Source organism: Orcinus orca, chromosome 11, assembly GCF_937001465.1.
Source record: "Orcinus orca chromosome 11, mOrcOrc1.1, whole genome shotgun sequence".
NCBI lineage: Eukaryota > Metazoa > Chordata > Mammalia > Artiodactyla > Delphinidae > Orcinus > Orcinus orca.
Genome location: NC_064569.1, coordinates 28,709,748 through 28,781,836, shown reverse-complemented (window position 1 = coordinate 28,781,836; position 72,089 = coordinate 28,709,748). Strand labels below are relative to the sequence as shown.

Here is a 72,089-nt window from a genome sequence, read left to right as displayed (position 1 = left end):
GCTGCAATAACATGGGAATGCATATATCTCTTCAATGTCATGTTTTTATTTGGGTATTTACCCAGGAGTGGAATTGCTGGATCATATGGTAGATCTATTTAATTTTTGGATAAACCTCCATATTGTTTTCCATAGTGGTTGAACCACTTTATATTCCCACCAACAGTGCAGAAGGGTTTCCTTTTCTCTATATCCTTGCCAACATTTGTTATCTTTTGTCATTTTGATGATAACCATTCTAACAGGTGTGAGGTGATATCTTACTGGGTTTTGATTTGCATTTCCCTGATGATTAGTGATGCTGAGCATACTTTCATGTACCTGTTGGTCATTTGGATGTCTTCTTTGGAAAATGTCTATTTAGTTCTTCAGGGCATTAAAATTTTTTTTGTTGTTATAGAGGTGTATGAGTTCTTTTTATATTTTGGATATTAATTCCTTATTGGATATACAGTTTACAAACATTTTCTTCCATTCTGTATGTTGCCTTTTTATTTTATTGTTTCTTTTGCTGTGCAGAAGTTTTTGGTTTTATATAGTCCCATTTGTTGAATTTTGCTTTTGTTTGTGTTTTTGGTGTCATATCCAAAAACTCATTGCCAAGATCAATTATTTTCTTCTAGGAGTTTTGTGGTATCAGGTGTTATGTTTAAGTTTTTGAAATTTCAAGTTAATTTTTGTGAGTGGTGTAATACAGGGGTCCAATTTCATTTTTCTGCATGTGTTTATCCAGTTTTCCCAGCACCATTTGAGGAAGAGACTATCCATTCCACAATGGGTGTTCTTGGTTCTCTTGTCATATATGAGTTGACTATATATATGGGTGTTTAATTCTGGGTTCTCTGTTCTGTTTATTTGTCTATGTCTATTTTTATGTCAGCATCATACTGTTATAATCACTATAGCTTTATAGTATAGTTTGAAATCAGAAAGTGTGATACCATAATTTGGTTTTTAAATATGTAAAATTATACCATTCCAAAGGCAAAACTATAAAATGATAAATATTTAGAAAAACAAACACCATATTTCTCTTCCTATTCTCTCCAATCTATGCCTTTCACTCTTTAAAAGAAACAATTTGTGTTATAATTGTGGTTATTTCAGTGTTTCCTTTTTCAAATATATATTTGCATATTTTTCTTCATTTCTTTTATAAAATGCAGCTAATATGTGTACATACACATACAAACTCTCTTGCACCTTTTCCTTGTCTTCTTAAGAATATTTGCATGAAGGTATGACTCCATACCAATGTATAAAAATTTTCCCCATTCATTTTTATGGATTCTTTGTATTCAATTGGGCAGGTATAACAAAACTTATTCATTCAAGCCCTTCCATTAATTTGGGGTTGTTTTAAAATTTTAATGTCATAAATAACGCCAAAATGAACATATTTGTGTATAAGTCATTCTTGGAGAAGAGATCAGTATTATCTTTTACAGCTTAAAATTTTTAATGTATTTTAGGTTTGAGAAGAGAAAATAAAATTTATATATTTGAGGTCAGTGTGTACAGACAAAAATGGTTAACAGGCTGATTTTATCTCTTGCAGCCTAGGTTAAGTTGGAGGTCCAATATTTAGGTGGACACTGTGATAATGCTTTTCTTGCGTTAGACTTGTGTCTCCATTGTTACACTGTAGTATTCATATATTGAGTAGAAGTACCCATATAATAGTCATATACTGAGTATAAGTACCATAGAATAACTAGTCCAAAGATAGAAGTTATACAGTGTTCAATTGCCAAAGACACTCCAAAAGTAAGCATTAAATGCCCTAACATAAGAAGAATGAGGTCATGTTGTTGAGTCCAGAAATTCCCTATGCACTAAATCACTTACAAGATTGTATTTAGTGAATTCTTAATTTTATAAAAGGAAGTTTTCAAGAAAAGATGAAGAAACTGTTGCACAAATATATATCTCATTATAAAAAGCAGAATGAGTAGATTCTTAGAATTGAAATTGCTAGGTGAAAGGGTAAATGTATATATTGTTGATATCATCAAAGGAATATAACATTTTTCATTTTATTGTGGAAAAATGCCTATTTTCCCATAGCCTTGTCATTACAGTATATTCTCAAACTTGGATTTTTCCAGTCAGATAGGTAAGTAAATTTAATATTTATATGAGTTTAATATTTTTAAATTCTATATTCAGTTCTAAATATATACTTAATTTACATAATCTCATTTTCTTTATTGATATTACAGATTCTAAGTGTGTGACATAAATTACAAATACTTTTCCTTTGTTTCCTATTTGTGATTTCCTTTTTGATTTTTATTTTTAATGCATGTAAAGTCTGATTTGGTTTGTTTGTTTGCTTTTTAAATGAGTTGTATTTATCAATCACTATTACTATTGCTTTGGAATTTTACAATGGTATTACGCATTCCAAGATTACAAAGGAATTTAACCATTTTTAACATCTGTATTATTTCACTGTTTACTATTTAGATCACTCATCCATCTGGAATTTATCCTTTATACAATACCATACAGGTTCAATTCTATACTCATCTGAATATCTATTAAATAATTTATTTAAAAAGTTAACCTTCTTTCATTGTAATGTGATGCCAAGTTTATCAGCTAGCAAATTTTACTATCTTCTATGTATATTCCTGGTATTTTAAATTTTGATATGTTGCTCTTATATTTGTGCATTAATACCACACACAATTAATTATAGAAGCTATACGTTTAAATAGCTGGAAGAACAACCCCTAATATTGCTTTTCTACTTTTTCTTTGTCTATTTATTTTGCTTACTCATGTTTTCCAAATGAACATCATAATCAAGTTAGCTGGCTCCATGAAAAGCAATTGTTGGAAATTTTATTTTATATGAATTTAATTAAATCTATAAATTAGGTTATGGAAAATAGATAGTTTATGAAGTTACAACTTCCTATTCAAGAGCATAGACATTTCTTTCTGTTTAATAATATATACTCTGTGCGTTCCAGTTTTGCACATTACTGTTTAGGTTTGTACTGAGGCACTTTTCTGTAACTGTTTTTTGTTGTTAACTCAAATTGAATCTTCTCTCTCATTATATCCCATATTTACTGTTTTACTTTTATTGTCACCTTTCTGGTAGTTATTGTGTTGATATTGGTTTTATCCTAATATTCAGTCATATACTCTGTTGATGAATGTAGTTTTATTTCCTTTCTAATTATTTAGATTAGAACTGAATTTTCTTACCTAATTGCATTAGTTAATACCTCGAATGCTGAGTAAAACTGTACTAGTCATAGTGAACATCTTTGTCTTATTCTTTAGTGAGGTAAGGGTTTTGTTTCTGACACTTGAAAAACAAAACAAGTATTTTCCTTTTCTCTTGACAAAAATAGTAATTACATTTTTATTGACAGATGTTGGAAGGAGCAAAGAAAAAGGCTTTATTAAAGAAACCAGTGAGCTTTACCCAAGGAATTTTATTATATACAGGAATTTATCTCTCCCTATCAGAATCCATTTCAAATGGCAGAACAAATATAAAAATATTAAATCTGCAATAGTTCTAGAATTAAAAATCAGAACCCATTTGTTCTTGCTTTTAGCAGTACTTCATTTCTGTTAAGTTCTACAGCAAATTGGATCAGAAGGTGTTCAAATCCAAAGACCTATAAAATCTACCACCCAACACCAATAAGAATAAGTCCATCAAAAAAAATACTCTTAGTATAATTCCTCATTATTAGCAAAATATATGTGGGAGAGTTGAGAGCTGGGCGATGGAATGAGCCTTGGATTTTCATTCCCAAACAATTGACTAAAGAACAATGAAACCACTCTGATATAATGAATGTGAGAGTAGGATTAAAAAGTAGCTCCCCCTCTTTAAACAAAAGGGAGAGAGAATTCAATGGAAGAACCTGTTCAAATGTGAGTCCTCTCAACTCTCATGTAGAATCATGGAGCAAAGACATTTTATTTCTTATCAGAATTGTCTCCATACTCAGGAAAACATCCCTCTTTTAACTAAGGAAACTAACTAGAGTGATATCCCTCTAGATATCTGTGCTGATCAAGCAAAGGTCTGGATTACAATAAGAAAAACATATATCTGAGGTAGCATAACTATCAAAGAAACAAAGTATCATACTTAAAGACATGAGCAATACTCAAAATATCTTTTAGAGAAAAGAATTTTTGAAAAGTACATACAGTATTATTATCTATATTGTATTATAAACAGAAAAGCAAAAATAGATGAATAAGCATTTATTTTGGAAAGAGGCAAGTAGAGGTTTCAGATGATAAAGCCAAATGTTTTTTGATGTGGACCATTTTTAAAGTCTTTTATTGAATTTGTTACAGCATTGTTTCTGTTTTATGGTTTTTTGGTTTGTTTGTTTTTGGCCACGAGGCATGTGGTATCTTAGCTCCCTGACAGGGGATTGAACGCACACCCCCTGCATTGGAAGGCAAAGTCTTAATCACTGGACTGCCAGGGAAGTCCTAATAAAGACAAAAATGAAAACAAAAAATCTACATGTAGTGTGAATAACAGAATGCACAATCCAGAAAAAGAATTAGAAAGCCAGAAGGTAGTCAAGACTTATTTCTCTAACATACCACAGAAACAAATAAACACACAATATAGGATAAATAATTATGGTAGAAAATAAATTCAGAGTTCTTCATATATGCTTGGTAGGAAATACAGCAAAATATATCAGACATAGAGGAAAGTAATATTTAATGTAATAGAATGTCAAAAAACATTCATTTTTGTTTGAACTTTTTACAACAATCAAGTGGTCAAATGTTCCAGTAAAAATTTTACAATGTAAGCTTATACCCCTGTGGTACTTGAATGGTATGAAAAGTAGATTATGCTGCTCCTGACACTATAGATATAATCCTTCTAGAAAAGGAACATTAGCCTCTCAAACTCCTACATTACAAAGGGCTTAACAAAAGAGTTTGTTATATATGGGATACTGCTTAAAAATAATTTTTAAAATGAATAAATTCTAAAGATTTTTTAAATCTTAGAAATAATATCTCAATAAATTTCCATGTATGTTGTAGTTCACACTACTTTTGATGTTTCATTTTTTGTTGTTATTTATCACTATATGAAACATGCCCTCATCCTTTAGCACAGCCTAAGGCTTTCTCTGGAAAAAAAGTGTTACAAGCAGCTTCTTCACAAACAGGAAAAATACTGCAAATTTGTGATTGATATTCTTAAAAAGGTTATGTATTAGTTAGTGTGCTATATAGTACTAAAAATGTACCTTTAGGGCTTCCCTGGTGGCGCAGTGGTTGAGAGTCCACCTGCTGATGCAGGGGACACGGGTTCGTGCCCAGGTCCAGGAAGATCCCACATGCCGCGGAGCAGCAGGGCCCGTGAGCCATGGATGCTGAGCCAGCGCATCCGGAGCCTGTGCTCCACAACGGGAGAGGCCACAGCAGTGAGAGGCCTGCTTACCGCAAAAAAATAAATAAATTTAAAAAAATAGTACCTTTATTACTAAATTAAGATGATTATTCTGTCAGTAATATTTATTGGGCCCAGAATTTTGAAGTTTTTGGTTAGCTATGATTCATAAAGATAATTTAGGAATATATGAATTGTAAAAAAAAATCATTTGATCTTTCCTAATTCTGAAACCATAATATTTTAGACATCTTTAAAGCATGATAAGGAAATAATTTATAACTAGCTGTAAAAAGAATCATACATGACAACTACTTCTCTTAAACAGCCACATCACTAGTAATAAAAATACAATATATCCTACATTTAATAAGTATGTACTGAAGCTACTACTCTTAGCTTATTTATTGCTTTTATTATTTGACAAACATATCCATTACTATCACTTAAGATCATTTATCATTTTAATAGAGAAAAATGTGCCAGTCTACCCAATTTCTAAGGAACTAGAAATCATGAAGTGTGATATAAATACATTGATTATCATCAAAAACAGTAACAAGTTGTTCACCATCTAAATTATACTTTTTTCTTAATTTGTACAAATAATTTTATAATTTTTGCATTCTTCTTTTCCCGAGACTAAATAACTTTTATTATCATTGTATCGTTACATGATGAAGCAAAAAAAAAAAAGGGGAGGTAGGTCAATGTAACTCATTTTTTCTCGTTTTAAAGGCAGGATTATTGTGATTTAATATACCTAAAGTAAATTTCATCCTTTAAAGATGTACATTTCTATGAACATGTAGATACTTTTCTCTTACTAATGTTTCAGATATATCACAAAATCTTAAAAGGCCCAAAAGACAAAACTACCTCAATTTCCTACCCTCAATCCCCACAGCACATGCTCATATTTTTTCTTTATTACTTATTGAACAGGAGGGGACGTCTGTCTTCTCACCAAACACTTTCCTGTCTTCCCCTCCACTTCCACTCCCTGGCTCTGGATCCCATTGTACCTGACATCTCAACAAAGTTATGCCATTATTTTTTCTTTCTTTTCTTTGGTATTGCTACCTTTTCCTTCTCTACCATTTCCATTAGCATGTATACAGGCATACCTTGTTTTCTTGTGCTTCGCTTTATTGCCCTTTGCAGATATTGCATGTTTTACAAATTGAAGGTTTGTGGCAAGCCTCCATCAAGCAAGTCTATTGGCACCATTTTTCAACAGTATTTGCTCACTTTGAGACTCTGCATCACATTTTGGTAATTCTTGCATATTTCAAAATGTTTTATTATTTGTTATGGTGATCTGCGAATAGTGATCTTTGACGTTACTATTGTAATTGTTTTGAGGTGCCACAAACCACACCTATATGACAGCAAATTTAATCAATAAATGTGTGTGTTCTGACTGCTCCACCGATGGGCCATTCTCCATCTCTCCCTCTCCTTGGGCCTCCCTATTCTTGAGACACAACAATACTGAAATTAGGTCAGTAAATAACCCTTCAATGACCTCTAGGTTTTCAAGTGAAAGGAAGAGTTACATGTCTCTTACTTTAAATCAAACTCTAGAAATGATGCAGCTGGGTGAGGAAGGCACGTTAAAAGCAGATAGACTGAAAACTAGGCCTCTTGCACTGCCAGTTAATCAACTTGTGAATGCAAAGGGAAAGTTCTTGGAAGAAACTACCAATGCTACTCCAGTGAACACAAGAAAGCAAAGCAGCCTTATTGTTGATATGGAAAAAGTTTTAGTAGTCTGCATCAAAAAATCAAACCAGTCACAACATTCCCTTAAGCTAAAGACTAATCCAGAGGAAGGCCCTAAATCTCTTCAGAGGAAGGCCCTAAATCTCTTCAATTCCATGAAGGTTGAGAGAGGTGAGGAAGCTGCAGAAGGAAAGTTTGAAGCTAGCAGAGACTGGTTCATGAGGCTTAAGGAAATAAGTTGTCTCCATTAATGTTAAGTGCATGCAAGATGAAACAGCAAAGTGCTGATTTAGAAGCTGCAGCAAGTTATCAAGAAGATCTAGCTGAGGTCCTTAATGAAGGTGGCTACCCTAAACAACAGATTTTCAATGTAGACAAAACAACCTTATACTGGAAGAAGATGCCATCTAGGGCTTTCATAGCTAAAGAAGAGAAGTCAATGCCTGGTTTCAAAGAACAGGCTGACTATCTAGCTAGGGTCTAAGGCAGCTGGTGACTTGAAGTTAAAGCCAATAATTTACCATTCTGAAAATCCTAGGGTCCTTAAGAATTATGCTCAATCTACTCTGCCTGTGCTCTATAAATAGAATACCAAAGCTTGGATGACAGCACATCTGTTTATAGCATGGTTTGCTGAATATTTTAAGCCCACCTTTGAAGCCTATTGCTCAGAAAAAGATTCTTTTCAAAATACTACTGTTCATTGACAAAGCATCTGGTCACCGAAGAGCTCTGATGGAGATAGACAATGAGATTCGTGTTGATTTCATGCCTGCTAACACAACATCTATTCTGTAGCCAATGGATTAAAGAGAAGTTTTGACTTTCAAGTCTTATTTAAGAAATACACTTCATAAAGCTATAGCTGACATAGATAGTGATTCCTTTTATGGACCTGGGCAAAATAAATTGAAAACCTTCTGGAAAAAATTCACCACATTCTAGATGCCATTAAGAACATTTGTGATTTATGAGAAAAGGTCAAAATATCAACATGGGTTTGAAAGAAGTTGATCCCAACCCTAATGGGTGACTTTGAAAGTAGCAGGAGAACTGGAATTAGAAGTGGAGCCTGAAGATGTGACTGAATTGCTGTAATCTCAGGATAAATCTTTAACAGATAAGGAGTTGCTTCTTATGGATGAGCAATGATAGTGTTTTCTTGAGGTGGAATCTCCTCCTGGTAAAGATGCTCTGAAGATTGTTCAAATGACAACAAAGGATTTAGAATATTAGATAAATTTAGTTGATAAAGCAGTGGCAGGGTTTGAGAGGATTGACTCCAGTTTTGAAAGAAGTCTACTGTCGGTAAAATGCTGTCAAACAGCATTGCATGTTATTGAGAAATTGTTCATGAAAGGAAGAGTCAGTTGATATGGGAAACTTCATTGGTGTCTTATTTTAAGGAATGCCACAGCCATCCCAACCTTCAACAACCACCACCCTGGTCAGTTGGTAGCCAACAACATCAAGGCAAGACCCTCCACTAGCAAAAAGATTACAACTTGTTGAAGGCTCAGATTATGTTTAGCATTTCTTAGCAATAAAGTATTTTTCAATTAAGGTATGTACATTGTCTTTTTAGACATAATGCTACTGCAATTTAACAGATTATAGTGTAAAAATAACTTTTATATGAACTGGGAATTTTTTAAAATTTGGGACTCACTTTATTGTGGTATTTTCTTTATTGCAGTGGTCTGAAACCAAACCACAATACCTCCTAGGTATGCCTGTACATGTTCCATTCTCTTTGATCTAAAGACAAGCAATCACAAACTCTAAACCGCAGAACCACATATACCTCTTTAGCTCAAATCTAACTTGCTGAAAGCATTGTTTCCATTTAGGGTTCTGACTGCCGACTGCCTAACCTCCCATTTAGTAGTTCCACCCTCCTCTCCATTTTTCCCCGTCTCTCCAATTAAAATATCTACATCCCTTCCTTCAAATAATTGCTCCCTCTTTCAATCCTTTCTTCCCTTGACTTATATAGCACTAGAGTCTCTCACTTCTCCTACAAATGTTTTGTCTGAACTTTCTATCTGATAGATTTCTTCTCCATGATCTTATTTTGTAAATTGAGATTCTCATCTCACCAAAAATAGTTCAATGTTGACAGAATGCCCAGATATTATGTACAGCATCTGGCAGAGTATAGATGAGAAATATTTGTTGAAAGAGTAAAAGAAAAAATAAGGCAGGCAGGCAGGCAGACAGGTGAAGGAGAGGAAGAATTAATGAAGCTAATTTCCTAATTTTCCCATCAAAAGATAAAAGTTTATTTCCTTTTAAGTAAAAGTAAGTCTCTTTTTCTATTAATTACTCTGACTGAATGTGCATATTGTCATTGCATTGAACCAAGCACTAGTTAGGACACAAGATTTTGTTTCCTAACATTGACAAATGGAAAATTTTAACTATTAGTGGCATATTTACTAAAGTCAGACATACAGAGTTCACAAATTGTATATTTTCACAAGGAAGGACACCCATCTAGCTATCAATAGATGGAGAAATTGGTCATAACTAGCATACCAGATTCTTCTCATATGAACCCTCCTGTGAACTAAACCTCATTCTCTTTAAAATAATTACTCCTACCAACAAAAAATCCTTTAAATTTATATAAGTGTACTCATGCCTTATGTGTTCTTTTTTCTCTAGCTTCTTTGGTCAACATTTAATTGGCTATGGTGGTGAGATAGATCTATATTACCGTGTTTTGATAATTTGGCTTATGAATTGGCAGTTACCTAAGTGAAAAAGTGGTGCAGAGTATCAGACTCACAATGATGCATTTCCTTCTTTCAGGACTTAGTCCATCAAATCTACTCTAGCTTTGTATCTCTCTGATGCCCACAAATAATATTCTTTTAATTTAACAAACTTACCTATTTTTTTTTCCAGCAGTTGAATTAATCTGTTACAAGCTATTCCAGTATTGTAAAAAGCAGAAAATACCTAAATCCATTCTTACCTCCACAATTTTGCTATGTATCTTCCTCCCTGAAATGTTTCTTATGCAAGTCTTCAAATGCTTTCTGAAGTGACATCATTCAGTATGAGTAAAGGAAAGGCTGGTGTCAGATTTAATATAAAAGACATTCTTAGAAATAATACAGTGATGTATTCTTGCCCTTTGAGAAAGAAAAGCACAGCTCATACCAAAGAGGATTCAAACTTGCAGTAGGTTTAAGTCTAGAAAACACAATATGTCAGAGGCAGCTTGCCCAGTGAAATGTTGTGAGTTTTATCATTGTCATAAATATTTCTAAGAAACACTGAAGGATTTGAACCAAAAAGGATAAGCTCTCTATTTATAATAGTAATATGATAAAGTTAAAGAGGATATTGTATTGAAAACCTGGCTTTGCTCCAGTCATTAGAAAAAGAAGTTGCAGACAGAAATACAGAATGACTGAGAGAACCCCCACGAATATTATTGTTTTCTTTTTACTTTTATTGAGCATGCCACTCACTCTTATAAGGATATTACTTGTATTAACACCTTTGCATGCATTAACCTTCTACAGTAGTTGTCCCCATTTTGCAGATAGAAAAAAATGGCACAGAGACAGACAAAGTCAGAGCTGGGGTTAAAACCAATCTCAGGGATTGTAACAGCTCTGACATACTAAAGCTGGCATTGCATTGAGACAAAACTCAACCAGTAAACTGACCCTTTGAGAGAAGATCTAACAAATGAAGTAATGAAACTAGAAAAGTAATGACCCAGTGGGGCCATAACACCAACATACACACACCTCCAGTAATATCAATCCTAAGGGAGAATTCAGGAAGCATGAAGATTATCTACCTTGTCATCAAGTGGAAAAGGGGTTCCACTTATTTGCTGAATTTAATGAATATCTTTATTTACTAGCTCTTCAGTGCCAAGTTTTAGACTACTAAATTCAGTTGAAACATTTCAAAGGCTAGAAGGAAATAAAATAATATTTCTTAGTTTATGTTGCATTAAACTCCCTTCCCCAACAGTTATCAACTTGCAAGTCAAGTTCAAAGTAATTCTTTCTCAAAATGTCTCCCCTCCTTGCATTGGCCTCCATGGAACTCGCTCTATAAAAATCTATGTCTACACATTTTTTTGTTTCCATTTTAATGTTAATTCCAATCTTATAAAATAATATTCAAATAAATAAAAGGTATGGCTGGTAACTTTCAGGCATATACTAACTATGAGATTTTAAAAATTATTGGCATTTATATGCCTATAAAAAGAAAAGGAAGAAAAATTAGAGTTAGCAATTACAGTTCCTTTCACCTCATAGATTTTAGATAACTACTCCTCTACAATTCCCCTCATTTCTATAAATTTCCATGTTTTTCATCTTCTTGGGAATTCACCCAGACCATTTATATATTGTTATTACTATAAACATATATAAATGTATATAAATATTAATAAAGAGTAACTTAATGAACTCATATATAAATAATGTTAATTAAAATACATAGTAGGCTTCTATTAATTTATAAACTTTATATGAATAATATATTGTTGATATCCTTCTGGAACATGGGTTTTTTTCGGTATTTTAATGTCAAGATGTGTATGTTTTATTTTTTTAAAGGAATCTCATTATCTTTATTTTTTTAATTTTTATTTATATTGGAGTATCATTGATTAACAATGTGGTGTTAGTTTCAGGTGTACAGCAAAGTGACTCAGTTATACATATACATGTATAAGTACTTATTCAAATTCCTTTCCCATTTAGGTTATTATGGAATATTGAACAGAGTTCCCTGTGCTATACAGTAGGTCCTTGTTAGGTATGTATTTTAAATACAGCAGTGTGTACGTGTCAATCTCAAACTCCCTATCTATCCCTCCCCCCACCCCTCCCTCCCCAGTAACCAAAAGTTCATGCTCTAAGTCTGTCAGTCTGTTTGTTTTGTAAATAAGTTCATTTGTATCATTATTTTAAGATTCCACATATAAGCGATATCATATTATATTTGACTTTGACTTACTTCATTTAGTATGATAATCTACAGGTCCATCTATATTGCTGCAAATGGCATTATTTCATTCATTTTTTATGGCTGGGTAATATACCATTGTATATATGTACCACTTCATCTTTATCCATTCCTCTTTTGGTGGACATTTAGGTTGCTTCCATGTCTTGGATATTGTGGACAGTGCTGCCATGAACATTGGGTGCATGTATAATTTCGAACGATGTTTTTCTCCAGACATATGCCCAGGAGTGGGATTGCTGGATCATATGGTAGCTCCATTTTTAGTTTCTTAAGGAACCTCCATACTGTTCTCCATAGTGGCTGTACCAATTTACATTCCCACCAACAGTGTAGAAAGTTCCCTTTTCTTCACACCCTCTCCAGCATTTATTGTTTGCAGATTTTTTGATGATGGCCTTTCTGACTGGTGTGAGGTGATATCTCACTGTAGTTTGCTTTGCCTTTTTCTAATACTTAGCAATGTTGAGCAAATTTCATGTGACTCTTGGCCATCTGCATGTCTTCTTTGCAGAAATGTCAGTTTAGGTCTTCTGCCCATTTTTTGATTGGGTTGTTTGCTTTTTGATATTGAGCCACACGAGCTGCTTGTAAATTCTGGAGATTAATCCCTTGTTGGTCACATTGTTTGCAAATATTTTCTCCCATTCTATGGGTTGTCTGTTCATTTTGTTTATGGTTTCCATTGATGTGCAAAAGCTTTTGAGTCTAATTAGGCCCCATTTGTTTATTTTTGTTTTTATTTCCATTACTCTAGGAGATAAGGAAAAATATTACTGAAATTTATGTCGCAAAGCATTCTGCCTATGTTTTCCCCTAAGAGTTATATAGTATCTGGTCCTACATTTAGGTCTTTTATCCATGTTGTTTTTTTTTTTAATTTACATGAAGCTGTCCAGTTTTCCCAGCACCATTTATTGAAGAGACTGTCTTTTCTCCATTGTATAGTCTTGCCTTCTTTGTCATAGATTAGGTGATGATAGGTGTGTGGCTTTATCTCTGGACTTTCTATCCTGTTCCATTGATCTATATTTCTGTTTTTGTGCCACTACCATACTGTTTTGATGACTGTGGCTTTGTAGTATAGTTAGAAATCAGGGAGCCTGATTGCTCCATCTCTGTTTCTCTTTCTCAAGATTGCTTGGGTTATTCAGGATCTTTTGTGTCTCCATACAGATTTTAAGACTTTTTTGTTCTAGCTCTGTGAAAAGTGCCATTGGTAATTTGATAGGGATTACATTGAATCTGCAGATTGCCTTGGGTAATATAGTCATTTTGATAATATTCTTCCAATCCAAGAACATGGAATATCTTTCCATCCGTTTGTGTCACCTTTGATTTCTTTCATCAGTGTCTTATAGTTTTTGGACTACAGGTCTTTTGTCTTCTTAGGTAGGTTTATTCCTAGGTATTTTATTCTTTTTGAGGTGATGGTAAATGGGATTGTTTCTTTAATTTCTCTTTTCAATCTTTCATTGTTAGTATGTAGAAATGCAACAGACTTCTGGGTATCCTGCAACTTTACTGAGTCATTGATAAGCTCTAGTAGTTTTCTGGTAGCATCTTTACAATTTTCTATGTATAGTATCATGTCATCTGCAAACAGTGATAGTTTTACTTCTTCTTTTATAATTTGGGTCCATTTATTTGCTTTTTCTTTTCTGATTGCTGTGGCTAGGACTTCCAAAACTATGTTGCATAAAAGTGGCAGGAGTGGACATCCTTGCCTTGTTCCTGATCTTAGAGGAAATGATACACACTTGCCTATGTATTTATATGTGTATGTACATATATTTACATATAGGTGTGTATGTGTGTGTATACATTGTATATATGTATGTGTATGTATCCTATATGTGTATGTATATATACGATGAATTTATAGATGCAGTACATATATGTTTTTATTCTACATGCTTTTATATGTAGGTGTATATGTGTGTCTATATGTATGTACATGTATGTATTGCATATATTATATGTGTATGTATGTATACTGTATATATACACACCTAAATATCTTTGTATGTGTGTATATATGTATGATATAGATGTACCTAGGTGTGTATATTGCATATGTTATATGTATGTGAACATACTTTATATATATACAAACTATACATTTCATATGTGTGTATGTATAGTGTATATGTATGTGTCTATTGTAAATATGTGTATATGTGTGTAGACATACTGTATATATACAAACTATGCATTATATATATGTGTGTATATATGTATTTGCGTATTGCATATACTATATGTGTATATGCCTGTATGCGTACTGCATATATACACAGCTGTATATTTTTGTATGCGTGTACATATGTACATGTGTGTGTATATACACACACACCCTATGGATTCTGTTTGTCTGGAGAACCCTCAATGATACGGACACTTATGACAATTGAGCACCTGCTCTTTGCCAGCCAGGGAGCCAAACGCTTGTCCTTTCTGTGTCTCCCTTAAGTGTCACAAGTCCCGGGAGGGAAGGTGATGCCGCTCCTACCAGTTCAGGTGCCTCAGGGTCACAGAGGTGCACAGGGCAGGGGGCTGGAGTCTGGTGGAGCCCAGGTGGAGTTCTAGCAGCAGTACAGCCTAGCAGTCCCACTTCCTCGGGTGCCTCTCACAAAGACGCCGAGGGAGAGACGGGGTCTGAAGGAGGGGATGAGGAAGCTTCCGTGGGTCTGCAAGCCCAGACCAAGGCTGACTCGTCAAGGGTGTTAGAGGTCAGGACTCTGGTTACCCTGGGGATGGGGTTACACAGAGCCATTCCCATTCTGAAAAAGTATCCATTCTGCTCTTGTTTGTATGTTTACCCCCCTCCCCCAAATCTTTTAAAAACAGATTCTCTTGGTTGCTGGGAGCACACAAAGGGAAGGTGTGTGTGAGGGGGTGTGATCCAGGGGACAGGGAGGATAAGCCCCCCACTCGTAGGGCCAGGAGTGGCTCAGCTTTGTGAGCTAAGGATGGCCCGCGAGGTCCCAGAGAGAAGGATCCCTTCTCCGTCCCTGCTCCGTGCACCCCATTCCCAGCCTGAGAAGTCCAGAGCCCACCCCACCACACACACACAGACACCAGGGAGGAGAGCCAGTCATCCTGGCTCCCAGGCTCCGGCTCCAAGGCTCCCGGCACTAGGAGCTATTTTCAGCTTTCATGCCCTAGGACACGGCCAGAGCTAGTGTCTCCGGAAACTCTCTGTCTGTCTCTCGCCCGCCCGCCATCCCTCCCTCCCTCCTCCGCCTCTTCCCCTCCCGCTCCAGCTGTCCTGCCCTCCACCCTGCATTTCTACACAGGATGGCTCACAGACAGCTGCTCCCCGTGCCCACCCGCCACCATTCGATGGATGTCAAAGCAAGCCCTGGGGACTTCCCTGGAGGTCCAGCGATTAAGACCCTGAGCTTCCACTGCAAGCGGTGTGGGTTCGATCCCTTGTCAGGGAAATAAGATCCCACATGCCGCCCGGCACTGCCAAAGAAATAAATGAATAAAAAATAAAGTTATAGTGATGAAACAGCTCTAGTGGTGCAAGGATGGGATGTATAGCTCTATGGTAGAGAATAAAGGTCCAGAAACAGATGAGAACTTGATATGACAGAAAGTGGGGAAATTAAGGAGTTTTCAATAAATGGCATTAGGACAATTGCATATCCATGTGGGAAAAAGTAAATTAGAAAAAAAGAAAGCAAGCCCTTAACAGGTGTGACCTTGGGCCCAGGGCCATTGGCACACGTTGTCGTGTGGGATGTTCTTCCTTAGACTCCTCCCTCCCTCCTGTGTCACTGTCACTTCCTCCAGAACCTTCCTGGACTCCCCTACACAAGCCCGGGGTGTGCCCTCACCCGCCCACCCTGGATCACCGGAATTCCAATCCCGGCCCACCCTTCCCCGCCAGTTAAAGAACTGGGCCTGGTCAATAAGACCGTAGAGGTCCTTGGCCATTGCTATTGCAGTTGGAATTGTTACTGTGTTTACACAGGGTGACCAACACCCGCCCCCAGTTTGCCCAGGACTGCTCAGGTTTGAGCGCTGGAACTGTGGGGAAACCCTCATTTCCGGGGAACCCCAGAAGGCTGGTCAGCCTATTTAGGATGGATCTTTCACTTGATATCCCAACCCCCGAGAGCCAGAAAGGGAATCTCCCCCCTCCTTCCATGGTAACCTTCATTCATTCATCCACTCATCCCTTTATTCAACTCCTTTATTCAGCAAGTATTTATGAAGCATCTACTGCATAGCAGACACTCTTCTAGGTGCTGGGGACAGTAAACTGAGAAGGTGTGATTTGTTACATGGGGATGATGTCTCGGAGACCACTGCAGGGCATGGGAGGTGGGAGAGGGAAGGAGCAGTTCTAAACGCAGGCTCTGACAGGATTGGGGCAGACCTTGCCCTAAGCCAGGCTGGTTGCTTCAACACAGCTGTCCTCACCCAGGGCCATCCTGCTTCCGCCTCACCCAGTTCTTCGGTGATGTCTGGGGAAAATCTGTGGTTGTCACATCTGGGGGGGAGGGGCCCCTGGAATCAAATGGGTGGGGACAGGGATGCTGCTGAACCCCACACAGTGCCCAGGAGGGGCCCCCAGCAGAGAATGACCCGCCCCAAATAACCCCAGTGCCATGGGGGAGACCCTGCACTAATATTATTCAGACCCGCTGGTGCCCCTAGATTCCTGCACAGGCTGGGACTCTAACCGGGTCACCTCTGTATCCCGAGGTGACCTAGAGTGGGGCAGCCAGGAGGGCTGAGTATCAGGGATGAAATGACAAATCTCTGTGCCCACTCTCCCCGCCGCACCCCAGGGTCGATGGCCTCCATCTCCTCCCTGTGCAGGTAGCTTTTCCCTGAGCCATTTCTTCTTGTCAAGGTCCCTGTCGCAGGTTATGTTCCCCGAAGATGACGTTGAGAGCAAGGATTGGAGTGCAGGTGGTTGATGTGAGACGTGCAGAGAACAGACACAGCTGCCATAGGGTCCTGCAATTCCACTCCTGGGTATAGGTCTGGAGAAAACTCTAATTCAAAAATATACATACACCCCTGGGATTTCCCTGGTGGTCTAGTGGTTAAGACTCTGTGCTTCCGGTGCAGGGAGCATGGGTTCCATCTCTGGCCAGGGAACTAAGATCCCACATGCTGTGTGACAAAAAAAATAAAAGAAAGAAAGAAAAGGAAAGAAAGAAAGAAAGAAAAGATACATACACCCCAATGTTCATTGCATCACTATTTATAATAGGCAAGATGTGGAAGCTACCTAAATGTCCACTGATGGATGAATGGATAAAGAAGATGTGGTACATATATACAATGGAATATATTCAGCCATAAAAAGAATGAAATAATGCTATTTGCAGCAACGTCGTGGATGGACCTAGAGATTATCATACTAAGTGAAGTAAGTCAGAAGAGAAAGACACATATATGATCTCTCTTATATGTGAAATCTAAAATACGACACAAATGAACTTGTCTATGAAACAAAAACAGACTCACAGACAGAGAACAGACTTGTGGTTGCCAAGGGGGAGAAAGAGGGAGGGAGGGTTGGATTGGGAGTTTGGGGTTAGCAGACGCAAACTATTAAATATAGGATGGATAAGCTACAAGGTCCTACTGTCTAGCACAGGGAACTCTATTCAATATCCTGTGATAAGCCATAATGGAAAAGAAAAAGAGTTTTATTTATAGGTTCCATCCCTAACTGAGCTGGCCCATCCCCTCCCATGGTTCTAAGTGCAGCCCGAGGCTGCAGACTTCCCACCGTGGTCTTCAGCTCCAGAGCAAGCCACCTGCAAACCAGCCGCATCTTCCCAGGGGCTGGCAACTCTCCTTTGCTACTGATTCCAAGACACATCCAGATAGCACAAATGTGACCATGAAAACAAACTCAGGCATGTTCAAATCAGGGAAATAACATTCTTATCTCTGTTTAGTAGTTGCTTAATTTTAGAATAGTTTAGAGTTACAAAGAAGTTGCAAAGATCTGTACAGAGTGTACAGAGTGCTGTGGACCCCCGACCCAGTAACCCTATTTCCAACACGTTAGTACTTTAGTACGTTAGTACGACATGCTTATCCAACTAAGGAACCGAGATGGATACGTTATTATTAACTAAAGTCCACACTTTATTAGAATTTCCCTAGCTTTCCCCTAACAGCCTTTTTCTGTCCCAGTCTCCTCTGGGCTGTGACATTTCTCAGACGTCCCTGGGTTTTGATACCTTGAAAGTTTTGAGGAGGACTGGTCAGGTATTTTGTCCCTCAATTTGTTTGTCTGTTGGTTTTCTGATGTTTTTCTTATGGTTGGGCTGGAGTTATGGGGTTTGGGGCGGAAGATCCAGACACAGATAAAAATGTCATTCTCCTCAGGTCACATCATCAAGGATACACACCATCAAGGATACACACATCAAGGATACACACCATCAACGGGACTTGTGACAAACAATTTTACCCTTGATCACCTGGCCAGTATCGTCTTTTTTTTTTTTTTTTTTTTTTGCTGCGTTGGGTCTTCATTGCTGCACACGGGCTTTCTCTAGTTGCGGCGAGCAGGGGCTCCTCTTTGTTGCGGGCACGTGCTTCTCATTACAGTGGCTTCTTTCGGAGCATGGGCTCTAGCTGTGCGGGCTTCTGTAGTTGTGGCATGGGGGCTCAGTAGTTGTGGCTCCCAGGATCTAGAGCGCAGGCTCAATAGTTGTGGCCCACGGGCTTAGTTGATCTGCGGCACATGGGATCTTCCCGGACCAGGGCTCGAACCCGTGTCCCCTGCATTGGCAGGTGGATCCTTTTTTTTTTCCTTTGTTCCTTTTGGAACCAAAACTTTAATCCCAAGGAGTCTCACAAAACATATTACAAATGACAGCATGAAAAAAAAAATTGCACAGTAACTCAAAGTTCAGCTCTACAATATACTCTTCATCTGGCAGGACATTGGTATCTTGATAATCTCAACTTCCAGAAAACATTACAAAGAGCTATGTATTCATGTACAGCAATCACAGAGGGGACTTATGACCTAACTCAAAGGGAAACTAACTTCCTTGAAACTTCTTAGATTCTAAACTCACTGGACAACCTCTTGTCCAGTGTGAAGACTAGTGGAATTCTTAAACCTCTAATCTAGGGTAAGGGTGCGGCTTTCATTTCTACCTGCTGGCTTGTGTTCACAGCACCTTTTAAAGACTGCTTGCTTAACTACAGCTGCATACCATATCCCAGCTACAGAAAGTCTTTTCAATGTTTGCCAGTGTTGTTTCCATAATAATAAACATCACACTTTGGGTGGGCAGGAGTTAGAGTTTTATTATCAGTCTAGGCAAGACCAATAATTCAAAGCAAATTCAATTTTGCTTAAGAGAACATTGTAAAGAAACAATTCTTCATATTACATGCCTCATATGACCCATTTCAAACCATAGAGAATGACACCTTTATGTGTCACTGTCCCAAGAGACAAACAAATGTGAACAGCTAAAACATTTAAAAAGTGCATCAAGCTTCGGAAGTCTCAAACGAAACTTGCATTTTCTGTACATACTCCTGTCAAATGAAGTTATTTCCTGTGCACCACTCCTCTTGCAAAGTGGTCTGCTATTTCCTTTCATTTGACCTGGATCGGCTAGGAGACCTAGAGAAAGATCGGGACAGCTTGCGATTTCTCTCCTGGGACGGTGATCTCTCTCTTCTCCTATATCTACTAAAGGGACCTGCTCCGGCTGCGGGAGAAGCTTCTCCGTCTTGGAGATCTGTGGTGAGGGGGAGGACTCCTCCTCTGATAATCATCTCGAGGGCGACGACCCCAAGAAGGAGGCGGCCACGATTTCGACTTCTCCTTTCCCCATTCGACAGGTCCACTCTTACTCGGCAGCCACAGAGCGTTCTCCCGTCTAGTTCTCAGACAGCATCCGCTGCATCTCGGGGATCTTCATTTTCAACAAGGGCGAAGCCGGGAGGGTTTTTAGCAACCCACACACTTCGGAGTGGTCCATAATATCCTAAAGCTCGTTCGAATTCAGTCTTGTTACCACTGTTTCCAAGATTCCTTACATAAACGTTACAGTCCAACGGACAGGAATCCCGATGCAAGACCCTCCTGGCTCCTGGGTTTCATGGGCCACAGGGTGATCCCAGGCCTCTAGAATCTCGCAGCTGAATCGGCTCGCACAAGCTTTCCTGTGGGGATGCTTTTCCCTCTATGTGTCCAGCCCGGGGTCCTGCTGTCTAGGCCCGACCTCCAGGGTGACAGGGTGAACCCCAGGTCCCAGGAGCAAACACTCAGAGCCCTGGTGACCAGACTCAGGGGGCTGGGGCGGCAGCTGGACATGTGTGGCCACCCTGGTGGTGTTTGGCCCCATCTGCAGTTCCAGTTCCAGCTGAGAAAGAGCCTCGCTGTGTTATTTTCTCCTGGTTGTGTAAGGATCCCCGGTGTCATTTGACAGAAATGTAGATGGTGTGTTCTCTCTTTTCTCCCTGCTTCCTGTCGTCCCTCTCCCCCTCCCTCTCTCCCTCTCCCTCTGTCCCTCTCTCTCTCTCTCTTCCCTCTCCCTCCCCCCTTCCTCTCCCCCTCCCCATCCCTCTCCCCGTCCCTCTCCCAACTCCCTCTCCACCTCCGTCTCCCCCTCGCTCTCCCACATCCCTCTCCCTCTCCCCCCTCCCTCTACCTCCTCCCTCTCCCCCATCTCTCTCCCGCCTCCCCCTCCCTCTTCCCGCCTCCCCCGTCCCTCTTCCCTGTCCCTCTCTCCCTTCCTCTCTCCCTGTCCCTGTTCCCCTGTTCTGCACGCCCTCCCTCTACCTCTTTCCCTCTCCCTGTCCCTCCACCTCCTTCCCTCTCTGGAGAGGGAAGGAGGTGGAGGGACAGGGAGAGAGAGCAGGAGGAGGGGGGAGAGGGAGAGAGAGGGGAGAGAGGGAGAGAGGAATAGAGGGAGGGAGCGAAAGACGTCTCTCTCTCCCTCCATCCCTCACTCCCTTTATCCCTCTCTCCCTCCCTCACTCTATCCCTCTCTCCCTCTCCCTCCCTCCTTCTCCTCCCTCTCCGTCTCCCTCCAACTCTCCCGCTCCCTCCATCTCTCCATCTCCCTCACTCCCTCCCAGAGAGGGAGAGATGGAGAGGCAGAGACAAGGGAGAGAGAGAGGGAGAGGGAGAGATGGAGGGAGAGGGAGGGAGAGGAAGAGAGGGAGAGAGATATGGAGAGGAGAGGGGAGGGGGAGAGGGAGAGGGAAAGAGGTCTCTTCCTCCCTCCCTCTCCCTCTCCCTCCCTCTGTCCTCCTTCTCTCCCTCTCCCTCCCTCTCTCCCTGTCCCTGTTTCCCTGTTCCGCTCTCCCTCTCCCTCTTTCCCTCTCCCTCTCCCTCCACCTCCTTCCCTCTCCAGAGACGGAAGGAGGTGGAGGGAGAGAGGGAAAGAGGGAGAGGGAGAGCAGGAGAGGGAGGGGGGAGAGGGAGAGAGGGGGGGAAAGGGAGAGAGGGATAGAGGGAGGGAGCGAAGACGTCTCTCCCTCTCTCCCTCCCTCTCTCCTTCTCCTCCCTCTCCCACCAACTCTCCCTCTCCCTCCATGTCTCCATCTCCCTCACTCCTTCCCACATAGGGAGAGATGGAGGGAGAGGCAGAGATAAGGGAGAGGGAGAGAGGGAGAGGGAGAGATGGAGGGAGAGGGAGAGAGGAAGAAAGAGAGGGACAGAGGGAGAGAGAGATAGAGAGGGAGAGAGAGGGAGAGCAGGAGAGGGAAAATGGTCTCTTCTTCCCTCCCTCTCCCTCTCTCCTCTGACTCTCCCTCTCTCACCCTCCGTCTCCCCCTCTCCTTCCCTCGCCCTTTCCCTTCCTCTCTCCCTCTTCCTCCCTCTGTCACTCCCTCTCCCTCCATCTCTCCCTCGCCCTCACTCCCTCTCAGAGAGGGAGAGATGGAGGCAGAGGCAGAGACAAGGGAGAGGGAGAGAGGGAGAGGGAGACCGGAACAGGGAAACAGGGACAGGGAGAGAGAGAGAGGGAGAGGGAGAGAGGGAGAGAAGGAGGAGAGAGGGAGAGAGGGAGAGAGGAAGAGACCTCTTTCTCTCTCCCTCTCTCCCTCTCCCTCTCTCCCTCTCTCCCTCCCTCTCCCTCTCCCTCTCCCTCTCCCTCCCTCTCCCTCTCCCTCCCTCTCCCTCTCCCTCCATCTCTCCCTCTCCCTCTCTCCCTCTGCCTTATCTCTGCCTCTCTGGGAGGGAGTGAGGGAGATGAGGAGACGGAGGGAGAAGGAGAGTTGGAGCGAGAGGGAGAGGGAGGAGAAGGAGGGAGGGAGAGGGAGAGAGGGAGGGAGGTAGAGACATCTTTCGCTCCCTCCCTCTATCACTCTCTCCCTCTCCCCCCTCCCTCTCCCTCTCCATCTCTCTCTCCCTCTCCCTCCACCTCTTTCCCTCTCCAGAGAGCGAAGGAGGTGGAGGGAGAGGGAGAGGGAAAGAGGTAGAGCCAGAGCGTGCGGAACAGGGAAACAGGGACAGGGAGAGAGGAAGGGAGAGAGGGAGAGGGGGAGAGGGAGAGGGAAAGGGGGAGAGGGAGAGGGGGAGGGAAAGAGGGAGAGAGAGAGAGAGAGGGACAGGGAAGGAGGGACAGGAAGAGAGGGAGGGAGAGAGGCAGGGGGAGAGATGGAGGGAGAGGGAGAGTGAGAGGCAGCGAGGTAGAGGGAGAGAGGGAGAAAGGGAGAGAGAGAGGGAGAGCGGTAGAAGTGCTGAGGAGGGGGGCTCCCTCCCCCTCCCACTCCCATCCTCTCCCTACTGCTTTCTCTTTTTTCTGCTTCAACAAACACCAGGCGCCTTTTAGATCAGCCCTGAAGTCAACGTTGATGCTTGGACAGCCTGACCTCCCTGCTGGGAGAGAAGTCCCAGCCCAGGACCACCGCTGGGAGATGAAGTCTGCGGGGCCCTGGGCGCAGGCTGCACAGGCACCTCCCCTGATGCCCAATCTCTCCTCGTTTACGAGGCAGCCGACACTCCCCTCCCTGACTCCCCAAGATTTGGGGCCTTTTTAGTATGTGTCGATAATGCCATGAGCTACTATTTAACTCTTCCACGAGGACCCATCTCCCAAAATGTAGTGGTTTTCAGCCTTGGCTGCACTAGAGAACCCCCAGGGAAGGGAGAGCCGTCTCTCCCTCCCTCTCTCTTTCTCTCCCTCTGTACTTCTGTCTACCTCTCTCCCTCTCCCTCTCCCTCTGGGGTGATACCCGATGAGCTCAGAATCGCAGATGGCCCCCCCATCCCCTCTCTGTGGCTTGCATGGGGGATGCACCTTCTCACTGTGGCCCGGGCATGGCCTTGACATTCAGACATCGGGTCCTGCATGGACACTTGTGTTTGTTCCATAGCGCATGTGGCTGCAGTCTCTGCTTCTGTAGATGGGGGCTGTGCGTGAGCCCTTCATCTTCCCCGCAGACACCACTGGTGCTCGCTCGGCCTCGCGGGTGATGCGGGGGGCACGGGGGACAGTCTTGTGTCCCCACCTTCTTGGGCTACAGACAGGCCACGCTGGTCCTGTGGTGACTGGGGGCTCCCAGGAGAACCCCACTGCAGACCGGAGAGGTGGCCCCAGAGAAGGTGGCGTATGCCTGGGGCCGGGCCTCATCAGTGAGCCACGGGCCACCTGCAGCAACAGGTGTCTCACCGTCCAGGGGCTGGGTGTTCGGGCGCCGTGGGGTTGAGCTACTGTCTGCACGGCAGCCGTGTTTGTCTTGTTGAGCCCGGGGAGGCCCCTTGGTGGCTCCTGGAAAGACTGGCCGCATTTCTTCCTGCCCTTGGCCTTAGAGCCCATCACGTTCATGCCGTTTCTGGTTCCAAAAGGACCTGTGTTAATAAAGACCACGTGTTAGGACAGCACCAAAGTGTCTAGAAATCCGGGCCAGGAGGAGGAGGGAGGGGGATTGGCTGTGCCCGCCAGTGGCCTGGGAGCCCTGCCCGCCTGCAGAGACCTGGCCCGGGGCCCGCGGGGAGGGCGTGGCCCTCGGTCCCCAGCGCCTTCCGTCTCTGGGTTCCAGGAGAACTGCGTGATCCTCAGGGAGCTGGTGAGGCTGCAGGCCCTGAAGTCCCGCCTGCTGGGGTTCCGCACGCATGCCGACTCCGTGCTGGAGATGAACATGGACAAGACCAGCCAGGTGGTGGCCACTGTCCTAGGTAACACCACCTCCCCCTGAGTCCCAGTGGGGACGGGGTCAGGCGGACCTTGACCGGACGTGGTGCTGCCTGAGACCCCACTGTGTCAGCCCTTGGGGGTCACCTTCCCAGACCCTTCATTCTGCCTCGAGGGGCGCGGGGTCGGGGGTGGCTGGGGGGCCGCCCCAGGGACGTAGCCGAGCCTCTCCCCTCCGCCCGCAGGTGAGCTGGCCCAGAAGCTGAAGCCCCTCGGGGAGCAGGAGCGGCCGTGATCCTGGAGCTAAAGAAGGCCGAGTGCCAGAGGCGGGGCCTGCACTTTGACGGCCCCATCAACGCCTGGGACCTGCGCTACTACATGAACCAGGGGGAGGAGACGCGCTACCACGTGAACCAGTACCTGCTCAATGAGTCTTTCCCCATGCAGGCGCTCACACGCGGGTTGCTGGGCATCTCCCAGGAGCTGCTGGGGCTGACCTTCGACCTGGAGGAGGGCACCAAGACGTGAGGCTCTAAACGGTCTGGGACGCGGCCTCGGGCAAGGTCATCCATCGGCAAGTTCTACCTGACCTCTATCCTCGGTGCATGCGTGGCGGAATCTGTCGGCCGTGGGCCGGGGCTCCTCTGTGGAAGCGGGGCCCCATCCACGTCCCTCCGCAGGGTGGGGAAGTCCGGGCACGAGGTCTGCTTCGGCCTGCAGCCGGGCTGCCTACAGCACGATGGGAGCTGCCAGATCGCCATCACGGCCATGGTGGCCAACTTCACCAAGCCTACGCCCAACCTGCCCTCTCTGCTGCAGCATGATGAGCGGGAGACCAACTTCCACGACGTCGGGCACGCGATGCACCAGCTCCACTCCCAGGCACAGGGCTGCAGGCAGGGGGCGGGGAGGGCCCGGGCGTGCGTGGTCCTCAGGCAGGCCCTCGCCATGGGATTCTTTCACTGACATCACCCCGCACGTGGTGACGCCCTCGGTGTCAGCTTCCATCATCAAACCTCAGGCGCGTAAATAATGGAAATGGATGTCCTCGAGGCTCTAGAGGCTGGAAGACCCAGATCAAGGAGTCAGGGCTGGTTCCCTGCATGTTAAATACATGTACTCAAGAGTTGCCTTGAAAAAAGACAAAAGAAAAGAAAGGAACGTTGCCTGCAAGTCTGCTGACAGACGGTGATGAGAACCAGAGGGAAGGCTCTGGGGCCGGGGGCGCAGTGCCCTGTGAGCTCGGGGGCTGCTGCCAGTCTCCGTGGAGGCTCAGCAAGTCCCAGTGACTTCCCCACGTGGGGGGCGCCAGCTGAGCGTCTGGGCCCAGAACCCACTGCTCGTTCAGTCTTCCTGTGGTCAGCCCTTCATCCTGAGAGCGATGCTCTCACAGGCTGCACCGGGGCGTGTGGGGACAGTTTACTGAGCTGTACAGACGTCACTACTGCTTTGGACCATTTCCGTCATCCCGAAAATGTCCCTCACGCCCTTAGCTATCACTCCGTCCCCTCGCCAGCCCCTGACAACCAGGAACCCACTCGCTGACTCTGTGGATCTACCTGCTCTGGACGTTTCTCCTCAGTGGGGTCACGCCCTGTGTGTCCTTCTGTGTATGACTTCTCTCGCTGAGCATCGTGTTCTCAGGGTGTATCGACGTGGCAGCGAGTGTCAGGGCTTCACCGCATTGCGTGGCTGAGGGACGTAAAGAAGACAAGAGAAAAGAAAAGAACGTTGCATGCAAGTCTGGTGACAGCCGGTGATGAGAACCAGAGGGAAGGCTCTGGGGCCGGGGGCGCCGTGCCCTGTGAGGCCCTGGCGCTGCTGCCAGACTTGGTGGGGCACGGGCAGCACCGTCCCTCAGGAGCTGCTGGACAAGCTCATCAAGTCCCGGGAGGCCAACCCAGATGCGGCCGGACCGAGGGAAGGGAAGGGGGCTTCCGGTCTGCCCGGCTGGAAAGCGCGGCCTGGACACGGTGCCAGCCCCCCGTCTCCTTCCTCCCGCCCCCCAGGCCTCTTCAACCTGTGCCAGATCGTCCTGGCCAAGGTGGTTCAGGCCCTGCACACGCAGACGCCCGCGGACCCGGCCCAGGAGAATGCCCACCTCTGCCAGGAGATCCTGGGGTTCCCAGCCATGCCAGGTAGCCAAGCGCGCACCGGGCTCACCTCAGAGGTCGGTTGGCGGCTACTGCCCAGGTCAAGAGGATCGTCTGGCGCTGTGTGAATGGGGACCGACTGACGGGCTCCGGCCGAGGCCCGCTGACCTCTGGCCTCTTCCTGCCACGGTTCCTTGGCTGGTCCCTCCAGCTGTGGCCCGTGGAGTCCAAGGGTGGGGTGGGAGGCTCTGCACATGCTTTCTAGAGAGCCTGGAAGAGGCAGGAGAGGGCTTCATACCCCGAACAGAAGGCATCGACGAGGTCTGCCCATGCGTGGCGGTGCGGACACGCCGTTCACTCCCTCGTGAGCGCTTTAACCAGCGATCTCCCCGTGGTGGAGGGCGAGCCCTGACTCATCTCTCGCAGCCTCAGCAGCTGACCTTGTAAGAGGCTTAGGAGTGAACCCTCGTGAGCTTCAGCAGAAAGTCGGCAAAGATTTATTTGTGTCCCTCCACTGAACTGCCAGCGAGGTCCCCATTTTCTACAAGTGTTGGGCCAATACTCTCTCTAGTGGCAGGGGACTCAGACAAGGCTGCTTTGGGGCCCCCACCCCCGCTCTGGGGCAGGGGCACTGAGCGGCCAGGGAGCCGGGCAGGAGCCCCTCCGCGTGTGTCCCAGTGACCCACCTGCCTGCGACCTTCGGCCGCTTGGCAGGAAGCTACGACGCCCAGTCCTATGGCCAGTCATTCCTGCAAGAAACACTGGAACCAGGTTCTGCCAACCCACCAAAAAAAAAAACCGACTTCAAAGGCAACGTGGTGTCACAGGAAGGGCTTGTTTCTGTGTTTCTTTGTTTTTAGTTCATTAGGCCTCACTTAAAATTCTGATTCCACAATGCACTTGTTTTGGGATCTTGAACAACACTCATAACCTCTGCAAGTTTCAGTATAATAAGTTTATGTGATTACCTTCATCTGTAATATCCCTGTATTGCAATCTTAATTAATTCAGATTAATTCATCTTAATCTTAATCTCAAGTTCAGATCAAAGACTAGTTCCTCTGTGACTTCTCCTCTGAACTGATTCAAAAGCCTCCTCTCCCATCCTCATTTGGCTTCTCTTCTCTTCTGGAATCTCATAAGAACTTCTATGACCTCTCTGGTTTTTTGTTGTTGCTGTTGTCTGTCTGTTTGGTTTTTAATTGAAATATAGTTGATTTACAATGTCGTGTCCGTTTCAGGTGTACAGCACAGTGATTCCGTTTTCAGATTCTTTTCCCTTATAAGTTATTACAAAATATTGAGTACAGTTCCCTGTGCCATAGAGGAGATCCTTGTTGTATCAATTCTATGCCTTCTTTGAATGACCGTAGCACTTGTTGTCTGTATCATTTTTATGTCTGTTGTGGCTTTGTGACTGAAAATTAAAATTTTCTATTTGTTCATGTCCTGGCCCTTCCTTAAAAATGTGTTCATTTACCTATTTCATATTTATTGACTACATCTTAGACACCGTGTTAGCTGCTTGTTCTAGATGTTAGTAAAACATAGACCTTCCTGCTTAAAGGGTCACAGTATTTGTGGGAAAACAAAAAAATGAACAACTTACGTCTCAAATAGCTTTGTACTTCCCAAAGAGAGCACACCTCGTAGGTACAATAAATATATGTATTATACATAAATGTATAAATAGTTAATGGCATTAAAAACTTGAGGTAACTGCTTTTCTATTCTGAGGAAATGATGATAATATTTCACCAGGAGCTCAACACCACTCTGAGAATGAGGGCTTAACCCCCGACCTGGCTCACTGCATCGCTTTCTTATATGAAAATAGACAAGTCTGTACATGCTCTCTACAAAAAGGCTTATCTGGCATGAATTTCAGATAGCAAGAAGAAAAATTCAAGAGGTTCAGAGAAGCATCCAGAAGCTCAGGTGATTGTCTGGCACTAATACAACTTGCTTGACAGGAAAATAGAGCTGCAAATCTCACAAAATTAGATGATCTTCTAAGAATTTCAAAACCGCCTGCTATTAATTAGAAATCCTAGAAGAACCGCTTCTTTTAAAGCATACTGATAATATGCTTTACAGCTTAATATTCAGAAGCCTATGTTTTGGCTAAGTGAGCTTCAGGAATGAAGGAAACTTGTGGTTCAGTTCCATCTACTCTGGAACCTCTGGTCAAAACACCTACTTCTGTGCTCAGCCATCTTATCATCTGTAAAATGGAGGCAACTCTAAGAAAACATAGTTACAGAGATGTTGCACAGTTTCCTGTGTCACTGTCTTCATTTGTTTCAGAAAACCAGTAACGTCTAAGCTACTACTGCAAAGAGTGCAGTGTTACTTGGGGTCATCTAGTGCAGCTCTGTCAAAGTAAAGAAAAGGAAAGGGGCTTAGAATAACTATAATTTTCCCAAGAGGACACTATTATTTTATGGCAAATCTGAGTCAAGAACCCTGATCTCTTTGATGCCATTCCATTGTTCTTTCGTTGGGTCCTCAACAACCCAGAGAAAGAAAGAGAAATAAAACTCCTATGTGCTGTGTCACTGGTACAGGACGTGGCAAGATTGGAATTGGAGAACTACATATTAACAGGTATTTGGGAAATTCTTCAAACTAATTAAGATATATACCAGGTACATAAAAAACAGTTATGTTTTCCCAAGAGGATTCTGTGGAATGAACAGAACTGGTAACTGAAGGTGCCTGTGTGCTGCAGTTCCAAACAGGATGGGTGAATGCTTGTTTTCTGGCACCTTTAAGACTCCACCCCAATATACACATTAAAATAAAATTAACATTTCAACTGGGTCATATTTAATTCTGCATGCTCTTGTAAGTCAGCAAAATATTCCATATATCATTTAAGTTGTCACTCACTTTCTTTTCTTTTCTTTTTTTTGCGGTACACGGGCCTCTCACTGCTGTGGCCTCTCCCGTTGCGGAGCACAGGCTCCAGATGCGCAGGCTCAGCGGCCATGGCTCACGGGCCTAACCGCTCCGCGGCATGTGGGATCTTCCTGGACCGGGGCACGAACCCGTGTCCCCTGCATCGGCAGGCGGACTCTCAACCACTGAGCCACCAGGGAAGCCCGTCACTCACTTTTTAACTTGAGTTTTAATTTCTAAAAGTCTTTCCAGACACAAAACAGAGGTGGGAAAATGGTATATGGGAAGCTGCAGAGATGAAATAAGCTTACTTCATTCGGCATAAAGATGAATACCCAAACAACTTCTGCATAGCCGAAAGTGTCCAAATCTACTATCTTCGTTTTGTAGTCAAGGCTTCCGGAAAAATATGCTAACGGATTCCTAATTACCCAAATGCCCCATATCTGTTTCAGTAAGTATCATTATATATCATGGAAATTTTTCTCAGTGACAGAGAAAGACATCCTGGCCGAGCATGCCCCTGCCCATGACACAGAGATGATGGTCTCAAGCTACCTTGAAGGCGTTGGAGCCCACTTTATCCATTACTAATATTAATGGAGGACAAAACTTCATATTCTGTTTGCTCTGTGTTTGTTAAATCACTTCTTCCCTTCATTAAAATGGATGACACATAATTGAGTCTGTAGTGTGTGTATCACTGGAAACTGAACACATTTTTGTTGGTTTTATTAATGTCATAGGTTTCTAGGGAGGGTCTACTAAATAACTAAGTCTAGTTTCACAGTTACAAATAAATTATGATGTAATTTTGAATAAATTAAGCTCATCATAAAGGAAGGATACTGATAGTTGCTACTACCCCTTCCTTGAGGGGCTCTTGTAAAGCACTAAATAAAGTAACAGAGGTTTATATGCATGCATATATTTTCAATGGTATTTGAACACACTTGAAAAGAACTCTACAGAATGCATTATAAAACCTCGATGCTGTGTGTCCCTAGTTCCCAGCTCTCTCGTTAAAACTATTTAAATGAACAAAATGTTATCTATTAGGATAGCTATCAGAGTACTCCAAATACTACTTCTTGCAGTACCCTGTCCCAACCATTTGCCTTCCTCTTCCCATTAGTCCTTAATTCAGAAACCCCAGAGATTTGTTCATTAATTTATGAACACATTTCTTCATTCAGCCAAGAAAATTGATGGATCCCTTACCAAATTTCAGGCACCCTTCTTCAGTATGTTTTCTAGGCATGTTCAGGAAACACAGCAGTGATTAACACAGATGAATACAGCCTCTCTCGAGCTGAGGGGAGAGACAAAAGTAAAGAAGCAAATATAAAATCATAAGTGTAAATATGTAAATAAAAATTGAATAAATGGGTAGAATAACTAGTATATCAGGTAAGTGCTGGAGAAAAACAGCAAGCAGGGAAGGGGGATGGAGATTGTTAGCTGGTAGGAGGAGGCTGCGATCTGAAACTAAGTGATCACTGAGGGCTTTCTGGGGAAGATAAAATTTAAGAGGGAACCTAAGGTTGTGAGAGGGAGCAAGGTGCGTATCTGGGAAGTGAATAGTACAAGCAGAGGGAACAGTCAGATGGAAAGGCAATGAGGCAAGAGTGGGCTTGGAGTATCCAAGGAGCAGAAAGGATGTCAGTGTGTGGAAAACAGAGGGAGCAAAGTGGAGAGGAGAAGGAAACAGTCAGAGAGGAAACAGAGGCCCAGATTTCTAGGGCTGTGGAGGCACTTTGAGGACTTTGCTTTTCCTGTGAAGAAGCCATTGAAGAGACTTGAGTGACATGATCTGACTTATGTTTTAACAGGATCTCTCTGGATGCCATGTTGATTAGAGACTGCAGGAGAATAAGGACAAGCCCCAGAAGACCAATAGTTGATTCAAATGTCAAGAAACATTTATGCCTTCACCCTTCAACTTCACAAATGATGCCATTTCCATTGAGCTATTGAAAAATATAATCTGGCTTTCAAAACAATAAACCAGAAGGCATTTTCTCACATAAGCAAGGTCACAAACAACTGTCAGCTAAAGTTGAAATAGCAACAAATCAAATAATAACAAAAAACGTTTTTTATAGATTTTAAAACCTTACAAAGCATTTTCTTGTCCATTATCTAAGTTAATCCTCAAATCAACGCCATGAGATAGTTATTATTTTCCCATTAGAAGTGACCGCATATTAAATCCTTAGTGATTGCTCAAGAAAAGCTGAAATCTTGAGTGTACATCTATTAATGCCAAGGTTGGGTTTTTTTACCCATGGGAACATTGGATGCTAAAATCCACAGGGATTTTCAGCTCAAGATGGCAGACTAGGAAATATATTTACTTTCTGGTCCTCCTGAAACCATGTTTAAATAAAACTGTAGAAATACCAAAATTAATCAACCAATAAAAGCCAAGACATTGTGGAAGTCATCAACCACAGAAAGATTTCAACACATTTCGAGAAGGCAAACAATGAAATGGAGGGGCCATGAATAAAATAATGAAGAAAAGACTACCCTAAGTAGGGTCTGCACAAAGCCAGTCAGCTTTTGCTGAGCCCTGGTTATAGTAAAGGACAGAGGAAAGAAGAGGGGCTGAAAACAAGGAGACAAAAGTCATTTTAGGAAAAAACGTTCACTTAATGAGCTCCAGGGAACACTCAGCCTGCTGCCATACTCACTCATGTATTACAGTGGATTGTTGGTAAGCAAGACAAGAAAACAGGGAACCAACAAACAAAAATCAGGACACTGTTTCTTACTGAACTCTTCTCAAATGAGATCAAGAAATTAGGGTTCAATGCCATAGCTGTAAATCATTTCTGCTCCTGGAGAGGTTAGAAAGGGCTTATAATAGTTACCCTTTTTTTTCAGACAGAATTTAGGTCTGAGCAAAAGCTTTTGTGTCCTCCAACCTCAAAGTTTACTGGGGATGGAAGTCCAAATTTGCTTTGACATACCATAAAAAGAATCTCATGAGCAGAGGGTCAAACTACTTTTGGAATATATGAATTATGCCCAGTGTGATTTTAAATAAACAAAAATATATCAATTTTTACTGATCTATATGATTCTGGGTTCTGAAACTTCTACATGTTACATGCCTGATATATAACACACAATGTCAGTCCCAGGAGAGAGAAAACACTCCAATGAAGCAAGCCAAAGAAACAAGATTCGAACAAGGTAAAGTGATGTGTAGACCAAGACCAGGATTTTTCAGTTCTTTCCTGTCATGCTGTAGCTTCCAGCTCCTGAATAACAACACATGTTTCCCTTGTCCTAGACACACAAGAGTATGTCTCCTCTATGGGGCGTAAGAAGCTCTAGAGTTACATATGTGTAGTAAAGAGTGGACCCAGCCGGCATACTCACAATGACCAAATTGTGTTGATCGTACTTTATTTTAAACCAATACATCGCTCCATGCTGAAGTTGCAATAAATGATATATTTGCTTTCTAGACATGAATGAGATGCCTTACTGGATATACTCCAGGAAGGCCAGAGAAACCGGCTTCTAATCCATACAGAATAATTCATTGATGAATTCCTTTCAGGATAGCCCCTGATTTATCTAGAATATAAGCTTTACATACCTGGATCCTTCAAACTAGACCAAAGGGAAAAATCTAGGCTGCAAGCCTCAATTAGAAATGTGGGATGGTGCTATGCTGACAACTGGTGGTCCCTGACCTATCTTCTGAGATTAGAACCCAGTGTGGTGGATGACCAATTCACGCGTTGAACAAAAGAACACCTCCTACAGGGCAGTGTATGTGTTCATTACAGGTATGGCACTTAGGGCTAAGTATCATAAGAACTTCAAGAAAAAAAAGAAAAAGTAACACATGAAGCATATATGACAAGGAGGCACCAGAGTCCAGAGCACGAGCTCTGGAATCACACAGGCTTGCTTCGAATCCCGGCTAAGCCACTACCATCTGTATACCCTGAAGAACAGTCGAAGGTTTAAATGTTCTTTTACCAAATTTCGAAAAACAAGTGAAGAAAGAACCTACCTGCCAGGAAGGGACATCGTGGGGTGCAGCATCCAGTCGCATCAGGGCTCTGCATCCCCTGCTCAGAAACCTTCACCGCCTGGCTCATGGTGATGCTGGCAGCTCAGCAGCCCTGGAGAAGGCGCTCCTGTCTCCAGGGCTCACGGACAAGCTGGGGAGGTCCACGGAGGAGGCGGGCCACAGCCTGGCAAGCTCTGGGTGCCTCCTCCACTCAGCTCTGGGCAGGCTCTGGCCTCTGGGCCCCGTTGCGGGGAAGGGCTGGCCGATACATACCCAGGGCTGAGGGGTCTGCAGAGCCGGTGCCCAGGCAGGGTGAGCTCTGGAGGAGGCGGCTTCCACAGTCCCCAACAGTCTCCGCATGGTGGCCCATCTGGTGCCAAACACCTGCCACCCACAGCGACAAGTCCCAGCCGCTAGAAAGTCCAGAAGGGGTTGGGCTCTTTGCCCTCGGGCCGGGTTTCTCCAGGGGCTGGGCTTGTGTGGGGCCCCCAGCCCACCCCCTGACCCGCCCACCCTTGCTCTGTGACACGTACAATGCAATGTCAACAGCCAGGCTGAGCCCGCCAGTGTTCAGTGCGTGCTAGACCTTGAGAAGAGTTAGCAGCTAGGGAGAAGCTCTCCCACTTTCACTCGCTCTTCTCAGATCACGCAGGCAGCCCATCTCACCCCAAAGCTATGGACACCACACCTCCTTCCCAGGCTATCGTTTTCCGTTCTGCCCCTGTTTTCCCTTTCCATTCTGCCCCTCTTTTCCCCAGCACCCCATTTACGGCTTCGGGTGTCATCGGTGCTGCAGCAGACAGCACCTCTGACCCCGAAGCTATGGACACCACACCTCCTTCCCAGGCTATGGTTTTCCGTTCTGTCCCTGTTATCCCTTTCCATTCTGCCCCTCTTTTCCCCAGCACCCCATTTACGGCTTCGGGTGTCATCGGTGCTGCAGCAGGCAGTACCTCTTACCCCGAAGCTATGGACACCACACCTCCTTCCCAGGCTATCGTTTTCCGTTCTGCCCCTGTTTTCCCTTTCCATTCTGCCCCTCTTTTCCCCAGCACCCCATTTATGGCTTCGGGTGTCATCGGTGCTGCAGCAGGCAGCACCTCTGACCCCGAAGCTATGGACACCACACCTCCTTCCCAGGCTATCGTTTTCCGTTCTGCCCCTGTTATCCCTTTCCATTCTGCCCCTCTTTTCCCCAGCACCCCATTTACGGCTTCGGGTGTCATCGGTGCTGCAGCAGGCAGCACCTCTGACCCCGAAGCTATGGACACCACACCTCCTTCCCAGGCTATCGTTTTCCGTTCTGCCCCTGTTATCCCTTTCCATTCTGCCCCTCTTTTCCCCAGCACCCCATTCACGGCTTCGGGTGTCATCGGTGCTGCCTGCTGCAGCACCTCTGACCCCGAAGCTATGGACACCACACCACCTTCCCAGGCTTTCGTTTTCCGTTCTGCCCCTGTTTTCCCTTTCCATTCTGCCCCCCTTTTCCCCAGCACCCCATTTACGGCTTCGGGTGTCATCGGTGCTGCAGCAGGCAGCACCTCTGACCCCGAAGCTATGGACACCACACCTCCTCCCTAGGCTATCTTTCTCCGTTCTTCCCCTGTTTTCCCTTTCCATTCTGCCCCTGTTTTCCCCAGCCCCCCCCCCCATTTACGCTTAGGCCGGCATCGGTGCTTCAGCAGGCAGCAGCTCTGACACCAAACCTATGGACACCACACCTCCTTCCCAGGGCTGTCATTTTCCAGTCTGCCCCGTCTCCAAGTAGAACCACTACCTATTTCACACGGCTGTTCCTAGTTCTGGGAACACACCACTCACTGGTAGCAATGCCTCAGCCCATGCCTCGACTCATTTACCTGCAACGCTGGCCAACAGATAGACCAACACTTCAAAGTTATGACAGAAAGTTGAGTAAGTTATACACTTGGAATTGCATTTATTATTATTAACAAGCACAACTGTAGTGCTTAGACTATAACAAGTAATATTCTAAGTGCTTAGCAAATATTAACTCACTTAATCCTCATAATGGCAACCCTATAGGTAGGTAATGTTCATAATATTCACCTTTTTTGGGGGAAACTGAGGCCCAGAGGGGTTGAATAGCTTGTCTAATGCCACACAGTAAGTAGCGGGCAGAAACCCAGGATGAAAACCAGACCGTCGAGACTTTCATCACTTTGCTGTGTCACCGTAATAGATGTTGTGGTTAGGGAAGGGACTAAACTGACAAGACTCTGAACTTGAGAAGGGAGAAATTAGAAAGTGACTGATCCTAGAAACTAGAGAGGATTTCAGCTCAGAAATTTCTGGTGATGAGACCCAGAAGAACAAGAACATGGTTGGAATATTAACTTGGGGTAGTATCTGAATCCATTGAGAAATGGTTTTGTCTTGTTTTTTTTTTTTTTTAACTTAGAAAGGCCAGTTGGATGAAGATTAATGAAAAAAAAAAGTAGAAAGGAAAAGAGGAAGGTGCCTGAAGTGAGACATAACCTCTTCCCTGTAAGTACTAGGGGTGGGTGTCCTGTGGGAAAGGATGGAGCTCTCTCTACAGGTTTGTCACCAGGATGAACAAGGAGAAACATGGCAACCATTGTACTGGTTTTGATGATTCCTCAAAAACCAAGGCTTTAGTTTCCAAGAACTACCCACAGTAGCATACCTACCGTGTGTCAGACATGCCACCAAGTGTGTTTCCAGTCACACATTTTAATTGGAGAAATAGTTCCTATGAGGTACGCATTAGTTCCCTATGGCTGCTGTAACAAATTACTACCAATGAGCTTGCATAAAACAAAACACACTCATTCTCTTATGGTTCTGGAAGACAGAGGTCCAAAACCAGTTTCCCTGGGCTGGAACCAGGAGTTGACAAGGCCGTCCATCCACCTTCTAGAGGCTCTAAGGGAGAATCTGTTTCCTTGACAGCATTCCTTGACTTCTGGCCACATCAATCCAACCCCAACTTCATCATCACATTCTCTTTGGAGTAAAAACTCCCTCTGCCTCTCTCTTACGAGAACACCAGTGGTTACATCTGGGTCCATCCAGGTAGTCCAGAAGAATCTCCCCATCTCAAAACCCTTACTTTCATCCCATTGGCAAAGTCCCTTCTGCCATTTAAGGTGACATTCACAGGTTCTGGGGATTAGAAGGTGGACATTTGGGGGCAACGGTATTATTCAGTCTACTACAAGGTAGATACTATTATCTTTCTCAGATGTAGGAAATGAAGTTTAGGGAAGTAATTTGTCTCAGGTCTACAATTTCCAGAGTAGAGATTTAAATTCTGCCAGTGAGACTTTAGGACACACTCTAAACAACTTTAACCTGTGTCCTTAATTACTGCATAATCCTTGGTTAAGAGTCACACTTAGGTATCAAGACCCAACTGAATATAACACAAGTACTGTCTCCTCTTTCACTATGTTTGCCTGGTATATTTATGAATCTTGCCCAGAGCAGAAGAGTTCAGAAAATTGTTATGCACCTTTACTAGGAGAAAGCATTTACTGTTTGATGTGCACGGAGTAACGGAAGGCTATTTAAAATAAAATAAAATAAAATAAAATATGCCACCAAATCGTCAAGTGTCACAACAGAGGTAACCCCGTGGGAGTCTTGAGGAGACTAAAATTATCTCCAATTGTGCAGGTGAGAAAAGTTTCACTAAAGGCAGGTGTAGTTCAGCCAAGCCCTACGGCACAGAAGTAGGAATTTGGCTATGTACGAATGGGAAAAAAGACATTTTAGGCACGGGAAACAGTTTAATGCCGAATGCATGAGAAATATGCATTAGACCTTTCTAAATCAACTGGCTTATTAACTCAGTAAATCAGATTTGGTCAGTCAAACTAGCTTTAGCTGATTACTTATCCAGGGCATAGCTGTTGAGAGTAATTTTTGTCACAGAACAGTAAATAAAATTGTTGAACTATAGCTTTAGGCTTGCTAAGTGAAACAGATTGCTCTAGCTGATGTTCAAGTGACTTACTTGGTACTATTCACGAAATTGGGGGTTAACAACTGCTTAAGACAACATAGAGAACTGATCTTAAATAGTACGTGAAGTAGTTACTGTGTAAAGTATCTGTTCAGTAGCTCATGGTAAATGGATGTTTATAATCCCCATTGGACAACCAACTGCTTTTTTGCAAATGGTAATGTGAACTGCTGTTGCATAAACTATAGTAATGACCACCTACCTAATTTGTTGTCCAAACCAGAAATCTTCTAACAATACTGGTCTCCTAATAAAAGTAAGCACGAAGCTAACACACACTGGGTGTCTCCCGTGTGCCTGTGCATGCATCTATTATCTCACTGAACCCCCATAACAGCCCCCAAGAGAGGGACTCTGAGTGTCCCCATGCTGCTGGTGGAGAAACAGGCACAGGAAGGTTCAATAGTCTATCTACCTAAGATAACACAGAGGGTGGGAGAGCCTGTTTTTAAACCATCTGCCTCCAATTCCAGGTGCCAGGAGCCAGATTCAGCCTACAGGCCTCTTCTGCTCATCTGGAGGTGAAACCATGTGTAAGGATTAGTCAAATCCTGTCTTCACTCCTCAAGGTAGCTTGAACACTTGCACGCCCTCCAAATAGCATGTAGCATAAGCAATAAGATGTTTGCCCCGGGTATTGTCCAGGAACTTGGAATCAGCTGTGTCTAGTTAGGCTGAGCTGGTTAAGACTGGAGAGGACCACCTATCTTCCACCTGGGCCAGTGCCTTTTGACCTCCTGCCATCAGAGGGCCGAAAACTACAGCCTGAGAATGTGCTGAGCCCCATAGCCTAGTTAAGCCAGCTCAGAACAATGATGAGCACACCTTTTTCCAATCACCTTTCCTCATGCTCCCCATGCCTCATACTGCCCTGCTTCTTTATTCTTTATCCCATAGATACCCCAAGCCCCTTGCCTTTGGGGAGGCGGATTTGAGACCTATTGTCACGTCACTTCCTCGCTTGGCTGCCTTGTGAATAAACCTCCTCTTTGCTGCAAACCTCAGCATGTCAGTGTTTTGGCTTGCTGCGCCTCAGACAAAATGGTAGGGAGCAGTGATAAAGGTCCCTTGCCTGTGAGGGAAGCTGGTTACTAGTAGTCATGTTGCGGATGTTTTCTCCTCCCGGGGGGGCAGACGTCCTGCTCTTCCAGAAAGAAGGGAGAAAGGCAGGAGCTGGACCCTTGCTCTCAGGGTCACCGTCACCTAGGAGCTCGTTAGAAGCACAGAATCCAGGCCCCACCCAGAACTACTGAATTACAGCCTGCATTTAACAAGATCCATAAGAGAGGCATACCCATATTAAAGTTGGAGAGGCACCAAGCTGGAGTCCACGTAGCAGAGAAGCAGACAGGATTCTAGACCACGCAGAGTGTTAAAGGCCAACAGTTTGTTTTCTATTCTCGAAACAATGTTTTTGAGCCATGTTTATGAGCAATGTCCCAACTTGCTTTTAAGGTTTCTTGTGTGAAGAATGGATTGAAAGGAAACAAGATACATGGACACTAGTTAGGACCTAATTGCAACAGACAGGCAAGTTCAGTATTAGGATGTTGAGGAAGAGTTGACAGATTCAGAAGAAATTCAGGAGATAAACTGAAGCGGGCTTAACGGGGTATGAGATGGAGGAAAGGAAGGTCTTAGGGAATTAAAGCGTTTACTACACATATGAGCAAAGCCTCAAAATTAATCCTTTGAACGTACAGAGGTAGAGCTCTCAAAGGACACCGGTTAGGAAGCAACAGTACGCCCTTTATAATTCCAAGAGACAACACAGATCAACTGTTTCGATGGAAAATTCGGCGGTACCGGTGCGTTTTTCCACTCAAACTTAGTTCCAGTGACTATTACTCACATTTTCTGTGCCTAAACAACACAGCTTGAGGAACTGAAGGGGATTCCATCCTGGTAATTAAGGAGGGTCCCCAACACTGACAGTCCCATCTTAAAAAGCAGTCCCCCTGCATTTTACCCGAGGAGCAATAGCCAGAGCCTCCCTTTTAAAACGATGGGGAGAAATCAGAACATCACACACTGTCCCTTTCAGCTACCGTGAACTGAGCCGCGAGACGACCAGTACCCCCTAGCACAGCGCGGATGGGCCAGCGCGCAGGGGCCACTGTGACAGGCGACAGCACAAGAGACGAAGCCCAGGCCCAGGGGCTCTGAGCTCCACGCTCCACCGGCAACGCCCAGGGGCCAAGGCGTATTACCTTTCCGGGATGTGCTTTCCACCCGCCCTTCCTCGTGGCCGACGAACTGGCTCATGTCACCCCCAAGATACCGCCCACCCAACGCCAGGAGTGCCAAAGTCGCCAACCCAGCATCCCCGGTGCCAGCACAAGGCCACGAACCACAGGCGCCTAGGCACAAGCCCACGCAGCTCGCGGATCTCCTACTGCGCATGCGCCACCGCGTGTCGAGATGACTGTCATCACGCAGGCGGATTAACGCGCTTGATTAGTAAAGAGGATTCTGATGCCTGCAATTTCCCTCAGCCGGAGGCTGGTAGCACACGTCCATTAGTTCGTGTGTGTACCCTGCAGAATTCCAATCATACGGGACATGGAAAGTTGTCCGACTCTCCCAGTTCCTTGTGTGGTTCTTCCAGATATTTCCCAAGTGCTTACATTCACACTTGTATCTTGTATGTAAGTATTTGTACGTAACAGGTATCCTGTAGTTTATAGAAGAGCAGCACACTATACACATACTATATACATAGTCTACAATGTGTCTTGGATAATGACGCTGTTATCTTTCTAAAATATAAACTTGGCTGGATTGCTCTGTTGCTTGAACATCTTCACTTAGCACAGAATACAGCCCAGGTTGTTAGCATAGCACTGAGAACTCTTTATAAACAAATTATCAGTCTGTCTCTCCAACTGAATTATATGTTCAAACTATGACTTACAAGGACCTACATCATCCACCTCCCTCCTTTGCTCTGCCAGCCTCCCCTGATCTCATTCTCTACTGCCCTGCCCTCACTCACTTTCCCCTGTCCAGCCACACTGGCTTCCTTACTAGTCCTCAAACATGCCAAGCACAGTCGTGCCTCAGGGACTTTGCACCTACTATTCCTTCTGCTTCAGAACACACCCTCCCACCCCATCTCCACTCTCCCAGAACACACCCTCCCACCCCATCTCCACTCTCCCAGATAGCCAATGGCTTGTTTCTCACTTCAAGGCTCTGCTCAATCGACATCTTAATAGAGGGGACTTCCCTGATCACCTACCACATTCCCTCACCTCTTCATCTTCTTTTGTTATTCTCCAAAGCATTTACCACCGCTTGACACTCCATATATTGACTTATTTATTCATCTCTCTCCCCCACTAGAATGGAAAGTACGTAAGGGCAAGAACTTTGTTCTCTTCCTACTTCCTAGAACAGTGCCTTCAACTTAGAAGGTGTTATACAAATATTTGCTGAAAATCAATGTATGACTTCTTTGCCCTTTCACACTACCCTCTAGTCACACCAGAGGCTGCCCCTCCAGAGCACAAGTTCAAGCCCTGTGCCTTCTGTACCTGTCCCCAATACCTGGGCTGTCCTTTCCTCATTCCGGCAAAATCCTCTTCCCCCAAGCCCAGCTCAAACGCTGTCTCCTCAGTCAGGCCTTCCTCAATTTCTCCTCTATATTCCTGCTGCACTTGATTCTTTTATCATAATTAACCCACTTATACTCACTACATGTTTCTCTTCCTAGATAACTGTAAGTTGCTACTGAACAAAGACTTCTACTCACCTCTGTATCCCCGTGCCCTAACAACAAACCTATAAGGCTCTCGGTGTTTACTGAAACAATTTATTTTCTGAGTCTCTACCAATTCTAGGGAGTGCATAGTACAGTCTCCTCCTCATTATCAGTGAGCCTGGCACCTGTGGGAGGGCCTTACAGCAGAGGAAAGTCACCAATGGATCATAACTAAGGTCCTGAGACTGCAATGGCAGACAGCATGGTGAAGTTAGCCCACTGCATGCAGAAGACCCACAGAGGAGTCAGCATATGCAATGGACTACACTTGGTATAACATGTGAACAATCAAGGTTTACAAACGTGTTCTCATGCACTTGTAAGGATCTTCTAGCCCACGCGGAACAGACAGAACACACACAAAGGAGCCTGGAGGAAGTGAGTAGGCCGGCAGCTGTGCCCTAACACCTTAAGAGGTAACATTTCTGTGACTACAGTTTAAACAAATCAGATAATTTGCCTCCTTTCTAGACACCCTGGTTATCACAGGACAGGCCAAGCCTCTCAAGTTTTAAAGCTAAAGTACACAGAAGATCTGTGGATAGGGCTTAAGATATTTAAGAGCTAGTACCTGCATTAAGCAACCAGGTTATAGAATGAAAATTTATCTTGAAATTCCCGTCTCTCCCTCTCTCTCTCGCCTCCTATCCCCTATCTTCCCACCTCCATCTCTATCTATTCCTTCTCCCCTACTCCCTGTTTTATGTATATACGTGCATCATTTTATATATACACGGAATATTTACTGTCTGTTACGTTTATTTAATAAAGTGCACACTCCTCAGGCTAAATTTAGAAAGAGGACAAAATGAACACTTTCACATGGGCGTCAGTGGTGTTCCAAAGACAAAAGATTCCTCAGTCTTAAAACATGGCAAACACCATGTTCCTTCTGATAGTTAGATGCTAGAAAAAGGCAAGTGGATCCTTAAAATTCACACGCTATTAAGACCTACTATCAACAGAGTAGATCTTAAAGTGGTAACAAGAAAACACCAGCCTTTTAAGTTCTTCCTGTCTGAAGATAAGAATAAGAGGTGGTAGTGTTCTTCCTCACTTGCACCCGAAGTGTAAAAGCAGCAAAAATACCTTAAACACATATATGATGAGGAAGCCGCTCTTCTGGTCCACTCTGTTTTGTTTTGCTTCTAGGGATCTGTCTCACTCCGAACCTTTGCTTTTTGTTTTCTCTTTTATGTATGCTAAGAACCTGAGAGTCTTAACCTTTTCTTCCACCTCTCAACCAATAAATAGGACAAAAGAACATTTTTATGTTTTTATGTATTTTCCATTCAAATTTTTAAAAAAGAGATAAGTAAGCTAGCTCAGTTCATATTTCTCACAAAAATCACTTTCCAAACGAAACTAAATTGTTTGTGACCATAAACAGGAAAAACACCGTACTCTATTAGCACCATCTGACATTTCCACCTTAATGTTACCAAACACAACTTGACACTAATGTCAGAACTATTAAAAATGTTAAAAATCCCCAACCCCACTCAAAATGCATACCAAAGTTCAGGTAAAGGAAAAACAAAAACAAAAACAAAAGCAACTCACCGTTATCTTTATGTTCTTTCAGAAACCCATTAACAGCACACTGGAATTTAAAACTAGTGTCGTCATCTGGCCTGATGCCCAATTGTACAAATTTTTAAATAAGGAATAGTTTCTGGTAAGTCCTATAAGGCAAAACCATGAAAATATGTATTATTTCCTTTGTAGGGAAAGAATAAAAAATTAATTAGAGAAGGCAGAATATAAACCAGGAGAGTACATTAAACTTTGTATGTCAGTTATTCTGATGAGAGCCATTTTTTCCAAAGCTGCTTTAACCAGTAATTATCACTTGATTTTCATTAAAACTGCAGAACGGACAGTTACCAGGCATGCAAAAGGAAAAGCAAATCTATGTGAATGAATGCACATGTAACTCAAAATGATATAAACAGTTCTACCTACATTTATGTTCTATCTTACATTTCAAGGGCCATAAAGCGGCTGTGATTTAAGGAGAGGAGTAGAATAGAGTCAGAAGAACTTGGATTCGAATTAGGAAATAGAGGCAATTTCAGGCATTGTTGAGAACTGGTATTCTTGAGGTGGGAGAAAGTAGACTATCAATAGAAGACAGAAAAGGATAAGTGAAAATTCTCTAGTTCTGAATTTAAATGGAAAGTAGCAGTAGGAACCTATGACATATTTTAAAAATATGAAAAACAAACACACATAGTTCCTAGCTCTGACCACTGAAAAAGTCTAGAAACAACTGATGTCATGTCAAAAGGACTCAGGAGTCACTGAGAAGCTCCAACTGGCCAAAGATAGGGCCTCAGTTAGAATAATAACTGTAACGGAGTCCACGGTGATAGGAATAAATAAAATTTTACAAAACTGGTCACCACTGGAGGATATCTGTGAATCAACTCATTATTTTGAAAACTGTTAAATAAAAGAAGAGAATCATGCCTCTACAACTGGGCAACCAAACAGTTGATGAGGGGAATCTTCTCCTCGTACAAATATACCCAGCTAATAAGTGAAAAAAAGAACAACAGAATTCACCATTCTTTGGAGCCTCAACTGAATTAATGGATGTAGGTATGAATCATCAGTGACTGCTAATACCACAGAAAGAGACAATTATATATGTCTCCATGGAAGAACACATCATCACCTATGAAACTGTCTTGCCAAAACAAACCATGCAAGCTTCATTCTGATCAACTACCAATTTACAGGAAATAAAAGGATTGAAGAATATGTTGCCAACACATGGAATGTAATCATCGACATCTAGATGGGACAAATTACCTGGTTTCTTTAAAAACAAAATTCAAGGAGGAAAAAAAAAGTGAGAGAGACATGGAGGGAGAACCTATAGATTAAACAAGACTTCAGAGACCTAACAATCCATGGCAAAGTGTGGACCTTATTTGGATCTAATTCAAAATTCTTATAAACAATTTTTTATGACTTTTAGGAGAGAACTGCAAATTTGAGCACTCACTGGGTATTTAATATTAAAAAATGATATTAAGGAATAAAAGTCCTATATTTTAAATGCACGTACCAAAAACGTACAGGTGTAATTACATGTTGTCTCGGAGCTGCTTCAAGATAATATGGAATGGGGTGAAACAGGTGGGGGTATAGATAAAACATGACAGCCATCAGTTGGTAAATAAGAAAGCTGGAGGAGTTCATGGGTATACAAGGAACACTCACAGTATTTTTATACTTTTGTATATGCTTAAAATTTGTGATAATTGTTTAAAAACAAGACGACACTGTAGAAAACAGTTTGGCACTTTCTCAAAGGTTAAACGTAGAGCTACCGTATGATCCAACAACTCTGCTACTACCTACACTGCACATCTAACAGAACTGAAAGCAGGGATTTGAACAAATATTCGTACACCAATGATCATAGCAGCATGATTCACAATACCTACAAGGTGGAAAAAAACCAAGTGTCAATCAACCGTTGAATAACAAACTATGGTCTATATACACACAATGGGATTTTCTAAGCCAAAAAAGAAATGGCATTTCGTTACGTGCTACAACATGGATGAACCTTGAAAACACGATGTTTAGTGCAATAAGCCAGACACAGAAGGACAAATACTGCAGATTCCACTTACACGAGGTACCTATAGTTTTTGACAGCACTAAGAACATTTCCATTATCGTGCAAAGTTCTATTGACCAGAGCTGACCCATAACATTTTTATTTAATTTTATATTTATTCCTCTTTGCTAAGCAAATCCTCTCTCTTACTAAAAAACAATATTAGCAAGATGGCTAGATATAAGCTCAAGATGCAAAAATCTATTGGATTTCTATAATCCAGGAACAAAGGGAGAGCTTAAAAATTATTTAAAATGGAAAAAAAAATACCTAGGAATAAATCTAAATAAAAATGTGCAAGACATTTATGGAGAAAATAAAACCTTATTGAAAGATATTAAAGAAGTCTTATATAAATGGAGAGATACATCTTGTTTATGGATAGAAAAGACTCATCATAATGATGTAAATTTTCCCCAACTTAATTTATATAGTCAATACAATTACAATAAAAATACTTAATAGAGGTTTTGCAGGGTTGCCAATTCTGCAATTTATTTGAGTGGTCAAGAACAGCTCAGACACATCTAAAAAATCCATTCATTCCAAAATGGTGCTGGAAAACTTAATTATTCATAAGAAAACAAAGAAATTGGGTAATACAGACAAGTTGATTGTAAGTGCATTAATGGCTCGAATATAAAACAAAGATACACTAGAACTTTCAGTAGAAAATATACTATATCTGGGTAGCATTAAACTAGGGAAGAACATTTTAAGTAGAACAAAAAGACACTAAGCTAAAAGATAAATTTGATTTCATTAAAATTGAGAGCTGCTATTTATCACAAGACAACATAAAAAAAGTGAGAAGGCATGAAATAACTTATTTGTGTCATATATAGCTGACCAAGGATTATTTGCTTGTATTTAAAGAACAATAGAAATAAGTAAGAAAAGGATAAACAGTAGAAAAAGGGACAAAAGATATTCTCTGAACTTTCACAGAATAGGAAACATAGGCAACTATTAAACAAATGAAAGGATTCTCAACCTATCGGTAATTAGGGAAATACAAATTAAAATTGTTATGGACTGAATTGTGTTCCCTAAAATTCGTAGGTTGATGCCCCATCTCCCAATGTGGCTGTTTGGAGACAGGGACTTTGAAAACATAAATATGGTTACATGAGGTCATAATGGTGGGGCCCTAACTGATATGACTGGTGTCCTTGTAAGAAGAGGAAGAGATACGAGGGAAGTACACACACAGAGAAAAGGCCATGTGAGGACATAGCAAGAAAGCAGTGGTCACCTGCAAGTCAAGGAAAGAGGCCTCAGGAGGACCCCAAACTGCCAACATCTTGATCCCGGACTTCCAGCCTCCAGAACTGTGAGAAGATAAATCTCTTGTTTTTTAAGCCACTGAATCTGACGTATTTTGCTAGGACAACCTGAGCAGACTAATAACAGGGAACAAAAGACTAGACTGGCCATTCTAACTGGTGAAGCTATAGAGCAAAAGGACTGAAAATTGATTCCATAACTTTGGAAAACATTATTTTTTAAAGCTGACTATTTGAATTCCCTACAACCCAGCAATTCTACTCTTAGTATGTCTACTCTTTTACTTATGTTAAATCTTGCACATGTGTACCAGGACACATTAATGTTCATGGAAGTACTGTCCATAATAGGCCCAAAACAACCCAAATATCATTAATAGAATAATAAACACATTTTCTTGTATTTATACAATAAAATATTATACAGTAGTACAAATGAATGAACACTAGTTAAAGCAAAGTGGATGAATCTTAGAAGCATAATGTTGAGTAAAAAAAGCAAGCACAGAAGACTAAAGTATGATATCAATTTTATAAATCTCAATAATAAGCAAAATCAGATAAAAATTATGTGGATGTTGAACATAAAGCCAAGATCAGAGTGATTTCTTTGGTGAAAGCAGGAAGGTGGGATCAGGGTAGAGAACAGAGAAGACTCAGCAGTTTTGATTCTAGTTCTTAGTTTTGGTGGTGTGTTTGCAGGAGTTTTTATTATTTCTCATAACTTACATACAATTAAATATATTCTTTTTTATATTATCTAATAATATTTGAAAAATCAAAATCCATTATATGCCAAAGATAACCCCTAGACATTAATTATAGAGAGTCCACTTTGAAACAACATACATAGTTACTCATAAATCTTCTGTAGTTTAAAGCTTTTAGCTATGAAATTCTTCCCCTTTCACATGAGGACTTTATGTTCCATAATGAAGGAAAATTGTTCCTACTTTGGGACAATTTGCCATCTTTATTTAAGTGATACTAGTCCTTTGGCTGCCTAGAAATTTTAAAAACAACTGATAACTACATCTACTGCCTGCAGGAGAATAAAGGAAAAGGAGCATAGGAGGCAATCTCATACATTATTGATAAACACATACAAAGACAATATTGGTACAAAGCTATTTCTCCATATAGCAACTCTGAACTTTAATAATATATATATATATCAATCAAACATTAATAAAAGAATAAAATTATCCAATATGAGTACATTTGCTCTTGTTTTGCAATTAGTTCCAGGATTCTATTTTAGATTACTACTTCATATCTGCGAGAGTTGGGTGTGTGTTTGGTTTTGTGGAAGCTGCATTGTGCTAAATTTTACATTTCTTTCTTGAATTAAATGGCTTTTGTTATCCCTTGGGAATACTGAAGACAGCAACAGCAGATTACTACCTACCAGTGGAAAAGTATAAATAGCAATTTTAGCCGCTAGTGATTCTGAAATTGCCCTTAACTTTGTCCTTATAAAAATGCTCCAAGAATTAACGTTTTGCAAATCCACAGATTTACTATCCATATTCAAGTCATTTATGTGGAGAAAGAATGTAGCCAGCCTTATGGGTAACACAGGATGTTATAGCCATCAAGCCGTCAGCCACTGAAGCCACACCCAAAGCCGCACCCTGAGGGGATTCAGGATGGAGAAAACAGGATACTGGCCCTAGATAATTAAAGTGCAAATCAAGGGACTGATTTCCATGAGACCAGATTCTTGCATCTCACCATATATACAAAAGTGCTAAATTTATTAACTTAAGATGTCTAGTTTCTTTAATTAACAGTAATCTTTTGATGTTCCAACTACCTGTTTTTTTTTTTTTTTGCAAGAACCCCTAAATACCCTGTGCCCTCCCTTACCTCTTCAGAACAGTTCCTCAGAGCTATCTGAGAGGCTGTCTCCTGACTTAAGTCCTCAGTATGTCCTCCACATAAAACATAATTCTCAACTTCTAGGTTGTGCATTGTTATTCAGTCAACATTTAATTGTATGGCTCATGTAGGTACTATGCCTAAATGTAATGGGATGAGCTGTAAATTATTAAAACTAGATAAATTCTGTCAGCTCTACCACTAGCTGAGATCCAGGCTTTCACCTCTGGATACTTCTGTCATAGACCTTGGCAGATATGGGGTCTGTGTTGGTCTTAAAATGATTCTTAGAATTATGGGGACTCATTCATTCTTTCAACAAATTTTATTGCTTATACTCTGTGTGTCAGTTACAGTGCTGGGTCTTGAAATACAGAAGTCAACACACGAAAATACAAGGATAAAACACATTTTCTACCATATTAACTTTTTTCATTCATTAATTCATCCCTAAGTCATTCAACACGCATCTTCTTATTGAATACTGATGAGGGGTCAAATGCTATGCTAAACACTCAGTATATAACTGCAAACGAGATGGATAGGCCCTGATTTGGATGTCACTACTATCTTTTGTCCTGCCATATAATGGGTCAGCTTCATTATTCCCTTTACCCTAAGTTTTTATCACAAATTGCTAATGAAAATAAAGCTGTCAGTGGAGTTTCAACATGCATAGGTAAATGAGAACACAGAACTCCCCTTTCGCATGCCCCATTCTCCTCCTTCTAACTCCCTATGTGAACTCACTTTGTGCCAAGACCAAGAAGCTGTGCCCCAATAAGAACCAAGTTGATTTCCTCACACTGACTGGGGCTATTGCTCACTTAGAAGACTTGATGCTTAATTTTGATAAGCAACTAGAAGACCATGGAGACAACCTATAAAAATGATTTGTCTTGGGAGAAAATACTAAAGAGGGTTAATGTGCTGTTCCACATGTCTAACCTCCTGGGATTAAACCACAGGCACCAAGATCACCAAGTGTACTTGGCAACAATGAGCTAAAAATAAAAAAAAAAAAGCATCATACTGTTATTGTATTCATTTCCCCCCAAGGCACTCTCTGATAAACACCACAACCTCTAAGGGAATTGAGAACAGCTTCCCTGTGGGGTAGGTTATATAATATATATGCATCTTTTTCCAAGCAGTTAAATCATATCCAGCTATCAGCACACCTTACTTAAGGTGATCGTAATGTATGAGATTAAATGTTCCTACCTGATTGGAAACCTTCTTGTCCTCAATTCATTGGCTGTACTGGATTTGTTTTTCTTGGGTCAGACCTTCAGACTTCTACCAGAAATCATTCCTTTGGGGAAACCAGGCCTTCCCAGAAACTCAGGAGACTGAAATGGAGACAGCAAGAGAGAAGGAAATTATTTGGACATATAGACCTCAATTGTTTGGTTTTAAGTAAACGTCCAAGCAAACATCTTCTAAATGGTATAATAACTTTAGGGAAATTCACGGTTTATAAGTTTGTGTACTCATAAACTGAACATATTATGATAAGAGTACAGGTTGCATTTTGTGTCTTCAACTCAAGCAAAGACTTCAAAAAAGGCCCAGTTATCCTTTGTTCATCAAGACACAAAGAGAGGGCAAGAAGGGCAAGTTTCGAAGTCTTTTTCTTTACAATTTACTTCCTTTCTTCAGTCTTCAACAAGATCATCAGGAAATTAACTTTACTAAAGTTAATTATTCATAAAATAAACATAGGAACCTGCAGAAGACTATTTCACAGAGACCTGTAATGTACAATATCCATTGCATACATGCACCATGAGCTTGTCTTTTCTAGCACTGGCATACACAAAACTCTGTGTGTGTGTGTGTGCGTGTGCGTGTGCGCGCGCACATGTGTGTCTTTTTTTGTGATGGAGCCATAGGGAGAAAATAAATCTATTGGCTGCAATTCAGTGATGTAGAAAGATTTAAGGGTAAAGGGGAAGGTTACATCAAGTGAAACAATAAAGTCATGAGGTTGTGGTTCCATAATAATAACAATAGCAGTCTTCTGTAACCAAGGGAGCAGGCTCCTCAAATTATAGTCACACCTGTAAGACCATCTGCCCATAAATTTCACACTATCATTAATGGAAAACAAATGGCACTGTCTCTCCTTCCCTTTATCCATTGGCCATCCTCATATAAACTCTTTTTCTCTTCAAGGTCATGCTCTTTCCTATCTGTTTAAAAATATTAGGATTTAGGAGGAGTGATACGTAATGTGCCGTGCCTTGGTACTTGTACCAGTGACGGCTCTGTAAGGAGCACTGGGTTGTTAGGAGGCTATCAATTGAATTCCCCTAGAAGCAGAACTTGAGGCAATAATTTGAATGCAAACTGCTCATCTGGGAGGTGCTTCCAGAAAACTCAGAAGTGGAGTGGGAATTGAGAATGGAGGCATGGAAGGAAGCCAACAGAGGTGCATTACCGAATAAATTACTCCTGCAGGGAACTGCTGCCAGTACTTCAGGGGAGTTCTGTGAAACTCTACAGAACATGTCTCAGAGTTATCCCAAGAATCGGTGAGAAACTTGAAGTACTTATCTTCCAGTCCCCTCTGTCCTTGGTTGAAAGCTACACCCAGATACTCCTGTACACTTCTGGCCTGCCCTAAGGTGGATAATTGCAGGTGGCAGCATGATTCTATCAGCATATACTGGAATGATGAGTGCTGGGGAGATATGAGTGGAGCATCGAAACCATCTAATACAGTCGGGACAGGAGATATTAATTATTGGCTTGAAAGTCCAAATGGATAACCTTAAATTCCTGGGTTTATGGTTTTACTTTGAGGTATTTAAGCATGATGTATGAGTAAAAATTTCCTCTGTTAAATCAAGTTTAAGGTCCTAACTCCCTAATCTTCTGGAAAACTGTGGTATCTTTTAACAGATTTTGGAAAAGTAACATGATTAAGATTTCAAATTGACCATTCATTCATTCACTCATTCAACAAACATTTATTGAACACCTAAAGCATGTCATGGGTTAAACTAGGCACCAGTGTTACTGTTACTAAAATCATTATAGTGCCACCTAGAATTCAATGTACTGTGACACTCAAATAAGAAGATCCATAGTTACCGTAAAAGATATTACAGAGTGCTATAGGAAGACACGGTAAGACCTTAATTCATGCTGTGGACAGTAGTATATGGGCGATATCAGTAGGGCTTCCTGTAGAAGGCAATTGAAATGGATATGTAACATGAAGGAAGGGTGAAGTTTTGAGGAAAAGAGAAGATAAATTCATGGTTGCCAGAAAATGAATGGTTAAGGATCAGTCCAGAAAGGAGTTCCATTCATAATCAGTATAAGAAATGCTCACTGGGGCTTCCCTGGTGGCACAGTGTTTGAGAGTCCGCCTGCCGATGCAGGGGACATGGGTTCGTGTCCCGGTCCGGGAAGATCCCACATGCCGCGGAGCGGCTAGGCCCCGTGAGCCATGGACACTGAGCCTGCGCTCTGCAACGGGAGAGGCCACAACAGTGAGAGGCCCGCGTACCGCAAAAAAAAAAAAAAAAAAAAAGAGAAATGCTCGCTGGAGTGTAAGAAAAGAAGACAATGGAGAGGGTGGTAGAAGCCAGATCATGCATGGTCCATGTATGTATAGTAAGTGCTACGGTCTAGTCTTTGTGTTCCCCTCCAAATTCATACGTTGAAATCTTAATTTCCGTAGCTGATAGTATTAGTAGGTGGGGCCTTTGGGAAATCATTATGGTATTAGTGCTCTTATAAAAGAGACCCCACAGAGCTCCCTAAGCTCTTCTGCCATGTGAGGATACAATGAGAAGTCTGTGATTCAGAAGAGGGCCCTCATCTGACCATACTGGCACCCTATTCTTGAACTTGCAGCCTCTGGAACCGTGAGAAAAAAAATTCCTGGTGTTTATGAGCCACCCAACCTGCCGTATAAACTTACAGCAGCCCAAAAGGACAAAGAGAGTTTGGATGTGAGATTTTACTCCAAGAAAGATGGGAATCCATTGAAGGATTTTACCTGGTAACTTAGAAGAGAGAAAAGTTTCATAACACAATCAGGTATTTTTATAAGAAAAATTTGTTTCTTTTTCAGAAAGATCACTCTGGAAATACTGTGACTAGATTTTTGGAGAAGTGTGATGGCAGGCCCGGATATAGAAAGATGAGTTAGTAGTCCATTAATATAAGTCAAACAAGAAAGTGGATATAAAAAGTGTGAATTTGTGGCTGAGAGTTCTTTTCTTTTAGTACTTGAAAAATGTTATGTCAATGCTTCTGACTCCATAGTTTTAGACAAGAAATATGCTGTCATTGGAATTGGTTTCTCAATAAGTGATGCATTGTTTCTGCCTGTCCACTTTCAAGATTTTTTTTGTCTCTACTTTTCAGAAGTTTAATTATGACGCGTCTTGACAAGGATACCTTTGTGTTTTTCCTCTTTGGGTTTGCTCAGATTCTTGAATTTGTGCTTATGTCTTCTAAAAAATTGGGAACTTTTTAGTCATTATTTCTTTGAATACTTTGTCAGTCCCACTTGCTCTCTTTTTTTATTCTGGAACTTTGATGATATGAATGTTAGTGCTTTTGTTACTGTTTACAGGTTCTTGAGATCCTGTTCTTTCTCCCATCTCTACCCCTCAGTCTATTTTTCTCTGTACATTTGGTACGTTGTATTGATCTCTTCTAAGTTCATGATTCTATGCTTTGTAATCTCCACTCTACTCTTGAGCAAAGTTTTTTGATTGTTGTATTTTTCAGTTCTACTGTTCTCATTTGTTTTTATTCTTATAACTTCTAGTTCTTTGTTTACATTTTCTGTTTCCCATTTCTGTCAAGGAACACATAATTGCTAATTGAAGCATTTATGTGACAGCTTATTTAAAATCCTTGTCTGATAATTTCAATAGATGTTTTCTCTCAGTGCTGGTGTAGGTTTATTGTCTTTTCTCATTTATTCTGTGATTTCCTGGTTCTTGGTGCCATGAGTATTTTTCAATTGTATTCTAAACATTGTGAGTTATTACATGACTCTGTATCCCATTTAATTTTATTATTACTTTTTAGGAGGAAGTCATCCTATTGGAGGTGTAGTATGAGGACTGGGGGGTTACGTACAGATTTCCATTGGGCCCTACTGTCAATACCCCAGCAAAAGTGGGCACTTACATTGTCTCACTGCAGACAGATCAAGTAGAAGTTCAGCTATCCTATTGGCCCTTCTGACACCTTCCCCCCAAAAGTGGGAACATTAATATCATTGTGTTGCCTTTTAGTAGGAGTGCAAGTTCATCTCCCCAGTAGATTTCTTGACACCAGGGCAGGGGAGAAGTGAAGTGTTTGCTGTCCTTCCTCCCACTTCATTCCTTCTTGTTGATGCCGGGTGTGGGTAGAGGGTCAGCTACCTGCTGGCCCCACTGACACCAGGGTAAGAGGAAGAGAACTGCCAACTAGCCCTGCTGGTGCCATCTCGTTCTGTCTTACTGCCTCAGGACGGTTATGGGGATTCAGCACCCCATTGGGTCTCACTGGCACCATGTGTTGGGGGTTAGTGGGGTGCCTACTCCCTCCAACCTGTAACATCCTATTCTTATTGATGTCAGGGAGAGACGGAGGCTAGGTCCCACCACTGGACCCCACGACTGTGTGAGGGCAGCCCAGTGTTAACTAGCCTGTCAGGCACCACCTTTGGAAGTCTCTTTGCTAATGCAAAGGGGTGGAGGCTCAGCTCACCACTGCACCACACTGAAACAGCCCTGGTGGCGAATCAGAGCGCTGCCTCTTCTGGAGGGCAGGAGTGGGGTGGTGTGGAAGATCAAATCCTAGCTTGGCCCAACTGAAACCACAGGACATGGGGGATGGGTGCAATATTCCACTGGCACTTGGCTCGAGTAGTGTGCATATTATTGTCCAAATGGTTTTCTGTCTTTGGCAACCCCTTTCCTCATACCTTGGCTAGGGGGAACGGGGGTTTTGTGTTTTCTTTTTTGAAGCTTTTTTGTCTGTTGTTCTGTTGGTGGTTATTGATTGGGGGTTCCTGTAATACCCTCTCCAGGATGTATGGGAAGCAACAGGAAACACAGGGGACTCACCACCATGTTATTCCTCAAGTCCCAAAGTCCCTAGTTAAGCCTGCCTTCTCATTTCCACCTTTCAGTGTCTTCCTATGTTTGTTTGTTGTTATGTTCAGGGCTTTAGTTTTAAGTGGAAGAACCTGGGAGAAACGGGCTACTTCATCTTCTTGGAAGATGGTCTGGAGGCCTGGAGGCCTATGGTCTGGAGGCCTATGGATGTTACAAAGTACTGCTGACTGTAAATTAAAATTTGATGATATACACCTTGCCCTTTAAGAATTATTCTGCTAGATGATGTGGCTTCCCAAAGTAGTTACAATTTGATTTTCATACTTCTAAAAGTCAAGTGTTTGGCTGGAGTTGAAATTTAAAGATAAGCAAGAGATGAGGCTAAGATGATCTATGTGGTAACAGATTAAAGTTGGAAACATCAATATACATTCATGTTTAGCTTAATATTGCTTCATATTACCTTAATACACATGGTTATGTAGAGAGATACTTATAGATATGTGCATATACATGGGTAATGTACACACATATTATCTCTTTGCTCTGTCAGCTGAGAAGACCTAGAAGCAATGACATCCGGGCAGCAATTAGCACACCCCACACCCAGATCCTGCTGTCTAATACTGTTCTCCACTAAAAAGACCTAGTTATCCTTGAAGAAATAGCTGATTCTAGGACTGGGGCAGTAAATATACAAGATTTATATACAAGACCATCTTATAGTGTCAGAAAGTAAGGAAGTTCCAAAAAAATATATAGGATGGGGATACCTCAGAGTGGCACACGAGCCACTGAACTGAAAAGAGTTCACAAGGGTCAGGACTAGAGCAATTTGAGGAACAAAGTAACTAACGTAGAATTAGATTATAACCCAAAGTATAAAATAAAAATCCATGAGTTCTTCTGATATAAATAAATAATTGGATACATAAATAAATGCGGGAGAATAGATAAATCCCCAGTGCAAAAGAATTCCAAATAGTTTATGTAGTACTCCATCTTAAGCATAACTCTCTCTCTATTCCTTAGTTGTGGGCTGAGCATATTGACTTCCTTCCAAAAAGTACAATATGGAGAAGGGAAAACAGTAATTTTACAATGGAGAAACCTGAAAAACACTACCTCAGCCTGGTGATCAAGGTCGACCTCAGCATTCATAATGCACATTGATACTTTGTACACTTGATGTGATCTGACAAAATAACCCTTCTACTCTTGTGGTCTTCGTCCCCAAAACACATAATCCCAATATTCATGAAAAATGCATCAAACAAATTCTAGTAGTGGGCATCCTACACAAACCTAACTACTCAAAATTGCCAAGGTCATGCAAGGAAAATCTGAGAAGCTATCAAACCCAAGAGGAGCCTAAGGAAACATGGCAACTAAATGTAATGTGATGCTTGGGATGAAATCCTGGAATAGAAAAAGGACATTAGGTAAAAACTAAGGAACTGGACTAATGTATGGACTATAGTAAACAATAATGTATCAATATTTGTTCATTGATTGTAACAATGTAACATACTAATATAAGTTGATCATCATAGAGGGAAATGGGTATAGTGTATATGGAAACACTTTATACTATCTCCTCAATTTTTCTGTAAAATTAAAACACTTCTAAAAAATAAAGTCTATAAAAACGTTGTGTTTTCTTGTTTTATGATTATGTGCCTGTATTTCCTAATAAATATGTAAATTTGCTTTGCCTTCCTTGATACTGATATTAAAGAAAATACTAAGTAACTCTGAAAGAATTTGTAACTCCAATTTAACAAGCAATAATTCTTGGTATTAACTTTTTAGGAGAACCCACTGAATAAATCAAAGCAAATTGTCTTTAAATGCTGAATTGCTTTCCAGTGTTTAATCTTTTATATGATTAATGCATACCACAAGCATGGTTCTGTTTCAAAGGGCAGAAAACATTGATTGTAGGCCATGTCTAAAATACAGTGAAACATTAATGTATGATGCTATAACAACTTTAATGTATTTTATGTTTTCAAAATGATGAATTGTTATTTCACTCAATAAAGTATTCACTTTTATACATTTCCTACCCACCTTTTCCCAGAACACCCACAAGGAAATGATACTATCATATGATATTAGGTTCATCAATTTAAATTGGAGTTTTTGGTAGCTGTGGTTGCCAACAGTACTGGAATGTGCAATACTTTTACAAATCCTCTCCATGGCAAAATCTGATCTTCACAAAGTAAATCACAGTAGGTGCCTAAAGCCAAATGACATATAGCTTTGTAGCTAGATTACCATGCATTTTACTTAGAGGCACGATAGAATGTAGAAAAGGCCATTTCTCCTTCTGTCTTTTTCTGCTCAAAGGTCACTCACCATCTCAAAAGTTTTCCATAAATTTAGACTATATAATGTCACTTAATGTGAATGTAGCTCAACATTCTGTTTTAGTACAGCTAATCTCACAGTATTTTATTGGTCCTAAATATGTAAATCATCAGCAAATTTTTGTACTTAACTTTTCTTTTTTTGATATGGACCACTTTTTAAAGTCTTTATTGAATTTGTTACAATACTGCTTCTGTTTTATGTTTTGGTTTTTTGGCTGTGAGGCATGTGGGACCATAGCTCCCCGACTAGGGATTGAACCCACACCCCCTGCACTGGAAGGCGAAGTCTTAACCACTGGACCACCAGGGAAGTCCCTGTACTTAACTTTTCAAAATAATTAAAATAAGCTATTCAACACATTTTTCCTTTAAAAAAAAAAAAGGCAATTCTTCTTAGGCTGGCCCTGGGCACATACATGACTTTGCCATTTTTTCCATGGATTATTTTCTTATCTGTTGTACTGTGTCACATTTGTTCTACCTTCTCAAAAAGAAGCATTTAAAAATTCATCTACGCGTTCATGCATTCATACATTTATGAAATAAATCTACTGAACACCTACATACGGCACAGAAAAAGAGGCAGAAAACTAATCTGGGTTGCACAGAAAGTAATGAACTCAGTTAAAATTTTTGGTGAAAACAGGTGTTACTCAATCTACTGGAAATTACATTTCATTATGGGGACTCACAGACTCAAGGAAAACCAAGACCTAAATAATAATAAAGTAATAAAAGTACTAGCCATTTACTGAGTGCCTGCTTTTACCTGACTCTGAAACTCTAAAATCATTACGGATGTTTTGAGGATTGTCTGATATAATTGTAATTTCTATTTTACAGATGAAAATAACAAGGTTCAGAGACATTAGGTTACTTGCCTAAAGTGAAGTGGCCCAGAAACTACAGAACTGGAAATTGAACCTTAGATTTCATAATGCCAAAATCTGTGCTTTTAATCACAATGTGTGTGTGTGTGTGTGTGAGAGAGAGACAGACAGAGAGAGAGAGAGAGAGAGAGAGAGAGAGAGAGAGAGAGAGAGAGAGAGAGAGAGGGAGGGAGGGAGGGAGGGAGGGAGGGAGGATGTGTTTAATAGAGAACTTCTGAGAAATGGCAAGAAAGCTGCCAGGTACCCATAAAACAATAAATGAGGAGCTTCTTACTATACAAGTAATTGTTAACCTTATGGCTGAACTAAGGATCTCTCACTTTTGAACTAAGAAATCAAAAGCTTCCAGAAGTTGAGTCTAAATTTTACACTTACATAAGATACTTCATACAGAATGCTAAAGTATACTAACTAAAGAGCTCTGAAAATACTGGAAGTATTCATACTAGTATGATTTCATAATGTGGATAATAGAGGATTTAAGAAATTGGCAGATGCAACTGCACACTCATTTGTTATCATTTCTGTGAAGGGCAAGATAAATCAATAAAATGAGAAAAATGAAAAAAGAATGGCTAGCAATTTTAGGTAGTTTGCTTAATCTCCATACTAGGAAAGACTAAGCAAAAAAAAAAAAATTCTCGAAATTTTATTTTGAAAGCGCCTACAAGTGTATATGGTCTTTTTATACCAAATAACTTGGAATTATGAACTGTCAAATAAGTCTAATCTTCTCTGATGATAAAATTGCTGACTTTATTTGAAACTATGAAATGAAAAATGAGGTAATAATCAGAAATTCTTAAGAAAAGGAGCAGACAAAACAAAATTATAAGAGTTATATGTTAAAAAATATTTTGAAACAAACATAAAATCCCCATTACTGGTACAGAGCTTTTAAAACTTTATTTTGGTTGTAAGTTTTAATAAATATTGATATGTTTACATAATTGCTGTCATAAGGAAGACACAATTTTAGGTCAGCTTTCTTCATTCTTTCTTTATTAAGCATTATTTTATTTTGTTCCATCATCTTGTAAGTATAATATAGTAACTGTGTCATTTTCTACTAAGCGGATATAATTTCCTAAACTGTTTTCCTATTGTTAACAATTAAAGGTGTTTCCAATTTTTTGTTATTACAAATGACATGACAATGAGCATCTTTATATAATAATTTTCTGGATTATAAATTATTTATCGGCATAAGCTTCCAGAATTAGAATTAATGTGTAAAAAGCTATTAACATTTTTATCTTGCTAGACATTGCCAAATTACTTGTCAAAAGATGGAACCAAATTATATTGCAAAAATCTTTGCCAACAGAAAACATTATATACAATTTTTGATTTTGCTAAATTAATAAGTTGGAATCCTATGTTCCATTTCTTTGAATTCTTTGATAACAGAGTGCTGCTGGAGGCTGGGAGGGCAGCCATGTCCATGAAGGCTCCCCAGAGTTGGAGCAGGGAAGTGGAAAAAGGTAAAAAAAATACTAATTGTATTTTCCCTCGATTGTTATCTCTCATTCTTTTCTGCCTCTGTGTAACTTATATCCAGGTAGCTGGAGAAAAATCATGTGGCAGGGCAAATTGGTATTCCAATAAATTAATAATCACCAACTTCAAATGGATTTTCAAGACTGGAAATATTGCTCTGACTTACAGTAAGTTCTTTCTAATTCTCCTTAAGGACTATTTTCTTAGAAGCTTTCCCTACCCTCCTCAAATTTTCCTCCATCCTCTCTACTTCCTTCACTCTGAGCTGGTGAGGCGCTTCATAACTCATTAGGAACACAGAAGTCAGTAAATAGTCCACTGCCAAATCCGTTAATTCATTAGCATTTGCATTGATCTTTGTATTCCCTTTCACTACAGGAGTTCAAGTTCAAAGGCCACGTGCACTACAGATAGCATTTCATTTTCTCTCATCTTCTCAAGTACTTCACAGCACTGCATTTTCTACAACCCATCTACTCCTTATGAATGATTCTTGCCAAAATTCAACCTCATTCTAGACTAGTAACTCCAACTTAAAATGTTAAAAACTATACGTGTAACATGAAAGCCTCCCTCCTCCTCTAATCCCTGCATATCTTCTTTAGCCAATTCATGTCTGAACTTTTCAAAATTGTTATCATCATATATTGTTTCCATTTCCTCACGTCCCATTTACTCTATAATTTACATCCATCTGACTTCTCTCACCATAATCTCTCTGCCCATTGTCCTGAAATTTTACTTATGAAGGTCACCAGCGATCTCCATGTCAGTATAGGCAATGAATAGTTTTTGTCCTATTTCTAGGCTCTTTCCTTCTTTAAAAAAGAAAAAGAAAAACAAAAACCATTTTTTTTCCTCTATGCTTTCACACTCTCATCATCTTCTGTCCTGGTATATTTTACTGGCTTTCTGTGTTTAATCTGATTTCTAATATTCTATGAGTTTCCTTTACCTTCAGTGGAATAAACCACTATATGAAGGATTATTCTCAACAGTTAGTTCTCATAATAACAGTACTAGTAGCAGCAGTCAATACTTCTATAATGCTTATCACATGCCAGACACTATTCTAAGACACTGTTTAAATACATATATATAGACACACACACATATATATATAGTTTTCCTCCTCATAGGCATATGAAATAAGCCTATTATTATACCCATGTTACAAATGAGGAAACTGAGGCAATGAGAGGCCAAGGTCCCATGATCAGTACTTGGTGAAGCCCCACCTGAGTTAATGCTGGAACTTTAGAGTAGACAAGTTAAATAATGTCTCACAGATTGGCCTTAAAAGTGAGCAACATTCAATTAATGACTTGTAAAAGTATCAGAAAAAAAGGAAACATTTTAGTTAACAGATTATTGGCAAAGATATAAAAATAATTAGAATGCCAATTTCCCTGGGTATTCCCTGTGTACTTTAGGGGTAAAAATAGTATTTGTAAAGTGATTTAAAAATGTGCAAATATTACCTGTGGGATATAACCTACGGGTGAAGAGCACTAACTCTAAAATTAATTTGCCTGAATCTTTTTTCCCCAGCTCCACCACTTATTAGTGGTGGGAGTTCAGGAGTGGTACTTCTTTGTGTTCCACTTCCTCTTTGAAAATCAAGGGCTTAATAACCTCACCCATTTTACAGGGCTGTGGCGTGGAATTAATACATGTAGAGTGGTTAGGAATCCACGCCACTCTTAAGTCTTTGAAAATCAATCTTACTATTGTTGTTACTACTATTATTAACTTGTTAGCTGTCCTTGAAAAAGTTTGCCAGCAGTACTCACTTGCTCTTCTTTTTGTTGTATATTCTCTACATCCCACTTAAGCATTCTACCAAGCCTTAAGAGGCTCTTTTCAGATATTTTACACCTCTTTACTTGTTTGTCACAGCAAAAGTAAAAGGAGTGTGGCTCCCCTTGATCAAACAAACCAGAACTTTGGTTTTCTCCCATTCATACACATTGGTGAACAGATGTGAAAAAACGACTCCATGGGGCTTTCAGTCTGGAGCCAAACATCCAGGCTCTGTGTAACTCGACACTATTATGCACACATGTTGGTCCCTTAGGACCCAAAAGAATCTCAACTAAGCCCATCATTATTTCAGGAATATGACGAATGCTTTTTGTGAAGTAGGTGAATGTAACAGAAATACAAGAAAAGACAGGGGTGTTTTGTATCACAACTTTTTGAGAAATGCTCAGTGCTCTAAGATGTAGCTGACAATTCCCCCATCAGCTAATGCTTTCAAAGTGACCATAAATTTCACCATAAAGACATTTTTTCAGCAATGGCAATAACGCGGTGACTATACTGCTCAATTCCTCACAGTGTCAGCATTAAATACATTAAAAGGGTAAGTTAAAATATCTGTCTGATTGCTTCTGACATAACCCCGAGATCTCTTTTACTTCTGTACTCCATCAATTATAATGTGGAACATTAAGACAAATTATTTCTAAACACTAACAAGGAATGTAGCAACAAGTGGCAGACAATCAAGGGGAATTTTGCCACAGCGTGGTGCTTATTTTGTTACAAGCCGGAGTGCAAACCCAAAGGATGTAATTTAGAGGAAACTCTGTCCTGTCTATTCTCTAGGAACTAGAACGAGGAGACTGAGAGAAGATGATTCTGGGTAAATCAAACCGTTTTCTCCTAATTACAGCTGACTAATAGGGAGCAAACTCCCACGGAAGGCTGTGATCTGCTTGAAGAAAGCTACGAGGTTGCCCTGGTTAGGGTCTTTCATATACAGTCATTCAAGCTCAGACTTGATCATCTGTCAGGGATGCTACAGTAGGGAGAGTTTTGCCGTAGCTCTGAGACTCAGCAAGATCACTTCCAACTCTAAAACCTACAATTTTAATCTAATCACCAACACCAGCCATCATTAAGAGCGACCTTAAATAACTCCAAATCTGTTCATCTACTCACATATTCTTTACACAGTCAACAGACCTCGAGTGATTACTACATGCCAGACACAGTTCTAAGACACAGAATAAGGGATAAGAAAGGTAACAACCTCTGTCACTGTGGGGCTTGAGTTCTTTGGGAAGAAGTTCATCTAAATACAAAGAGACACCAAAGATAATATTTGTTTTTATGATTATTCTGTGAAAGAAGTAAGGTAATCTGATAAATTGGGACTAAGTTAGGCCGGTAGGACAATCAAGGAAAAAATATCTTTAAGAGATGAGTGCCAAAGAATAGAAAGGAATCATTTATGGACAATTTTTCTGGAAATAATATTTCCAAAACATGGGAAAAACAAATACAAAGGCCCTGAGGCAAGATGAAGCTTAACTACAATCAAGGAACAAAAAGAAGCTAAAAGGTTAGCTTCTTGCACCCTCTTGCACTGCTGGTGGGAATGGAAATTGATACAGCCACTATGGAGAACAGTATGGAGGTTCCTTAAAAAACCAAAAATAGAATTACCATATGATCCAGCAATCCCACTACTGGGCATACACCCAGAGAAATCCATAATTCAAAAAGACACACGCACCCCAATGTTCACTGCAGCACTATTTACAATAGCCAGGTCATGGAAGCAACCTAAATGCCCATCGACAGACGAATAGATAAAGAAGTGGTGGTACATATCCACAATGGAATATTACTCAGCCATAAAAGGAACGAAATTGAGTCATTTGTTGAGACGTGGATGCATCTAGAGACTGTCATACAGAGTGAAGTAAGTCAGAAAGAGAAAAACAAATATCGTACGTTAACGCATATATGTGGAACTTAGAAAAATGGTACGGATGAACCGGTTTGCAGGGCAGAAGTTGAGACACAGATGTAGAGAACAAACATATGGACACCAAGTGGGGAAAGCCACGGGGGTGGGGTGGGGTGGGGATGGTGGTGTGCTGAACTGGGCGAGTCGGATTGACATGTATACACTGATGTGTATAAAACTGATGACTAATAAGAATGTGCTGTATAAAAAAATAAATTAAATTAAATTCAAAAATCAAAAAAAAAAGAATACTGTCTACTGTCCTCCGCGCCCCCTGGAACGCTCACTCTAAATATCCAGGAGGTGCTTGCCGAATGAATGAATCAATGAACAAACAAGCTCACTCATTTCAAACGTGCGGTCACATGAGTAATCTGACCTTCTAAGAAGTTAAGCTTCTGGAAGGAGCCCATTTTCTTAACGTATTCAGCATCGAGTCATCACAAAATATGAACTCTTAAAAGGAATGCCCCCTCACTTCCCATGAGAAAGCAAAATTCCTCAGCAGGGAAATGGGAGGGTAGCAGACATTACCCGCAAAGCTTTGGGAAGGCTGCGGCTCGCTGAGCACTTCACTAGGGCCCCTGACCGCCTGCCTGGTAGTAGGACAGACACACCAGGAACGGCTGCTGACCGGCAGAAAGAGCGCCCGGCCAGGCAGGCAGCACACCCCGCACCCTGCCAAGCGAGGTCCGGCCAGCAAGGGAAAGACGCTCTCTCCACTTCAGCACCGCCCACCACTAGAAAGCCAGGTCCTGCCAGGGCCTGGACACACGAAGCCTTCCTTACAAGGGTTACAAATCTGTGGCCTTGCTCTGCCTCGAATAAAAGACAGAGACGGGGACAACGTGACCATCTCCAGATGAACTTTCAACTTCGTTTCAAGTCCCTGGGTGCTGGGTCACAGTGCATTTCTAAACTCTTCCAATACTCAAAAATACCAATTTCTAAGATGCAGAAGGGTTGTTAAACATACGCTTCGCACAGATCCCAGTCCCACTCCTGAGCATTTTCTCAAGTGAGGTAAAAACCCAAGTTCACATGGAAACCTGCCCTGGGATGTTTACAGCAGCTTTATTCCTGATCCCCTCAAAACTGGAAACATCCCACAAGTCCTGCCACCCGCAGGTGAATGGACAAACGGAACATGGAATACAACACAGCCAGAAAAAGGAGTGGCTTCTCATACCCGCAACAACAGGGATGACGGACTTCCCTGGTGGTCCAGTGGCTAAGACTCGGCGCTCCCAATGCAGGGGGCCCGGGGTCCATCCCTGCTCAGGGAACTAGATCCCGCACGCTGCAACGAAAACATACTGCACGCGCCAATGACGATCCCATGTGCCGCAACTAAGACCCGGCACAGCCAAGTAAATAACTAACTAAATCAATGTTTAAAACAACAACAACAAAAAACAAACGCGGGATGAATCTCGCATAGGTTTTGCTGAGCTAAAGCAGCCAGAATCAAAAAGCTACATGCTGTTGTTCCGTTTATCTGGCTTTCTGGAACAGCCAAAACCTTAGGGACAGACAGGAGATTAGCGGCCAAGAAACTAGAGGCGCGCTGGCGCCAAAGGGCAGCCAATGGCATGACAGGATTGCTCTGCCTCCTGACGGCGATCAAATGTCAAAACTCCTACAACTGTGCACTACAAGTGAACTATGCTTCACGGCTACTAAGGATAAACAAATGATTACATTTTGAAAAATGTGCCGGCCAGCCAACCCGTGCATGACAAGTGCAGTAAGAGGGGCGGGGAGGCGAGGCAAGTGGATCAGCTGGACTTCTGAAGGTTCTCCCCACTTTCAGTGTCCCTCCCCTGGGATGTCTCCCCGCCCTGCCCACTGCTCAGGCCGCCCACCAGGGCCACCCGGAGTTACCCAACCAGAAAAGCCTGAGCTCAGGCTCAGCCGCGCCTCCAGGCACAGGAAGGGCAAAAAATAGAAAGCGCCAGTGCGCGGTGGCGGGCTGGAAACCCTCGGACCTCAGATAACTGCGGGGAACCGGGGCCCGGGAGTCAACATCGGCTCCCAGGCGGTCCCAGCGTCCCGACCCCGACCCCGGCCGCGACACACTTTCCACAAACTGACACACACGGAGCCCGCGCGAGGGCCGGGTCGCCTGGAGGACGGTCCCCCGCAAGCCGAGCGCACGAAAGGGCGCCCCAAAGGCGCCGGCCCAAGACGCCCGCTGCGCTTTCCCTCCGGAAGGTGGGCTGCGGGGCTCAAGCGTAAACCCTGAGACAAGGAACACGCGCACCACGCCGCCACGGGGGACGAGAGGCCGAGCGCCCACCTAGCCGGACACCCTGCATTTCTACAATCACCGGACGCCTGTGTAAATTTCCGACTGGCCTGTCATTTTCCAAAGGCCACTCAAGGTCAGGGGACAGAACGCCTCCTCTCCAAGTGTCCTGCCAGCCCACCCACTCAAGATCAGAGGAACAAAATGCCTAACTAAAACAAAACAAAACAGAAACAAAAAAAAACTGGAGTGAGGGAGGAAAGGGTGCCCTGAAAAATAAAAAAAAAAACAACTAAGCACGTTGACAGCGCTAAGAATACACTACCAGGAAAAAGAAACCCTACATGTCAGATCCTAAAGTACAGAAGGGCAAGCCCGCCGGCAGTCCAGGCCCGGGGGAACCGGGGTCCCCAGCCCTGCAGAGCCAACCGCAGACCGGCTCGGGCGCCCCTCGGAAGCGCGGGGTCCCCGCGGCCGAGTCGGCGCCCCCGGCCGGCGCCGGCTCCCCTCTGCCCACTCTGCGCGCGGGGGCTGGAAACTGCCGCGGAGAACCACGGCGGGGCGGGAAGGGGGGATCCAAAGAGGGTCTGGAGACTCGAGTCGCTCCGTTTCTCGGTGGGCTCAGCGCGCGCCGTGGGGGAAGAAGGGAGGGGGTCCGGGAGGAGGGGACGGGCGGCACTTACGTAGACCGGCAGCGGCCACGGGTAGACGGCGGGCTCGGTCCCCAAGAGCGACTCCAGCCTCAGCTCCAGCTTCTCCCGCATGTTTTCGCGCGCGGCCCCCGCACCGCCCTAGTATGGCGATTGGGGGAGGGGCGCGGCGCCGCCGGCGGGGGCGTGGCAGACGGGCAGGCGGGAGGCTGAGGGGAGGGGGCCTGGCCTGGGCCTCAGCTGCCGCCACCGTGCTCCCGCCCGGCCCTCGGCTCCCTCTTTGTGGTCACAGGCCCGGGGCCCCCAGCGCTGCTGCGAACTCGGGCCGGCGTGAGGCGAGCACAACGATCCGTGGTCCTGGCTGGAACACTCGCGGCGCGCGCGGCCCACCCCGCGGCCTCGCACGCTCTCACGCACGCACGCACGTACGCATGTACGCACGTCTTCGGCTGGCCTCGGCCACCCCCACCGGCCCGAAGTGGGGACCCGGGGAGACCATTACTCTGGCTTGAGGTGCTTAAAGGGAAACTCTACATTCTTGTCCAAAGCAAGGAAAGTTCTTTTCAAGAGCGAAAATGTTGGAGTTGGAATGACTTGGGCTGGACTCCTACCTTTACGTTTTGGGTAATTGTTGCAGTTTCCCTGAACCCTAGTCCCTCATCTGACTGTGGAAATAAACATAACATAAATGAATAGCTCATTAAATAACTGATGTCTTCTCTCTCCCATCCTTGCTTTAATCAAGAATTGGTTCACTCAACACTGATTCTCCTTTGATTTGCTCTAACACAGAGACAAGAAAGCTAAGTATTCAATTTTCCGAGCTGCAATCCAGCTAGCGGTGGAGATATGACACAGTTCTGACCAATGGTATGTAAATTTAGTCTGATGGGAAGGGCTTCCATTAGGTAGAAGACCTGTGGTCCTCCTACCTTCTTCTTGATTGGGAAACAGGCATGATGGCTGAAGGTGGAACACATCTCCTGCCATCATGAGGATGAGAGTCATGTCATAAGGATGGTGGAACCAGAGGATAGAAAAAGCCTGGTCCCCAACAATACCGTAGAATGGATATTAAATGATACCGGACAGGCAGAAAGGTTCATTCAGGAAAAAACTTTTATTATCCTTCATGAGAGATTAGTTTTCTTCCTATTACCATAACACAGAACCCATTTCATATAAACAAATCATCTGGTTTTGCTATGCTAAGAGAGAATGTGCCTCCTCATTGCCTAGAGTTACATTTCAGAATGACTGAATGCTGGAAATATCGTGTGGCTCAACCTTAAATATGTGACAGAAGCAGGACTCAGACCCAAGTCTTTCTGATTCCAGGGCCCATGTTATTTATCACTGCACTCACATGTTGCCCCGCTCCGGGTACTCAGTAAACTCTTAAAGAAAAGTTGCTGATTGATGATGAATTAAATAATTTCTCTCTATTTTTACATTAAAGAGTCTCTTCTTTCAGCACAATCTCATACACTGAAACCAAATGTCTCCATTAGCGGATTCTTCTCTCTGTAGAAGTGAGAACTGAGCTGGGAGACAGCTGAAATAAATTTCGTGTGGCGTTGGCCTTGAATGTACTGATGAAAGGCACAACCCGGAGTTCTTTGGCTGGGCCCCGCAGGATAGCACACTTGTGGCCTTAGAGGCATGGGACTGGGGAACCACTCAGAGAAAACTGTCAAGTGCACACACAGCAAGAATAAGCCTCCACCTCGGATGGCCTTGCTTGGCTCCGTAATCGTAGCCCTTTTAAGGGATCATAGCAGAGACAGCAAATTCCACATTAATCCACTTTTTAAGAATAGAAGAGATGTTGTTCAGTATGAGCCAATAAACTGTCGTGACTCAAAATGGGTCACAGACATTGCCTTTTGCCCAGGTTGAAGGCCAAAAACATACTGGGCATTGTGTCCAAAATGGGAGTAAAGTAGTCTAAGTCCAGACAGCTTACATCCTTGATTCTATGGCTTAGTCAAGCATTGTGTTCATTGGAAATAGAATCTAGATTTCCTCCTACTTATCCAAATCCTGAAGTATTTGTTTCAGACACAAAATGCTTGGGACAGTTATATATTTCCCTCTAAGTGCTCTGTTGCTTCTTTCTAATAACATAATGAAAAAGCCTCAGTTAGACACTAATGATAGTAAATTTTTAGTCAGGAAAATAGTATACGCTCATAGTTGAATTTTCAAATAGTATCAAAAGGTCAAGAGGAGCATCCACTCTGTGCCTGGTGCTGGACCAGGACTTTTATCCGTTTGTGATGTTTTCTCATGGATGAAACAAACTCATCCCGTTGTAGGAGACGGGCTGGAGAGTGTGACATGGAAGGTCTTTCTCTACCTCCAGGGACCTGGGAGACTAAGGAAGTCGTGAGAAAGAATGGTTCTGTCACAGGGTGATGCTGTGTCAGAAATGCTTTCCAACTCAGCCATGCTGGATGGGAGGTCTGTTTTGGGAAAGTGGCTGAGAGTGTGTGTCACTAAACTTACATATCATTGGTCAGAACTGTGTCACATCACCACTGCTAGCTAGACTGCAGCTAGGAAAATTGAATACTTAGTTTTATTGTCTCTATGCTAGAGTAAAGCAAAGGAGAATCAGTGCTGACTGAACCAATTCTTGGTTAAGGCAGGGATAGGGGAGAGAAGACATCAGTTATAACCTAAACATCAGCCAGGTAGCCTAAATGTTAGTAATATGAAAACTGACCCAAGAGATGGGATAGGCAAATGAAGCTTCCATAGCAACATATGCCTCCAGGGGAGACAGGTCCCTCCTGTATCATCCACAGAGGTTCTTTCTGCACCCATGCTGTGCGCCTGCTGACCACAGCAGCTGCACTGAGCCGGGCCCCATCTTGGCCTTGTGGGTTTGGTGGTCAGGGGCATGTGGCAGCACAGTGGGATGCTTTGGTAGTGAATTAGCCAAGGGGGGCAGGCGGCTTTTACTCTGAAACAGTGGCAGCTGCAGCCTCGTTGAAAGTATGCAGCCAGCTGTGGGACTGAGCAGCTTTTCTCTCTGTAAAACAAGGGCTAAATATTTGAACTGGGGAAAGCCCTGGGAGGAGTGGTAACCTGAAAGAGGCCAGAAGAAACTTCTTAAGATGTTAAGGTGAGGGGGCTGCGGGTGGTTAGAGAGGTTTAATTTAATTCAAATAGCTGGGTTTGAAGTTATTTTATACCCTACCTGGGTAAAGAAGGAAGACACCCATCACTGCCTTTAATCCTCAAAAAAGGCAGAGGTCCGTATTATTATCTACATTTTGTGTATGAAGAAATTGAACCTGAAAAAGATGAAGGGGGCTTGGCCAAGGTCACGTGGTTGGCCGGTAGGTGGACACCAGTTTGGCCCGTAAGATGCGTTTTTACCACAAGCCATAGCATCTCAAGACTGAGACATGCTACATGCTAGCCTGAACGTGCTAGTTTAGGGGCTAAGTGCCCAATTTTACCAGCATGAATATCCATTCCTCTGGGCCATCTGATAGCCAGGAGGATCACATAGCTTGGCAAGGAGATCCTATTACTGTGTTTTGTAACAGGTATTATTAGGGCAGAGCGGGATGACCTAAGATGTGGAATGGAATTGGTCCAACGTCTAGGAGCCATTCCTCTATCCTTAACCTTTCTCAAAATCATCAGGTTGAGTCTGGGTAGGCTATCATAGTAGAGTGAAGGTTCACTTGCCTTATAGGCAGCAGTTGGCAGGGACCCCAGTTAACTGTGTTCAGAGACTATCTCAAAATTGTTTCAGGGGTTGCCAGTAGCAGTGAAATTATACTAGGGTAGAGTTTCTGAACTTCATATTGTGACAGTCCTGTAGTCAGTGACTCTTTAAGTGCCTGCCTCACCATGAACTCCCTTTTGAGAAAAGTGCACGTAATTACATACTTTAGTGCTTGCCAACTCAGATGCCTACAAGGGTCAGGCATGTAAGTAAATCAGTGAAGCTGGTTGACAGTAGGGATATTGGAGACTATGTTGAACTGAGAGCTTATGGGTCTCTAAAGGGGTCACGGGTCACTCACTACTCAGTATCTGTTGACTGTGGCTAGTGTTGTCTGATATTCCAAATTTTCAAGGGCAGCTGGAAATCTGGAATTTTACATGAAAGCTTTCTATTTAAAAATGTTTTTAAGTTAACCTTTCTAATTAACTTAAAAACAACACTGTGTAAGTTTTCATGCTCCACCCACAGCACCACTGTGCCGCCTTCTGCTCTCCGGGGAGGAAATGTCATTGGGGTGATGGCAGGTCTCTTTAGCTTTTGCCCAGAAATGACCCGTGGGAAGCATGCTCTTCAACATGGAAGCCTAATACTAGAAGGTGACTGCTCGGCTCAGTCAGACCCTCGCTTTTGTGGAACTGGACCAGAAGATAGAGAGAGTTATGTCATAATAACAGGAGGAGAAGAAGCAGACCCTGAGACTTAATGCCAAGAAACCTTAATGGCAACGCATTCAGACTGGAGGCCTGCTGCTGAGAGGCTGATCACGTGATGGAATGGTTAGTGCTTCTGCTGTGTGCAGTGCATTGCTAGAGCTAATGTTTTCTGAATGAACATCAGGTTTTACTTAATGTCCCGTTTTATCTTTACAATAAAACCCACTGCCCAGGGTAAACCTGAGTATGTCTGGGGATCTTGTAATTTCAGAGATGCTGGTCAATGCAGCAACCTGTGCCCAGATACATATATTTGTTTGTGTTAGAACGCCCACTCTTCCTCATGATGATTGGCTCTGAAGACCATGTGATCCTGCCCCTCCTGCTGATTGGATAAGTGGGGACTACATCAGCCAAGTTGAACCAATCAGATTTTACACCTTGTGACTTCGAAGTCTTGTTAGTTCATTCATGATGAATGCTTGAAGAGACAATATAAACGCAGGACTTGAGGTTCTTCTGATGGGATGGCCATTTCTAGTAAAATTCATTAACATAGTTTAAAAGGCCCAGCCAGAAGTGACTTCTGTTTCCTTTTCTAACCTCATCCCTCGCCAGTCTCCCTGACACTCCCTCTGCTCCAGGCGTCCTGGCCTCCTTTCAGGTCTACACAAAGCTGTGCTCATCCTGCCTCAGGGCCTTTGCACGTGCTATCTTTCTTCCTGGTGACCAGTTAGCTCCTAGGCAACCTTTCAGATCTCAGCCCAAAGGTCACTTCTTCAGAGAGATCTATTCTTAAGCTTCAGGTTAGATCAGATCCCCGCATTCTTCCTTTGACCCTCATTACATACTTCTGTGGTACTATACATTTTCTGTTTCTTCATAACATTAGTTCACTATTGCCCTTCATTATGGTTTTCCTTCCTGCCTCTTTTCCTTGTCACAGAAGTAGTTAAGAGCATTACTCTGGGGTCAGATTTTTGGGCTCAAATCCTGGTTCTACTATTTACTAGGTAGGTGACTGTGCACATGTTTCTTAACCTCTCATAATCTTAGTTTGGTCGCCTATGAAATAAGGATAGTAATGGTAACCAGAAAACTTCCTGTATTCTCATTTGGGGCAGCTACTGAGTTTGAGTGATTTTTCCATCTTTTTGTGTGCCCTCATCTTCTACTTGCAAAAGACTAATGCTTTTTGGAATGTCATTTTAAACGTTTTTATTCCTAGAATTTCGTTCTGCTATTATGTAACAGGAAAGAGGTTCTGAGCTCATTGTCTCAGGAATATGATGGCACATCAGAAGGCGAAAGAAAGAGTTTTTCCTTGATATTTGTATTTCAAAAGTCTAAGCATTCAGAGGGAATCTGAAAGGATACATATGAACAGACTATCCCAGAGATTTGGGAAAATGCAAAGGAGGAAAGAGTCATAAACAGCCCTAGTGAGTTTCCTGTAGTTCTGTCTGGCATAAGTACGAAGAATGACCCTGAGTGTTTAGGAAGTTAGCCAGGAGAAAGCCTAGAGTCAAGAGTGGAGACCATAGGGACTTCCCTGTTTGGTCCAGTGGGTAAGACTCTGTGCTCCCAATGCAGGGGGCCCGGGTTCCATCCCTGGCTGGGGAACTAGATCCCACGTGCATGCTGCAACTAAGAAGTCTGCATGCCACAACTAAGAGTCTACAATCCGCAACTAAAAGATCCCGCATGCTGCAATGGAGATCCCACGTGCCGCAACTAAGACCCGGCACAGCCAAAATAAATTTAAAAAATAAAGAATGGAGACCATCTATTCCAAACATGATTGAATCAATGATTGAAGACAGGAAAGGGGACCTAAAAAGGGAGACAGCTCAGTTGATGCCTGTGAGGTTAAATAAGCCAAATCAGATGCCCTCATCCCAACCATGCAGGATGCAGTAGCACTCCTTAAAATCCCCTCAAATTAGAGGTAACCCCTTTCAAAGGAGAGGGACTCCTCAATTTCTTAAGATTAAACCTCTAGTAATCTGGGAAATTGCAATAGAAATAAAGTCAAGAAATTAAAACAAACATATTTCTCACACATTTGAGCTTGGAGACTATCTTTCTGACATATTTTCTAAGGAGAGTATGTAATGAGGTTTTTGGGGCACCATTTGATAAGAATCTCATCATTTTCCCTGTAGTTCATGATAGTTGCTCCAAAGGTAACCAGACCTTGTACAGCCCCTTGGGACAGTCTTGTCAGCAATGGCAAGGGTGACAGGTGACTATACCTTATTAACATTAATGACAACTCTGGCAAGGAAGGCCACCTGGGACCACTTTCCTAGAAGAGTGACTGGGTTTGTGGCAGACACTTA

General features: G+C 42.5%; 1 protein-coding gene and 2 pseudogenes across 18 annotated transcripts; 1 reads left to right on the top strand and 2 right to left on the bottom strand.

The window, feature by feature from the left end:
- Positions 1-17,437: 17,437 nt before the first annotated feature.
- LOC125960444 (serine/arginine-rich splicing factor 3-like) lies at positions 17,438-20,251 on the bottom strand (annotated as a pseudogene).
- Positions 19,428-65,743, bottom strand: LOC125960473 (uncharacterized). 18 transcript variants are annotated; one of them, XM_049694531.1, is made up of 9 exons: positions 65,380-65,743; positions 49,068-49,195; positions 45,932-46,007; positions 42,603-42,724; positions 26,401-30,543; positions 25,797-25,929; positions 24,823-25,368; positions 24,658-24,741; positions 19,428-23,954 (listed from the first exon to the last, which is right to left on the bottom strand). In XM_049694531.1, exon 9 carries the CDS (start codon positions 22,877-22,879, stop codon positions 21,710-21,712), a length of 1,170 nt encoding a protein of 389 aa, XP_049550488.1. In that variant the 5' UTR covers positions 22,880-23,954; positions 24,658-24,741; positions 24,823-25,368; positions 25,797-25,929; positions 26,401-30,543; positions 42,603-42,724; positions 45,932-46,007; positions 49,068-49,195; positions 65,380-65,743; the 3' UTR covers positions 19,428-21,709. The 18 variants fall into 18 exon arrangements, with proteins under 18 accessions (XP_049550488.1, XP_049550490.1, XP_049550487.1 ...); XM_049694533.1 differs by lacking the exon at positions 45,932-46,007 and having other exon boundaries at positions 26,401-26,600; positions 30,453-30,543; XM_049694530.1 differs by lacking the exons at positions 42,603-42,724; positions 45,932-46,007; positions 49,068-49,195; positions 65,380-65,743 and adding exons at positions 33,268-34,220; positions 34,368-34,473 and having other exon boundaries at positions 26,401-26,600; positions 30,453-30,543.
- On the top strand, positions 24,245-25,061 carry LOC125960443 (thimet oligopeptidase-like; annotated as a pseudogene).
- Positions 65,744-72,089: the final 6,346 nt, after the last annotated feature.

Excerpts from the sequence above, each read along its gene's own strand:
- LOC125960473 (XM_049694531.1), bottom strand. The coding sequence starts at position 22,879 with ATGGGAGTGGGAGGGGGAGGGAGCCCCCCTCCTCAGCACTTCTACCGC.